The sequence below is a fragment of the Pipistrellus kuhlii genome, unplaced genomic scaffold (assembly GCF_014108245.1).
Source record: "Pipistrellus kuhlii isolate mPipKuh1 unplaced genomic scaffold, mPipKuh1.p scaffold_m20_p_44, whole genome shotgun sequence".
Classification (NCBI taxonomy): domain Eukaryota; kingdom Metazoa; phylum Chordata; class Mammalia; order Chiroptera; family Vespertilionidae; genus Pipistrellus; species Pipistrellus kuhlii.
Genome location: NW_023425545.1, coordinates 1,059,288 through 1,120,567, shown reverse-complemented (window position 1 = coordinate 1,120,567; position 61,280 = coordinate 1,059,288). Strand labels below are relative to the sequence as shown.

The 61,280-nt window shown below is 59.6% G+C and overlaps 3 protein-coding genes and 1 non-coding gene across 6 annotated transcripts in view; 3 read left to right on the top strand and 1 right to left on the bottom strand.

The window, feature by feature from the left end:
• Window positions 1–4,161: 4,161 nt before the first annotated feature.
• On the top strand, window positions 4,162–39,653 carry UBE2O (ubiquitin conjugating enzyme E2 O). 3 transcript variants are annotated; one of them, XM_045572123.1, is made up of 19 exons: window positions 4,178–4,671; window positions 26,907–26,966; window positions 27,069–27,179; window positions 28,824–28,921; window positions 29,353–29,416; window positions 29,915–30,058; window positions 30,458–30,567; window positions 30,668–30,818; window positions 31,004–31,146; window positions 31,177–31,476; window positions 32,339–32,493; window positions 32,742–32,854; window positions 32,934–33,061; window positions 33,704–33,797; window positions 34,509–35,205; window positions 35,412–35,548; window positions 37,104–37,307; window positions 37,391–37,448; window positions 37,531–39,653. In XM_045572123.1, exons 1-19 carry the CDS (start codon window positions 4,237–4,239, stop codon window positions 38,199–38,201), a joined length of 3,873 nt encoding a protein of 1,290 aa, XP_045428079.1. In that variant the 5' UTR covers window positions 4,178–4,236; the 3' UTR covers window positions 38,202–39,653. The 3 variants fall into 3 exon arrangements, with proteins under 3 accessions (XP_036268081.1, XP_045428079.1, XP_036268080.1); XM_036412188.1 differs by having other exon boundaries at window positions 4,162–4,671; window positions 31,004–31,476; window positions 32,934–33,062; window positions 33,708–33,797; XM_036412187.2 differs by having other exon boundaries at window positions 31,004–31,476.
• On the top strand, window positions 23,172–23,226 carry LOC118704653. The gene has a single exon (XR_004983466.1). It is a non-coding gene; the product is annotated as a small Cajal body-specific RNA 14 (non-coding RNA).
• An 832-nt stretch (window positions 39,654–40,485) lies between the features above and the next one.
• SPHK1 (sphingosine kinase 1) lies at window positions 40,486–50,374 on the bottom strand. Its single transcript, XM_045572145.1, has 7 exons — window positions 50,273–50,374; window positions 49,218–49,402; window positions 42,669–42,875; window positions 42,197–42,349; window positions 42,021–42,115; window positions 41,799–41,914; window positions 40,486–41,555 (listed from the first exon to the last, which is right to left on the bottom strand). Exons 1-7 carry the CDS (start codon window positions 50,329–50,331, stop codon window positions 40,769–40,771), a joined length of 1,602 nt encoding a protein of 533 aa, XP_045428101.1. The 5' UTR covers window positions 50,332–50,374; the 3' UTR covers window positions 40,486–40,768.
• An 8,870-nt stretch (window positions 50,375–59,244) lies between these two features.
• PRPSAP1 (phosphoribosyl pyrophosphate synthetase associated protein 1) overlaps window positions 59,245–61,280 on the top strand; it is a 12,518-nt gene continuing 10,482 nt past the window's right edge. The window contains exon 1 of the mRNA XM_036412319.2: window positions 59,245–59,660. Coding sequence (XP_036268212.1) covers window positions 59,491–59,660 — 170 coding nt within the window. The 5' untranslated portion in view covers window positions 59,245–59,490. The remainder of the gene's footprint in view (window positions 59,661–61,280) is intronic.

The following is a 61,280-nucleotide window of genomic DNA, read 5'->3' as shown; positions in this document are numbered from 1 at the left end:
CATTGATTTTTCTCTCTCTTTCTCCCTCCCCCTTCCTCTCTGACATCAATAGAAATATATATATATATATTTTTTTTATGAATTAGTGTTTTTTTAAAAAATTTTTAAAATTATTATCTTTGTACAATAGAAATATATTTTAATAAATGGTCTTAATAGAGGCCAAGAAACACTGTCCTCAGGTATTACCAGGTCAGTGGGAGGGCAGTGGGGGATGGGGCACTTGGAAGAGGTCATAGGCCCCTGATTCTTGAGCAACTCCCAGCGGGAGGCTCAGGCGAGGCATTTCTCCTGCCAGACACCAGGGGAGGCTGTCCGGAAAAGCTCCCTCCTTCCCCTCCTGGTGCTAAGGCACCCTGGAGCCCCCAAACATGGGCTTCAAGGTGGGAGATCTCGGCCCCCCTGGGTTTGCTGCCACAGGGGGCTGGGCGAGGCCAGCGGGCTGGGTCCCCCAGGGGGCAGTGCGGGGCCGCGCAGTGTGGTCTGGGGCGGTGGCCCAGTGGCGGGTTAAGATAGGGCCAAGGCAGGGCCTGCTTCCCCCAGATCAGTTCCCTGCTGCCAGCTCTGCCACCTCCTGAGCCACGCCAGGCGCAAGGGGCGCGGCCAGGCTGGCTCTGTTTCCGGCAGGCGCATTGGTAAACAAGCGGAATTCTCCCGAGAAGCATCTACAGTCCCCAAGAGGGGCTGGGTGCCGGGGCCAGAGGAAGGGGTGTCTCCATTAGGGAATGAAGGTATTCTTTTTTTTAATCCAACAATTATGAAAATCAAAACTAAGCAGATGCTCCCATCCAGGTGGGTGACCCACTTGCCGGCCCGGCTGCGCAGAGACTATGGCTTGGGGCCCCGAGTCTAAGAAGGAATCCAGCCTCACACCATGTCCAGGTCCAGAGCATCTCGGGGCTGAATGAGGTCACAGAAGGACACCATGCGGTGGGAGAAAGGCACTGAGCCTCTCTCTACAAGAGCTCAGATGTAGCTCAAAATGGGGGCTGGAGGAAGGGCTGAGAGATGGGATGGCAGCTCTGTGGTGTATGGTCAGGGGGTGGGGGGTCACCAAATGGAGGAAAAGAAATCTCAGGCCTCTGGCACCCATCAATATGGCACATAGTTGAGCACAAACACTGTGCCAGGCACTGTACTGGGTATCAGGGTTACACACATTAAATATAACATAATCGCCCGGCTGGTGTGGCTCAGTGGTTGAAGGTTGACTTATGAACCAGGAGGTCATGGTTCAATTTCTGGTCAGGGCACAGGTCTGGCTTGAGGGCCCCATCCCCAGTGTGGGGCGTGCAGGAGGCAGCTGATAAATGACTCTCTCATCACCCATGTTTCTATCTCTCTCTCCCTCTCCCTTCTTCTCTCTGACATCAACAAAAGATATATATATATATATATATATATATATATATATATATATATATATATATATTTAAAAAAAATACAGCCGAAACCGGTTTGGCTCAGTGGATAGAGCGTCGGCCTGCGGACTCAAGGGTCCCAGGTTCGATTCCGGTCAAGGGCATATATTTTGGTCTCAGGCACATCCTTGGTAGGGGGTGTGCAGGAGGCAGCTGGTCTATGTTTCTCTCTCATCGATGTTTCTAGCTCTCTCTCCCTTTCCCTTCCTGTCTGTAAAAAATCAATAAAATATATTTTAAAAAATACAGTAGGATCTACAATCTAGAAAGGGATTTAGTAAGGGAGAAATCAGCATTTGAAATCAAGGACTCTTACCTACAACCCAGCAGGTTCCTGGGGGTGGGGGTGGGGATCAGCACAGGGTGGCATGCTGCTTCACCAAAGGGGGCCCACCCTCCCTCCCTCACAGGCGGACAATCTAAGTGAAGCATTTAGTGTGGTACCTGGCACTAAGTGGCCGCTCAATACATGGAGCTATTATTAGCCATTATTACAAGAAGCTGCAGAATAAGCTCGGCACATCTTCCTCAAGAGCCAATTTTACTCAGCGATTAGGGAGGCAGGACAGTCTTTTTACATTATAACAAGCTCAGGCATAAGCGGATGGAGAACGCAAAACTCACTTGGATTACTTTTATTTTTATTTTTTCCCCCACCGAATATATTTTAATTTAATTTTATTTCTCTTTTCGGATAATCCTCACCTGAGGACATTTTCCCATGAATTTTTAGAGGGAGTGGAAGGGAGGGGGAGAGACAGAGAGAAAAACATCAAAGTGAGAGAGACACATTGGTTGGTTGCCTCCTGCACATGCCCCAACAGGGTAGAGATGGAGCTTGCAACCACGGTATGTGCCCTTGACCAGAATCAAACCCAGGACCTTTCTGTTTTCAGGGGGTGCTCTGTCCACTGAGCCAAACTGGGTAGGGTCTCCCTTGGATTTCTGATATAAAAGATTTCTGGCCCGCCCTGCCCTGCTCTCTTCAGCCTACCTACACACCCCCATTCTCCAGTCAACACAGGAACTGAAAAGCTTGGAGTCAGGAGACCCAGGGTCCATTTGCATCTGCCACTTACTACCTTGTGACCAAAAGTAGTATAATTACTTTTTATATTTTAAAATGGCAATATGAAGCAGACCATAAATATAACAGTTCTCCTGATCTAGAATTTTAGTGTAGGTGGGGGTGGGAGGGTTGAAATATTAAAATAATAGTTAATGCCCTAACCAGTTTGGCTCAGTGGATAGAGAGTCGGCCTGCGGACTGAAGGGTCCCAGGTTCGATTCTGGTCAAGGGCATGTACCTTGGTTGCAGGCACATCCCAGTAGGGGGTGTGCAGGAGGCAGCTGAATCAGTGGTTCTCTCTTATCGATGTTTCTAATTCTCTCCTTCTCCCTTCCTCTCTGTAAAAAAAAAAAATCTTTATTGAGGGAACTGTGTGCCAGGCATTGTTCTGTTTCATTTAATTCTCCCCATCATCAGATGAGACAGATACTGCTATTATCACCTCTATTTTACAGATGAGAACATCAGGGTGAAAAGAAGTTTATCAACTTGCCTACCTTCCTAAGATCAGTAAGTATCAATGACAAAAATGAGAATCTGTGGCTCCCACTCCTATCTGGCTCTCTTACCTATCGCCATGCATAAAAAGCCTCACAAAGCTTTGAACTCATCTCGGTAGACTTATAGGCAAACCGCAGGAATCACTACCGTGTTTCCCTGAAAATAAGACATCCCCCGAAAATAAGACCTACATACAAGTTTCCTTCTGAGTGAAATATAAGGCATCCCCCGAAAATAAGTACCCCCCCCAGGCTAAACATGAGAGATTTGGTCCACTGATTCTGAAAGAAATGGAGTCACAAGAAATTCACCAGGAAATTCAGGAATTGGATTGTTATGATGATGTTCCAGAAGATGACAACATGATTATCATGAATAAATGAGTAAATTCTTTATATTGTAGGATTCACAGTTTGTCTGGTTTGTACCGTATACAGATAATAAATTTCCTTTATTTTCATTTAACAATAAATGTGTACAGTATTCTTCATGGAAAAATAAGACATCCCCTAAAAATAAGACCTAGCGCATCTTTGGGAGCAAAAATTAATATAAGACACTGTCTTATTTCCGGGGAAACAGGGTAATACTTGATCTTTTCTGATCTTTCTCTGGGCCTCTTTCACAAACGTCTAGATCAGTCCCTAAGGAGCCATCACCTTCCACGCTTTGCATAGAATTTCCTAAAACAACATATTTTAGGTACACTCCATACATGCCTATTAAAGCCTTGCTTACACGCTGACGGGAGTCGCTTTTTAACTATTTAATCATGTGTATGCTTTGTCTCCTCAGCTAGATTGTAAACACGCAGAGGGCAGGGACTGTTTTGCCCTTTCCGTGTCCTGGTAGGAGGCTGGAGACGCCCAGGGAGCTCGCTCGCTGCTGTGGACAGCATCCGCCCCACTTCCGCCCCGCCCCGCCCCGCCCCGCCCCTTTCCCTCGGGGCCACGCTACTTCCTCCGCCTCGGCCCCGGCCCCTCCCGCTTCCTCCGCTTTCATCCCCGCCCCTCCCTCGTGGAGTCCTTCCTTCACCCCCGGCTCCCGCGACATCTCCAGCGTCCCCTAGCGACCGGGCGGTAGCTCCTAGCAACCGCATCTCGGCTCCCTGACGGCACGTCGGGCCACGTCAGCGCGCCGTGGCCCCGCCCCCGCGCCGTGGCCACGCCTCCCCGCGTCTGGGCCGCCGCCGCCGCCGCCGCCGCCTCCACCTCCGCCGCCGCCGGAGACTCGCGCAGAGCAGTTATGGCGGATCCCGCAGCGCCCGCGCCTGCAGCCCCGGCTCCCGCCCAGGCCCCGGCCGCGGTTCCTGAGGCGGCCCCGGCCCCGGCCGCAGACACGGCCCCGGCCCCGGCCCCGGCCCCGGCCCGGGCGCCCGCCTCGGACTCGGCCTCCAGGCCGTCCCCGGACTCCGGCCCCGAAGCCGGCTCGCAGCGCCTGCTGTTCTCTCACGACCTGGTGTCGGGCCGTTACCGCGGCTCCGTGCACTTCGGGCTGGTGCGCCTCATCCACGGCGAGGACTCGGACTCGGAGGGCGACGAGGACGGCCGCGGGAGCTCGGGCTGCTCCGAGGCGGGGGGCGCGGGCCACGAGGAGGGCCGGGCCAGCCCGCTGCGCCGCGGCTTCGTGCGCGTCCAGTGGTACCCGGAGGGCGTCAAGCAGCACGTGAAGGAGACCAAGGTGCGCGGCGCGGCGGGGCGGGGGGCACCTGCCTGCAGCCGGGCCCGGGCCTGGGGTCGGGGCCCAGGCGGAGGCCGGGAGGGGAGGCGCTGCCGCCGCGGGCCTGGGCCCAGGTGGGAGGGCGGCCTCGGCGGAGGGGACGCTCCGGTGCCAAGTCATTGCACCAGCCCTGCCCGCCGGGCTCCCCGCGCGAAGGGATCGGAGCCAGGCTGTGGTGCGGTGCGGTGCGGTGCGGGCCTCAAGGTTATGGACGCGGGGCCTCTGCCCGGCCGCCCTGGGGGTGCCCGGGCTCAGAGGCGCGCCGGGCGTGACACCGGTGCGGCGTTCCGCTGGCCCCCGGGAGCCACCCACCGCATTGTGCATCCCGGCCGGGGCGGGAGGGGTGTGGGCATTCCCGGGCAGAGATGCAGGTGAAAACCCCGGGCGACAGAAACCCCCTCCTCCCCCAGAAGTTCACCCCATTGCAGAATGCGTTAGCCTGGTGCGGTGACCTAGCCCCTTTCTGCCTTACCGTGGGGCCTCATTCCCGTGGCTGCGGGAACTTCGTGCGTGGAATCACTGCCGATGGGAGCCTCGGTGCTGGCAGCGCGGGGGAGGGGCTGTGACAGCTGCCCCGATCGATGGCTCCTAAGTGCAGTTGGACTTCTTGGGGGGGAAAGACTAGAGAACCTTGGACGGAGGAGCTCCACCCTTTGGGGACCTGAAGGGTTTTGTGTTGTTTTTTTTTGACCTGAGGCTGTAAGCAGACATCAGACTCCCATTGGGCATTTCGGTGAGGCTGGTGAACATTGCAGTTTTACCAAACCAAGGCTTTATCGTCAGAAACCTGAAACCTTGATTCAAGCTTGGTGTGGTCTTGTTTTCCTGAGTGTGACTTCCTATCAGTGATTCACACACGCAACCCTGTATCTCTCACCCCTTCTCCATGCCCTCCTCCCGGTGTCCTCCCCCTCCCCCACTCCCAGAACACATTTCGGAGCGAGAAGCAGGACCAGGCTGTCGGAGCTGCCTGGGACTGAGAGGTCCGAGCTGGGGAGGGGGCGGGCACGTCAGACGTGAATCTGGGTTTCTCACATGCCCGCAGACAGCGGGCAGGACTGGAGCTTGGTGCCACATGGCAGAGGGGGTCTGTGGCGAGGGTTTGGGCAGAAAGAGCCTGGATCCAGTTCCCAGCGGCAGAAGTGCCCGCTGGTGCCCGCAGGGTCTTTTCCCGCCCTCCCGGTGCGCACGCACCAGAGACACACACATCCACACGCAGGACGCAGGGCTCGCTGCCCTCAGAGAAATGCAAACCAGGGAAGAGGGTGAGTCCCTGTAAACGGCTCCGGAAGGTCCTTGTTTTGGCAGCAGCGCACTTGTTAAGAAGGACCACCAGTGTTGTCTTGTCGGGGAGCGGTTTTTGCTCAGGGTACTGTTGGTGCGCTGTCTTACCAGCAGATGGTTGCCAGGATCTTTCCAGGGGCTTAAAAATATATTTTTTTCCCTAACCATCTTCTCTAGAGGTTCGGGACCCCGGAATGCTCCTAGAGACGGGGTTCGGGGAGCAGGCCCGCTCCCTACCTGGAGCTGCCACGCTCATCGGCTCCTGAACAACTTGCCTTTGGTGGTTCATTTGTTTACAGTTATGTTCCCTCTGCCTCTCCCCCACCGTGTGTAGCTGTACAAAATGTGACTTAAAATACCAGTTCTGGAACTAAACAGAAAATGCCTGGAGGCCATTGGACTCATGTTGACTGTGCTGTGTTGGTTGACATTTTTTGCAGCTCCGGTGGCAGTGTTTCTGTGGCTTCTGGGCTTAGCAGAAGCCACGGGCGGAGGAATTCTGGGAAGCGGAGGCACGGGTGGCAGGCCCAGCCCTTCCTTTAGGACGTGGGGATAGGTTTGTGTGGGAAGGACATTCATTCTTGCTAGGTAAGCTCTGGTACCACAGCCGCATATGGCCCGGGTGAGCTGGATGTGGCTCCTGTTTTGCTTCTGGCTACGGACGAGGGTGGTAGGTGGGTCTTTGCTGGGAGACTGTGGTTTAGGAAGTTTCCTTCACACCTCCCACGCCTTGTAAATCCATCGAGGTGGATTTATAATTTAGATTCTGTTGTCTCCCACATCACTAATGTGGCTATGAGAGTTGGGAACCCAGTTATTGGTAGAATAATGTAGTGACAGTCTTAGAAAGCATTTCTTTTTAAAATTTTCACCTATTGGAATTTGTGTGTACGTGATATGTTTTTATCGATTTGAGAGAAGGAGAGCGAGAGCGAGGGCAGAACATCTATCAGCTGCCTCCTGCATGCACCCCGACAGGGACTGAGCCCACAACCTGGGCATGAGCCCTGACCAGGGATTGAACTGGTGATCTTTTGGTACACAGGGTGACCTCAGCCAGCTGAGCCGCAGCAGCCAGGGCATCTACTGGAACTTTTAAAATAACGTCCTTTTAACATGGAGTAGTAGGCTGGGAGCATTTCTGTACTTTGTTTTGTTTTGTCAGTCCTCACCTGAGGATATTTTTCCATTGATTTTTAGGGAGAGTGGGAGAGAGAGGGAAAGAGAGAGAAAAACATGGATGTGAGAGAAACACATCGGTTGGTTGCCTCCTGCACAGCCCTGACCAAGGTAGGTGTGGTGCCCTTGATCGGAACTGAACCTGGGACCTTTTGGTCTGCAGGCCAACGCTCTAGCCACTGAGCCAATCTGGCTAGGGCCCTTTTTGTTGTCTTCATGTTAATTTGATGGGCAATGAATAAAGGCTTAATATTACTCTCTATTGACTTTTAACTTTTTTATATATTTTTTTATTGATTTTTTTTTACAGAGAGAAAGAGAGAGGGATAGAGAGTTAGAAACATCGATGAGAGAGAATCATCAGTCGGCTGCCTCTTGCACACCCCCTACTGGGGATGTGCCCGCAACCAACGTACATGCTCCTGATCGGAATCGAACCTGGGACCTTTCAGTCTGCAGGCCAACACTATCCACTTAGCTAAACCAGTTTTGGCTATTTTTTTTTTTTTTTTTTTTTTTTTGATGAGCAAATTTCAAAAAGAGAGGCGAAGCGGCTGGCTCATGAGTCCTCCCCCCTCCTGGCCACTTCCATAAATGTAATCAACAGAAATAAAAGACGTCGCATTGCCTTAAAACTGCGGAACTTACTATTTAGTTCCTGGGGTTCCAGCAGCCCAGGGTAAGCCGTGGAGGGCTTCCTCTCTCTCCTGACCGCTAGGTGTGATAGCGGATTTATCCACTGGACACTTTGCCGTTTGGCCACCGATCTCCTTGCCGGGACTTGCTCCTCCCCACCGATGGTGATTTCTTCAGTGAAGTTTCTGATCGAAGCCGAATGCCTGCAGCCTCCTGGCCTCCTTGAGCCCGGGCCGGCCTCGTGGTCTCTGGCCTCACCTGCCATGGTTGGGCCCGCCCTGTGAGGAACACAGCTGTGCTTCCGTCCGGGCTCGGGTGTCCCGTTCACGCGGTGGCTCTCCCCCTCTGTGTGCTCTCTGGCTTTCAGTTGCCATAACACTTAGGGTCTCAGCTGGCTTGAGATTTAATGTCTGTAAATTAGAGCCGTGGCTGTAATCGCCCTGCTGTGTGTGTGTGTGTGTGTGTGTGTGTGTGTGTGTGTGTAAAACATCGCTGATGACAGGCCCCTCGGGAATTGGCTTTTCGCTTTATTTTTGGCTCCTCCTCAGGCCGGCATCCCCTGGGGAAAGCTATTTAGGTGCAGCATCGTAGGCTGTGAGGCCTGCTGGCCCCATCTGCCCAGGTGCCGGACCCATTAGGAGCGATTGCTCTAATGAACTAATAGGAAGAAGTTATGTAAGGTTACCCCAGCCGCGGGGCTAATGCAGCTCATTGCATGCTATTCAGATGGGATCCCAGCGCTTATAGGCTCAGAGTGCCCTGTGACTTCATTCCTGCTCCTTTGGTTTCCCCTCTGGCTCCTGGGACGCATGCCTTCCTGGTCCCCTGTGTAGCTTGTCGCCCGACTCAAGGGCACTTCCATCCGATGAGGGACGGGTGTTTGTGTCCTGTGATTGGAAGTCAAAACCCTCGGGTGCTCTTCCTGGCTGTCACCTACTCGGAATGACCTTGGCTTACTCACTGCTTCCTTTTCTCTGCTGTAAAACACGAGATTTTCTAGCCCTGTGAGGGAGCCTGTGCAGGTGGAAGAACCCGAAGTGTGGGTGGGTGGGGCCTGGGCAGCCACTTGGCTGTTAGCAGCCAGCATCCTGACGTCCATCAACCAGAACCAGCCCCGCCCTCAGGAGATCACTTCCGGGTGTCACAGGGCGGTGCCTCACCAAAGAGGCGTCAGTCCTCATCGGTGTGGTGTTGCTTGTGAGCTGGTGGATTTCAGATTTGAGTTCTTCATTGCGCGTCTTCTGTAAATGGCCACGAGCTTCCCTCCTGTTACCTTATAGGAAGGTCAGTCATGCACATTTAAAGTAACCCCTGCTAACGCTCCCGCCTCCAGGAGGGGAGGGGACACACCTGAGTGTGTGTGTTTCCCAGCTCCTGGAAGGCATCCTCTGAAATTCCTGAATGACAGTGACGAGATTGTGAATTATAAGGGCGGTATAGTATTGCTTTTGTATTGTAAGAAAATAATGACAGACAGACATATAGTGTGCCAGGTGCTCAAGTGCTTATGTGTATTACTCCATACCCACGACAGCCTGGGAATTCGGTCCTCTTCTCCTGTTTCTGAGGAGGGATGAGGACCAGAGAGGTTAAGTAACTTCTCCAATGTCACACTGCCAATGAGTGGAGTAACCTGAAAACATATGGAAGTAAAGATAGTGTTCCCTCACCTGACAGTGCTTAAGTTGAGGATTTATAGATATTTACAGCATCTAAATACCCTGATCTAACCTGAGGCACAAGCCCTGTGGCTGGCATGACTCATCCAGGCTTTTCACACTCAAATCCTGGTGGGGGAGGGTGACCTCAGGTGAGGAGAGAGAAGGAGGGGGTTGGGAGGAGGAAGGTGGACCAGTGCGGGGAGAGGGAGGATCATGGCTGCGCAGCAGTAAGGGAGAAACGCCGTATTTGCACGTGTGCTGGGCTGCTTTCTCTCTCTCTCTCTCTCTCTCTCTCTCTCTCTCTCTCTCTCTCTCTCTTTTAATATATTTTATTGATTTTCCACAGAGAGGAAGAGAGAGGGATAGAGAGCTAGAAACGTCGATGAGAGAGAAACTTACTGGGGATGTGCCCGCAACCAATGTACATGCCCTTGACCGGAATCAAACCTGGGACCTTTCAGTCCGCAGACCGACGCTCTATCCACTGAGCCACACCGGTCTCTGTTGGGCTGCTTTCTGTTCTGGTTTTCATTCCCTGGCCCCTCAGCCATTTTCAAAATACCTGTCAAAGAGTTCATTTTATTTCTGCAAGTGCCCTAGTTGTCGAATGAGTGCACCTCTGTGAGTCTGATTCATTGCAACACTGGTTTGTCCCCACCTCCACCTCCCGGAGCAAAGCCAGTCGGGGAAGCGGCACTTACTCTGCTGTCTGGGAAGTGGCCAGTGTTGGGAAACCCGCCTTGCTCCCTGCCTCCAGCCACTCCGGGCCTCTGGCGCTGCTGTCACCTCCGCTGGGACTGCTGAGTCATGAGACAGGTTCCGAAGGACGCCTGGAGAGGCCGCGTCCTGCTCAGGGCCAGCTCCTTCCCCGCAGTGGCCTTGAGCTTGACTGTGCGCGCGCTCCACCGAGTTCGCTTTAGGACAGGAAAGGCCTTTTTGTGCCCTCCATCCCCGCTTCACTGGGATCCCTGCTTTTCTCTCATCTTCCTGTTCCATCGCGAGGAACTTCCCTCCCTTCTTACTCCTTTATTTCACCCGCGGGCCTCAGGGACCAGTGCCCTCTGGGCCGCGGTTAGAGCGGAGCCATGCGGTGTCAGCTGCCCCGTGGTCCCCTTAGAGTTGGATTCAGGGCAAATTGTGTGATGGGTGCGTTCTCTTAAAGAGCCATCCTGTAGTGTTGGCCCGGGAGAACGTTTCTGTGCGCCCGTTCTGACGGGTAGCAGCTTCCCGAGCTTCATCCCAGAGCTGGGCCTGGTTCTGGGCGGGGCTGGGAGGGCGCCAGTTCACGTGGATGCTCCAAGGCGGGCCCTGCGTGGGTAAGTGCCCTCTCTGCGCACAGGATGCTGTGCTGATATTTACTCCGATTTGCTCTTTTAACTGTAGCTCCTCCTCGAGGCTCTGCTGGCCAAGTGCCGGGAAGGTCATGGTTTTAATGCCGCCGCGTCCACATCGGCAGCTTCCTGAGCGGGGACGCACATTGTTTCTGACATTTTCGCCAGCCTCGGGGCTCCGTTAGGGACCACCTGAGCCGTGGTTAGACTCAGGGAGGAGCAAAATGCTTGCCGGAATGAGTAGCTCAGAATAACAGGAATCATGGCCTCTGGGTTTGCCGGCCCCCAGGCTGTGTGCCCTGCCCGGTCCGCAGCTGGCTCTGCGGGGAGGGTATCCCACCCTCAGTCCTTCCACCAGGCGGGCTGTGCCTCCACCAGGCGGGCTGTGCCTCCACCAGGCGGGCTGTGCCGAGTGGGTCTGCGGTCCGCTTTACCGCGGGTGTTCGGCGTTCTTTTGAAGCAGGATTGTGAAGTGCATGTTTTTGTGACTTAAACATGGAGACAAATGCTATTCTACTGTTCAGAAGTATTCAGTGAGGCAGAAGGTACTGGAATGAATGTCCTTTTTGGGTTAAATCTTGCTGAATATTTGGTTGTGGGGTTTTTGTTTGTTTGCATATTGCAAGAGACTTCTGTAGCTCAGTCAAAGGATGCAGACACTAACCAGGTCACCCTTGGCTTAATGAATAGCATAGCTGTAGACGGAGAGATGCATTTAACTATGACAGTTAATACAATAGTTTTGATCTGAGATACTGAGTAGTGCTAAAACAGGAGGAGGGGCCGAAACCGGTTTGGCTCAGTGGTAGAGTGTCGGCCTGCGGACTCAAGGGTCCCAGGTTCGAATCTGGTCAAGGGCATGTACATTGACCGGTAGGGGGTGTGCAGGAGGCAGCTGGTTGATGTTTCTCTCTCATCAACGTTTCTAGCTCTCTCTCTCCCTTCCTCTCTGTAAAATATCAATAAAATATATTTTAAAAAAATTCTTTAAAACAGGGGGAGGGGCAGTCGGGCCTGCCCGGCAGTAGAGTTGAGACCCGCTACTGGCAGGAGCAGCCTCAGGCTGGGGAAGGAGCCTCTCGGTTTGCACCCTGCAGGGAGCGCTCCTTTCCTGCGTCCGAGCTCTCCGGTCCCAGCCTTTCTGAGGGAGGAGGGCTGGCCAGGGCTGCACTTGTCCCCCCCCCCCCCCCCCCCGTGTGGATGGGAAGGACCTCGGGCACATCTGTGTCCTTCGTGTGGCCCCGGGAGCATCGGGACCTGCCGTGCTGAGAGCCCGCTTGTGCTCCGGCGGGTAATTACTTAAGGGAGTGAGGGCCCTGCCGGTGGTGATGTCATCTTCAAGCCGGAGAAGAGAGAGCATCTTTCCCGCCCCCCCCCCCCCCCCCCCCGGCGTGCTTGGTGGGAAGGAGGGCCCAGCACCTGCTGGTGGGGACGTGTCTGCCTCCATGTCCTCGTGACCCGCACGCCCCGCCGGCTCTCCGCCTCCGGCTCAGACGGCTCCCGAAGGTCAGGGAGACCGGGCCCATTGCCGGGGCTGCGGCCGCTCCCGTTTCTGCCCCTTGGCCCATCAGCCTCATTGATACGGCTGGTCCTCTTATTCCGGTGGTTCCACTTACTGGCCTGGATTTTCCTCTTTCCTTTTTCTCACCTCTCAGACACTTCCAGAGGCAGAGCTCCCCTCCCTCCCTCCCCTCTCCCCTCTCCTCACCGGCTGCTCCTGTGGCCCTGCACCTGCATGTGGACGGGCCTGGCCCTCCTCCGCTGCCCTCCACCCACCGCGCTTCTAGAGACTCCCCTGGCCTCTGGAACCCAGGCTTGGGGCGCCCCTGAGGAGTGCAGTGGCTCTCACTCTTAGACAGTTTCTCCTTCTACTTTATTGGGAGAAATTTCCAAACGGAGAGAAAAGGTAAAGATCGGCGGTGATTGCCGATCACTGGCCATCAAGAGCCCGCAGCTGGCCTGCTGCTGCATTAGCTCGGTCCGCGGGGTTCGGTCCGTGCGGGGGCGTGAGTGCGGGGCGCGTGCGTGCGGGGCGCGCTCGAGTGCGGGGGTGGGGCGCGCGCGAGTGCGAGGGGGGGCGCGAGTGCGTTCTCTCCTGGCGCAGGAGCTGGAGGGGTGCCGGCACTCACCTCTGCTCACTGTTTGCCGCCATTTATAATGGGCCCCCTGGCCCCAGGTTACATTTTCCTCTTTAAAAAAAAATAATAATAAAATAAAATAAAAATATATATATATATATTATTGATTTTGTACAGAGAGGAAGGGAGAGATAGAGAGATAGAGAGAAACATTGATGAGAGTCATCGATCATCTGCCTCTTGCACACCCCCTACTGGGGATATGCTCGCAACCAAGGTACATGCCCTTGACCGGAATCGAACCCGGGACCTTTCAGTCCCCAAGCCGACGCTCTATATTGAGCCAAATCGGTTTCGGCTACATTTTCCTCTTAAAAAAGATCTGCCCTCCCTGGGTGGCTAGGCGACACTGGTTGGAGCGTTGCCCCAAACACCAAGGATTGTGGGTTAGATGCCTGTCAGGGCACATGGTGGGAGGCAGCCGATCAGTGTTTCTCTCTCACATCGATGTTTCTCTCTCCCTCCCCTCTCTTTAGAAACAATAAAAATAGTATCCTGGAGGGAGGATTAAAGGGAAATTAAAAAATATTTTCATTGTGGTAAAATACACGTAACACAAATATACCTCATTAAATACCTTCATAATGTTGTGCAACCATCACCACCCCCACCGCCACGACTTTCTGTCCGGTCAAACTGAAACTCGTACCGCGGAACAGTAACCACCTCTCCCGCCCCCTTCACTCCAGCCCTGCAGCCACCTCTGTTAGTGTGTCTGTGGTTTTATTAAGTGGAATTGTACAGTGTTTGTCTTTTTATTACAGCTCATTTCATGCAATGTCCTCACGCTTGGTCCATGTTACAGCTTGTGTCAGAATGTCCTTCCTCTTTAAGGCTGAGGAATATCTGTGGGGTGTATATGCTATTCTTTACTTCTCCGTTCACCTGTCGTTGCATACTTGGGTTGCTTCCATGTTCTAGTTATTGTGCATAGTGCTATTATGAACCATGGATAAACAAATATTTCCTTAAGATCTTGTCATGTCCCTAACTGGTTTGGCTCAGTGGATAGAGCCTTGGCTTGGGGACTAAAGGGTCCCGGGTTCGATTCCAGTTGAGGGCCAGTGCTTGGGTTTCGGAGTGTGCAGGAGGCAGCCGATCATTGATTCTCTCTCATCATTGATGTTTCTATTTCTCTCTCCCTTTCCCTTCCTCTCTGAAATCAATAAAAATATTTTAGAAAAAGATCTTATCATGGATGCTTTTGCATATATATCCAGAAGTGCAGTTGCTGAATCATGTGATCAGTCTATTTCTGTTGTTGTTGTTGTTGTTTTTTTTTAGAACTGCCACGCTGTTTTCCACAGCAGCTGTACCATTTACATTCCCACCAACAGTGCACAGGGTTCTATTTTGTCCATATCCTCGTCGTCGACATTTGTTATTTTCTGTTTTTTGATAGTAGTGATCTAATGGGTGTGAGGTGTGTCTCATTGTAGTTTTGATTTGCATTTCCCCAATAATCAGTGATGTTGGACATCTTTTCATGTGCTTGTTGGTCACTTGTATAGCTTCGGAGAAATGCCTATTGAAGTGCTTCCCCCATTATTTAACTAAGTTGCTTGGTTTTTTGATAGTTGAGTTTTAGGAATTCTCTACATATTCTGGGCATTAGTCATTTATTAGATAATTGATTCATAAATGTTTTCTCCTATTCTATGGTATCCCTTATATTCTATTAATAGTGTCTTTTTAAAAAAAATATATTTTATTGATTTTGTACAGAGAGGAAGGGAGAGAGATAGCGAGTTAGAAACATCGATGAGAGAGAGTCATCGATCAGCTGCCTCTTGCACAACCCCTGCTGGGGATGTGCCCACAACCAAGGTACATGCCCCCGACCGGAATCGAACCCGGGGCCCTTCAGTCCCCAAGCTGACGCTCTATCCACTGAGCCAAACCGGTTTCAGCAATAGTGTCTTTAAAAAAAAAAAAAAGTCTTTATTGATTTTAGAAAGGGAAAGAAATAGAAACATCAATTATGAGACCCACTGACTGGCTGCCTCCTGCTCACCCCCTACTGGGGGTTGAGCCCTAAACCCTGGCATGTGCCTTGACCAGGAATTGAACCAGTGACCTCTTGGTTCATGGGTCGATGCTCAGCCACTGAGCCATTCCAGTTGGGCTGATAGTATCTTTTGATACATAATATTTAAAAATTTTCATGAAGTCTGAAAGCCTATTTTTTTGCTTTTGATGTGTGCCAGTTCAGCGGGCTGTTCCCTGCCTCTCACACCTGCACTCAGACAGCACCCTCGCGCTCTCTCCTGGTTGGGAGCTTCTTGGGAAACAAAGCTCTCTCTCTGTAAAAGCTTTTGTTCCGTGTCGCTCACGTGTAGAGTCGTGGAAGCGTTTCCGTGAGTGGCCGGTTCCTCCTGCTTGGCCTACACAGTCTTCTCAGCCTTTCCCGGCGCTCATGCTCTGTGCTGGAGCAGAGGGCCCCTTGCCAGCTGCCATGTCCCCCTCACCGGAGGTTGGCCTGGAATTTACTGCCCACACCGGGCTCTTTGGAGAGCCCTTTGCTTAATCACCCAGCACTGGGGCATGCGGGCATCCTGGTGCTAGAAGAGCAGATTAATCAGACCCACCATATTGCACTTTGCTGGGTTAGCACCTTCCCTCCCCAAGCTCGTCAGGCGGAGCGCGGGCCCCGCGGCGAGGCTGGAGGAGGCAGGCGTGTCCCTCGTGGTGGAACGCAGTTGGCCCCGGAGTGGAAAGCCGGCCGAAATGGAGACTCGCCCTGGCCCGGCCCCCCAGGCTGGGGCTGGAATGCCGCTAAGGAAAGCCTCCCGCTCACCACCCCGCTCTCCGCCGGGCCCTTGGTGTGACTCTGAGCGGCCTGAGGAGAGCACCGGTTTCACTGCAGGAGCCACCAGAGTTCAGCGGGTTCTGGTGTAACCCCCAGACCTGGCGGGAGCCCCTCTCTGAGCCTCAGTTCTCGGAGGGCTGGCTGTGTGCGCAGCAGCTGTTGGGTCTCCGCTGAGAGCAGTTAGCGCGCGGACCTGCACGTGTGAGCTTCTGAGGCCCGCACCTCCCGTGGGAGCGGCCGACTGCCTCCTCGGTGCTGGCACCGCTGAGCTCGGAGCAGCCGGATGAGGGGTGCCGGCTGTGTCTGGGCGCAGGGAGGGGGCGGGGCGGTTGGTTGACCCCCTTCTGTTAGTCAGGGAACTGAGGCCCCAGCGGCTCAGCGATTGAGCTTAGGATTGATGGGAGCCACAGATGGTCGAAGACACTAAGACAAAGGGAAGAAAAGCCACCACCTGATTTCTGAGCAGTCGAGGCTGTTAGCAGTGCTGATTTTCGTTTCTGGTGACTCTGTTACACTGGAGACAGGTTCTGGTGTTCAGCTTGAGAAGTAAAATCTGATTTACACTGTGATTCAGGACAGACAGCTAAGAAAACCCCCTCCTCGGAACCTGGGGTCCAGGCAGTCATTAATTGCAGCTGAACCCGAGTCGCCTTAAAAAAAGAAGCAAAACAGCTTTACTAAGGTATTACTCACACCGTAACATTCACCCTTTCCAAGTACAAAGTGGTTTCAGTGTGTTCACAGATTTGTGCAGCCACCATCCCTGTCTAGAGTTAGAACATATCATCACCCCCAAACAAACCTCAGCCCATTACAGTCACCCCGCCTTTCCCCCTCCTCCAGCCCCTGGCACCACCAGGGTTGCTGACCTGGACTTTTTGTGTGACTGGAGACACGTACTGTGGGCTGTGGTGCTGGCTTCCTTCACCAGACGCTTTCCCTGTCCGTCCTCAGGCCTTCTCGTGGCCAGGTGGTGAGCGTTCTGTGGCCTGGAGATGCCACATTTTGTGAATCCTTCCACGAGGTGCTGGGCGCAGGTTGGCTTCCCCCGGGGCTGTTTGAATAAGGCTGCTCTGAGCGGTCTGCGTGTACACCTGCACTGCCCGCTCTCCTGGGCGCTGCTCCCAGGAGTGGGCTTGCCAGGTAACATGGCAGCTCTGTGTTAACCTTTCAAGCACCTGCCAGACTTTTCCAGAAAAGTCATTCCTGCCAGCAGGGCGCGGGCTTCGTTTCTCCACCCTGCCGCCCTGCCTGTTGCGGGCCTTTGGATTGTAGCTGACCCGGCGGGCGTGAGGGCATCTCCTGTGTGTGGGGTGCGCTGTCCGGTGGCCAGTGAGGCCCCGCCGCTTGTTCCTGGGCTCAGTAGCCATTTATGTATCTTCTTCGAGAAGTGGCTGTTCGGGTAAGCCAGGTCAGACCCTCTGTTTGGCCTGGCTTATTGTCGGCTTGCCTCGGAGGCCCTGCCCCTGGGCCTTCTCTGTCCTTCAGAGCCGGCAGGTGAGCGCCACCTCCCGGGGGGGTGCCCAGGCTGTCACTGGGGCGGTGCCAGGCATCTTGCTTTATGTTGGGATGTAACCTCCTTCCATTTAATATGCTTTAGGCTTCACATTAACCCTCTCCAGGAGCCAGGCTCCAGTTGTCACCCTGGCATGGAAAGGGGCACCATAGGTCTATGGGACAGCGGGCGGGCAGCTTTCACAGTTACCAGTCATGTGTTCCGGAGGCCGCCGGCCGCCATGTCAGTGTTCAGAGGCAGAGCCATCCGCCGTTTCCTTCTCAGAGCCGGACGGGGCCTTTCTGCAGCAGACGGTGAAGTGCTCGGTGAGCAGCACGAGTGCTCTTTGGGAGCAGCGTGTCTGGATCCGTTCGGCGGGTCTGGCGGGTCTGGTGGGTCTGGGACGTGGCTCGGTGAGGGCGGGGAGAGGCTCCTGTGTGTGCCGGGCAGCGGCCTGAGCTGAGCATCCCGGCCACCGGGCTGCACAGACTCCATCGTCAGCGGGTCTGTCTGCGAGCTGCACAGGCGCTGCTATTTGTGTTGTGTGACTTCAGTTTAGCATTTAAGAATCTGATTTAACTCTGGAAGTGTGTAAAGTGTTGCTCACCCACGCCTGCCTCATGACACGAGCCCAGCCCAGCCTTGGCCTGGACTGTTCCTGCCGTCGTGGCTCCACCAACAGCAGCCGGTGGGATTTTGTGTGCCTTGGACACTGGAGAGCAGAGCCATTTGCAGGAGCAGAGGGGGAGCCCTTGCCGAGGATCGCGGCGTTCCTGTGGAGCGGTGCTCCCCCCCAGCTCAGAACAGCAGCTCTGGGAGAGCCTGGAGCGAAGGAGCTCAACGGCGGAACTCAGCACTCTGAGCCCTGAGTTTGTGATTTCTGGTCCTGTTGGCTTACTGTCCTCTCCGTCTTCATATGCGCCCCATGGCTGTGCGTGCAGCGTTAGCTGAGACCGCGCTGGCGTCCTCAGGGAAACAGGCAGATGAGCACATCACTTCCTCCACCTCCTCCAGAGACTCCGCCGAAGCCACAGTACCCATTTGTCTGAAAGTGTGAAGCCAGAGGACAAGAATGGGAGAGAAGGCAATCATGGGCAAAAGATTTCAAGTTTGGGAAGATGGGGAGTGAGCGGAGACTGCGCAGAGCGGAGCAGAGAGACCTCGGGGACGGAGGCTCCTACTGCCTGCTGCCCACGCGGCAGTGAGGTTTGGGCCTAAAGACAAGGAGCAGGTGAGTGTCTGCACAGAGATTAAGCTCCCGCTGCCTCTTCATTCCTGCAAACCAGAGAGTGCCCTCCCCTCTGCCCAGATGGAGCGGAGGTTTACGCTCTGAGAAACGGACCGGGACTCCGGATTGAAGTGCCGCAGGCAGAGGGCACGGCAACTGGAAGAGGGATTCTGAGCTCTGAAAGGGTCCCAGCCAGTCCCGCCCGCTCCCAGCGAGCTGCGACCCGGAGTGAGGTGGGCTGGAGGAGCCCTCTGGGGAAGGGAAGTGTCGGGGACAGACCTGCAGCCGCTGGCGTTGGCAGCCCCTCAAACAGCAGAAGCCGGTGCAGTCCACAGCCCAAAGCCTCTGTGTTCACAAGCCGCTGTCAGCTTTTGGCTGCCATTTTTACCTTTGTATTTTGAAATAATTATAGATTCGCAGGGAGCTGCAAAAATGGTGTGGAGTTGTCCCCTGTGCCCTTCATCCAGTTTTCCCCGTGGGTACATCTTACATAACCACCAAGAGCGTCAGAACCGGGGGCATGGCATTGGTGCACACATGTGTGCAGTTCTGTGCCATTTTATTACATGTAGTTTCATGTGAGCGCCGTAGCAACCAAGATACAGAGCTGTCCCAGCACCACAAAGATACCTATCCCCTCTATGAGGTAGGAATGGACAGCCAGGGATCATGGAATGTAAGCAGGAAACTCGCAACATGAATGAAGGACAGAGGCCAGACCAGCATCACAGGAAACAAAGTATTGATGCTGCAGACAGAACAAGCTCTCAAACAAGAAGTGAATGTCCTCAGAGAAATGAGCCAATATTCGGTCAATGGAATAAAACAAATGCTCTAAAAATCAGGACAAGAAAGAATTATTGGACAGTAACAGTTTTAGGGGAGGTGGTTGGTTGACAACCCCCGAAATAGAATAAAAATTTCTGACATCTAGGCAATCTATATAGAAAGAAAGGGAAAACAAAGGGCAGAAATCTGTCAAATCAGAAATCTTTCCAGAATTGGTGATCACAGGGTTCCAGGTTGGTGCATGGTGAATGGAAAAAGTCCTAACTGGCGCATGGTATAATTCCAGAACACTGGGGATAAAGCTTCCAGAGAGAAAACCGGTTGCATACAGAAAGTTTGGGAATGAGGATGCGTGGACGTTTTCAACCTCATGGCAGCGGAGTGGATCCCCAATCTAACGGTAGAGTGAGCAAATGCAGAAACACCCCCACGGCAGCTCGGAGAAAGGCTCCGTCAGCTGCAGCACAGATCTGAATGCACGCTGAGCTTGTAGGAAAGAAAAGGGACTGAGAAACTCAAAGAGGGACTTCAATGCCAGAGCAGAGCAGGCCTGCGGATGTGGCAGCTCTGGGGGGGTTTGTTGGACCCCTTAATAGGCCCTAAAATAATAGAGATTTGGGTTTTAATGAACCTTAGAGTATAGAATGGAAATACAAATCCCCGCAAAGGGCTATTTCCTGATAGAAGGGATTTGAGGAAATAAATCCCACGGTTCAGGACTCCCAAGCTTCCTAGCTAGGCTTCTTGGAGAAGGAGAGGCAAGGCTTTTGTAGAATGACCTTTCACTTGGCTTCCTAAGATCTCCACAGATGATGAGCGCTCGCTAGGAAATCGCTAAATGTGCAGAAATTAAAGCAGGAGTCAGCACAACAGAAAGGATTTCCAGCATTTAAAAACTTCAGCTGGCCGGAACCAGTTTGGCTCAGTGGATAGAGCATTGGTCTGTGGACTGAAGGGTTCCGGGTTCGATTCCGGTCAGGGGCATGTACCTTGGTTGTGGGCACATCCCCCCAGTAGGTGGTGTGTAGGAGGCAGCTGATTGATGTTTCTAGCTCTGTGTCCCTCTTCCTTCCTTCTCTGTGAAAAATCAATAAAGATATATTTAAAAAATAAAAACTTCAGCTAATAGGAGAGATCATTCTCTCTCTATATAAAAGCCTAAGCAACCGAACAACCAGTCACTATGATGTGCACTGACCACCAGGGGACAGACGTTGAGTGCACAGGATCGGGCTCCATCATGTCTGGATCGGCCCGAAAGCAGCTAGTCTGCAGGTCATGCCAAGGGACTCCCACTAGGCCTCTATTAAATATATATGTTTAAAATGATTGAAGGGCTAAAGGAAAGAATAGAAAGAAAAGGAAAAAATAAGACAATAATTTTAAAAGGCCTATTCTTTTTAACCCTTACCTGAGGATATGTTTATTGCCTCCCTTACATGCTCCTATGGGGATGGAACCAGTAACCTAGGCATGAGCCCTGACTGGGAATTGAACCCATAACCTTTTGGTGTACAGGATGATGCTCCAATCGACTGAGCCACGCCGGCCAGGGCAAAAGGGGCTCTTTATAAACAGAACCAGATAAAACCTCTTGAATGATCTAATCATTGAATCAAAAACCCAGTGGAAATGTTAAATAGCAAAGTAGACACACCTCACAAGAGAATTATATGAGCCAGAAAATAGATCCGAAGAAGTTAAGTAGAATGCGCAGCTAGAGGAAGAGAAGTGGGGGTGCGGAGGGGAGGATGAGAGGGCCCAGCCTGATCTAATGGGCGTTCCCAAAGGGAGAAGAGCATCTTAAAAGCAGCTTAAGAGGAAGACATACCTCCAGGGTTCACAGCAGACTCGGCAGACGCCTAAGTAGCACCTGCAGAAGCCAGACCACGACGCAGTAAGCCTGCAGCCTGCAGGAGAAGGAAGTGTTGGCTTAGTTTTCAGGAACCAGCTTAAGTTGTCATTCAATGGTGAGAACAAAGTAAAGGCATTGTACAAAAAGAAGAAACTGAGTTTATTTGCTAACGGGCCTCAACTGCGCTTGAGGAAGAAGGAAACAACCAGCAGGAAGGAGAGGCGGTGGAGTGGTGGGCAGGACGTCGGATCCAGCGCCTGCCAGCATAGTAGCTGTTCAGTTTGTCGAACAAGTGGATGGGTGGATGGGTGGATGGCCAACATCTAATGAATAAATAATAAATGTCAAAGCCCAGACTTCTCTACAGGACAGGCCCTGCCCTGCCCGCCCGATAGAGCAGAGGCAGATGGAGCTCAGGCCGAGAAAAGCCGGTTCCTGTCACCCCCTCCCCTGTGCTCCCTTACAGCTCCTGTTCCGGATCCCTTCAGCACAGTCCACACTGCTCTGCCGGAGTGGCCTCGGACATAATCGCGGAAGCGTTCAGGGGGCCGGGTGGAAGGCACGAGAACTGCCGCAGGGATCCCGGCGCCTAGACCCCAAACCATCCTCCAGGCCTGCCTTCCCCTCCCGGGCTTGGTTGGCCCTTAAAGGAAGGACCAGACCTTAGCACAGCCCGTGGGGCGTTGCCATCTGTCCGTGTGGTCTCCCACCCCTGCCTCCTCGGGGGAGTCCCGGCCTGCCCACCCGCCTGCCCGGGATCTGCAGTCTTCTCTGCCCTAAGCACGATAGAGCCATCGGACCAGCCCCTGCTCCCCGCTCCACCCCTACTCCAGTGAGAACCTGGCCCGGAAGGAGCCGGCCTTGGCTCCGGTGCTGGCGTGTTCTTTTTACAGCCTTCTTCTACCGAACTTGCATTTTTAAAAATAGAGTGCCGAGTGAGTGCCTTTCCGTCCGCGTCTGCTTCGGGGGGAGGATGCCTTTGCAGCGTGTGGCTCCTGATCGATCCTCAGGGTTGGGCGCACACAGGGAGGAGCCGAGATGCGCTGGTGGAGGCGAGGCTGGCCATCGCGGGCCGCCGGGGGAAGGCTGAGCCCTCAGCTCTTTGCCGACCGGAGATTACGTCATTTTGAAGATTGTGTCATTTTCTGAGGGTTCGCAGTGGGGAGGGTGAAGGAGGGGGTGGGAGCATCTGTCAGCCGAGGCTGGTGGCCATCCTGCAGGAGTGGAGCAGGCAGGGGCACGCCCTTCCTGCCAGGGCGCGTCTTGCTCAGGCTTGGAGCTCGTAGGCGATGGGAGAGCCAGACTTTAAGCACCAGCTTGTGCCCACTCAGTAACCCGCTCTACACACCAGGCTTCATGGTCTCAGCGTGGGCCCAGGAGCTCCTTCTGCCTGGAAGTCTTCACGGCAGTGGCGCTGGGCCTGCCCCCAGGTGTCCGGGTGCGTGCTGGCGGGTTCGGGGCTTTGCCACCGTTTGCCACCAGGGCCCGGTCCCTCGCCTCTCAGTCAGCGAGGTGCTGAGAGCTGTCCCGGAGTCTGTGGCTCTGTCCGTGGCGTCTGCCTGGGACCCGGCCTGGACCAGGGGCTGCCCCCCTGAGCAGAGTCAGCCAGAGTCTGGGCCACATCACTGCGGACCTGGTGCGTGTGCGCCTGTCCAAAGATGGGCCACGCGTGTCGGGTGCTGAAGGCAGGTGCCAGCCAGCTCTCACTTGTTAGTTAGTCACACCACCTTGCTGTTGCATCTTGAGCCCCAGGTTTGTGTCTTTACACTTTCCTGGGATTGAGAACAAATGCCCCAAGTAGTTGGGGTTCTGTGTTGTTGTAGGTAGGAGAAAGAGAAACTTACTGGTTAAAATAGAACAGTTTTAACCCGGGCTGCTATTAGACTTGCCTAGGAATGTTAAGAGACAGATCTGGCTTTTATGTAGAGATTCATTCAGCGGGTTTGGGTGAAAATCCAGGAATCTGGGTTTTAAGAGAGACCTGAGGGTTCTGACAGACAGCTGCCTTCAGCCTGTCCTGGTGACCGTTCCCGGCGCTGGCTGCATTTGTTCTGTCCGGTTCCTGCCGACGGGGTCTGTCTAGGCATCAGCTCTCCCGTGCGATGGCTCCGTACGTGCACAAAAATGGACTTCTCCGGTCCTTCTCTTCCCAAGGAACCTGTCAAAGCTGCTCCTTTTGCTTCACACTCCTGCTATTTTGACACTGCCATGTTCAACCCCTCTGTTTTCATGGGCATTTCCACCACCTGGTCTTCAGGGGCAGCAGGTGTGACCAGCGAACCCCTTGCCGTGGCTGATGCTGAGGCGTCGTGTCCAGAAATGGGTGCTGTCCTCGGTCCGTTTCCATCCCTCGCCCAGGCATGTGGCCTCCTCCAGGTCTGTGGGGAGCGTCTGGCCGGGAAGTCCTTCCCAGGGCCGGGAGGAGCCTGGAGGAAGGGAGAAGCTCCCCCACTGCCTCCCCCCACTGCCTCCCCCCACTGCCACGCAGAAGCAGGAATTTGTGTCCACGACTCAGCTCAGCAGTGCGGTCACTTGTGTATCGATGTCCTCGGGTATTTTATTTTGGGCCCATCTAAAGGTACCTTCTTTAAAGCCAAGGCGCATGCCTATATGTTATCTCCTGTCTCATTCTGAGTTTGTAGAAAACACTCAGCTACTGAATTGCTTGGCCTCCGGCTTCAGTTTTAGCGGAGCTTCTGTTGAATGGTCTCTGTAGCACATGATTGACAGAGTGTTCTAGTCAGGGCACCAACGTCTGTCTTTTCTTCTGCTCAGCCATTTCCCGCTGCCTCCCTGCCCCCCGCACAGAGGCCTCTGGCCGTTTGTGATTTGCTGGCAAATCCTCTGGCCTCAGGTGGGCAGGCTGCTGACCGCTGGCTGTGCCCCGGACAGCCGCTCTGAGTTCGTCCTACACTGGCCTGTTCCAGCGGCCTCATGGTCATGTCCCCAGTCCAGTGGGAACTGGAAACGGCTGAGGAAGAGGCTGGAAGAGGAGCCCAACTCCAGCCCACAACCAGTGTCATTTCCTGCCATTCCCGCCTCCCTGCCCTGAAATCCAGTGTATTACCGCTTTAAATCAGAGAGCGTTACAGGCTCTCCACTCTACAGTGTGTGTGAGCATGTAGATCTTGGGCCTTGTTTGCTTGTTGTTGTTTTTTAATGTTTTTATTGATTGGTTAGCGCGAGGGGAAGGGAGGGTCTGTACCCTGACTGGGAATCAAACTGGCGACCTTTCAGGGCCTGGGACGACCCTCAACCAACTGAAACCCAGTGGCCAGGGCAGTTTGCCTGTGTTTTGGCTCCAGACCAACTGCTGATGAGAAGAGATGCCGTTCTCCTGGAAGTAACTGGGCGACACCCAGCCAGAGATGACGGGGCAGTCAGGCCCTGCGGCCCCCATAGCCCTGAGCGGAGGGAGCCCTTCCTGCTGCTGTAACCGGAGAGGCTCCCAGAAAGCGGGCAGGATACTATCTGCCAGAAATACTCCCTCCGCGCTCCCTGCGGCCGGGGCAGGCTGCACGCTGGAGCCAGCGGCCTGCCTCCAGGCCCCTCCGCCACGCAGCAGCCCTGGGGCTGGGAACCGTTACTATTGTCTCTGTCTCAGTGACAGTGCGCTTACTCCATGGATCTCCATGCTCACACAGACACTGGGGTGGAAGGTCTCAGGTTAAAACACACAGCGCCCAGCAAGTGCCTGGAGAGGAGTAAGCGCGGGGTGCTGTCGCCTAGAGGCAGAGGACTCCCGACCGAGCCCCAGGAGCACAGCCGCCCCTTCCGGAACAGGAAGGGAGGAGGGAGAGGCAGGAGGGCTTGTGGAAGGGCCTGTCGGTGAGAGGCACTCGGAGGAGAGCGGCTCTGGGAGAAGGGCAGAGCCAGGACAGGGACGCAGGATGGAGGGACGTTGGGAGCCCTTCCAGACACCATTTGCTGGTTTCCTGGAATTGCCAGGGGCAGGGAATGTCGCCAGGACAGAGGCCACCGCGCCACTTTCCCTCCCTGCCACTCCCACCGGCGAAAGGCCGTCCCTGCCCCGGGAGAGGAGCTCCGCCAGAGTGGAGTCACACTGCGGAGGGCCAGGTGCAGGTCAGGGGAGCCCCGAAGGCTGGTGCTGCCACCCAGCTCCCTGGCCGCAGTGCGCCCGCTGCCACTGCCGCGCTGCTCCTGCCCGGGCCTCGGAGCGGGCGCTCAGCCCCGGAGTCTGCACCGGGCAGGGCCTGTGCTGTGCCCTCGCCCTCCCTGTCCCGGAGGCTCTCGAGGACCGCACGCCGCCAAGGTGGGGACACGTCTCCAGACTCACTGCTCCTCAGGGATCCCTGAGCCGGCGAGGTGGCGGAGCCGCTGCCAGTCACACCAAGAATGGCATTCCCTCCCACCCATGCCGTCCACGTGGTCCCCGTCGAATTTCCTGGGGCTGCGACTTCTGGTTTCTATGGCAACTTGGGAAGACCTGCAATTGTGGTTTTTTGGAGTCTAAAATGAGAGCCGAGATTTGAGCTAGGGTGGGACCCACTAAAAATACCAGGTCCTGTCAGGGCCAGCACCGAGGGGCCCAGGGGAGGACTTTCTCTGACCGCCTCCAGCACCCTGAGCAGAGCTGCCTGCGGCCCTCCAGCCGCCTGCGATCTGCGCGCAGAGCCTGAGCCCGGGGCACAGAGTCAGGCAGTGACCACAGCACCTGCTGTGTGCCAGGCCCCTGTGACCATCTGTGCCTTCACTCTGATTACCCCTCCAGCCACGCTAAGAGGGCTGCTGTCACCTCGTTTTATACACGTGTGCACGTGTGTGATTTGCCTGAGTTTCAGAGCTGGCGTGCCTCCGTGTCTGGCCAAGGGGTCTCATCTGGGTCGGCCTATGTTCCCTGTGGGTTTTATTGACGGCAGGCCCGTCGCTGCGTTTCTGTAAGTCACTGTCTAGTTATAGCGAAGTTGCTCTTAGTCATCATTGCCAGCGTTTCGGTGACCTTGTCTCTTCTTCCATGGACGTCACCTTCCCATGCCCCAGGCTGGAGCGTGGAGAGTGTTGCTTGAGGAAATAGCTCACCACCCAGAGGAGGTGGGCACAGAGACCCCCATTACCAGACCCCATGAGGAACTGCAGAGAGCGGCCCCAGGGCTGGACCAGCAACGAAGAAGACGCGCTGAGCTGCTGGGAACCAGCTCCCACCTGGCCGTGGGGGGGCCCGGTGCCGCAGCGGACAGGCGGCTCTCCGGAGCCTGTGTGCCCCGGAGGGAGCGGCTGCCGCGGTGTTTGCGTGCAGTTGGCCAGGCTCCCGCAGCCGGCTGTCCGTTACTCAGCAGCCTGCAGGGCTCCGCGGCAGAGAGATAAGGGCAGGCTGCAGCTGGCCGGCAAGGATAGCCCGGATTAGAAGGTGGTGTCGGCTGATAGCGGCCTCAGGGTGACCCACACAGCTGGCGTCACCCCTCTCGCCCTCATCGCAGGGCGAGGGCAGCCACTGGCAGAGAGGACAGAAAGGTTTCACTCCTAGGAAAGTGTCGCTGTGTAGAGCACGCTCTTAAGTCTCCACTGTAAACCGTGCCTTCTGTGACCTGTCCCTCCGCGCACCCTGATCCACATGGCCTCCGCAAGCCTCGTGCTGGCCGTTGGGGGTTAGTGCTTGGAGTTCTGTGCCCTGACCTGGGTGCAGTGAGGGGGTGCTCCTGGGGCTCATGAAAGCCGAGCGCTTGGGATTTGTGCTCTGGGCTCGGTGTGATGCCTTCCCCGGGGCGGGGCGCCGGGCAGGGTGTGTCCTGGGTGACTCCAGAGGCCACTCACCTCGTGTTTTCTCGTCCAGCTGAAACTGGAGGACCGCTCTGTGGTGCCCCGGGACGTGGTCCGGCACATGCGCTCCACCGTGAGTCCTCGTCCACGCCGGCGGGCTGCTTGCGGGCGGGCGGGCGGCCGGGTGCGGTGGTGGCTGGCGCCGGTGCCTGCTCAGCCTGTGCTTCTCCTCCAGGACAGCCAGTGCGGCACCGTGATTGACGTCAGCATCGACTGCGCCGTCAAGCTCATCGGCACCAACTGCATCATCTACCCCGTCAACAGCAAGGACCTGCAGCACATCTGGGTGAGCTCGGCCGCCCCGCCCTCCGGGCTCCTCCGTGGTCTCTTCCGGGAGCCGGCCAGGTCGGGCCTCCCGCTCTCCAGAGCCCTCCTGCCGCGTAAGCCTTTCACTCGAGGTCGCCTCACCCTGGGGCTCCGGCCCCTGGCGCTCTCGGCCCAGCTTCCTTTCTCCTCTAACTCTTCCCTTTAAGGAAGCTGCTCTTTGGTAACTTAATTTTAACGTTTATTTCACACTTCCCAGAGGTTGTAAGCTCCTACGTCCCGGCATCACCAGGCTCCTCCACCTTAAGGTTCTGCTCCACTTGCTCCCCCACAGCCCCTCCCCTCTCCTAGGCTTCTTTCCTCAGTCAGGATCCCAGGCGCCCCTAAGTACACAGAGTGTGTCCCCACATCAGGGCTCCCTGTGTGACTGCTCCCCAGAGAGGGGCCAGTGCACAGACCGCCACTTACCCGGCAGCATCCTTTCCCGTCCTGACCCAGAGTTCCAGTCAGGGACTCGCCGTGCACTTCGTGGTCACCTCCAGCCGGACCGGCTCCCCACACTTGCTTTGTCTTGCGTACCCCGTACCCCCATCGTTTGGCCCTCAGCACCTGCCTCAGCCCTGCATCCTTGGCAGGGCCGCCCCAGAAATGCCACCGAGCTCTTCCCCGGCCCAGTGTCCAGTGATGGCACCACAGCCAAGGTCACTGTGACCCCGGTCACCTTGGTGTCTGCCACACCTCCCCACCATAAACTCACCGTTTACTCTTTACAATTCTGTGTTGTGGGGCAGTGCATGGGGATTGTCAATAATTTGTCACACGTCAGATGCCAGCCTCAGCCTCCATCAGCAGTCCCGCTGTACCACAGCACTCTGATGGCCGCCGGGCTGATTCTGTGGCTCCACCGTCCGTCGTCGTCCCCCCCCCGTTTCTGTGCAGTGGCCTCTGGGCGCTTTAAGGCAGTAACCCTCCTGCTCACTGACTGACCCATTCACTGTTGGCATCATTGTGGGCCGAGGCTCCTGTCGCTCCGTCATCGGGAGCCATTACCCCCGTGTTTGTTTTGTTGCTTAAATGCTCCCAGGTTTGGCCATAGACGCCCCTTCAGATGGCGGCTGTGGCCTTTGGCTGTCATTTTGCCGGTTCCTTTTTACTTTCCATCTTGTATTTTCCTGGTCCAGCCCCAAGTTAGCCGCTTCTCCAAGGAGCCCTGGTGCCTTCGGAGCAGAAAGCCAGGTTTCAAACGCAGCGTGTGCATGTGTGCTGGGCATGCCGAGGCCCTTTCGGGACAGAACACAGACATACGTGTGTGTGCGCGCACATCCAGGTGTCAACACCTGTTCTGTTTGTAACTACCACAGGAGTTGGTTGAAACGTGGCTCTTGGCATCCTTGGATATTTATGTGCTTAAACCACTTCATGTCCTGAGCGTGTAGCTGCCCTCCTCAGCCCACTCCATTCAGGCTGGCAGCCTCACAGTAGGAAGGGGAGCCGGTGCAGCTAGAACCGGGAGAAGCCTGCTGGCTGCAGCAGGCACTAGGCCAGGGCTGAGCAGTCCACGGCCGGGCAGTCAGCTGTGTAGATCCTTCCTCCCGTCTCCATGGAGCACAGGATGGTGCCCTGGACACCATGCTGCCTGCCGCCTCTCACCCTGTCCTGTCCGCAGCCCTTCATGTACGGGGACTACATCGCCTATGACTGCTGGCTGGGGAAGGTCTACGACCTGAAGAACCAGATCATCCTGAAGCTGTCCAACGGGGCCAGGTACGCGCCCCGCGCGGCCTCTGTCGCCGAGCCTAGCGCCCCTCGGTTCCTGGTCTTGGCCCGTCTTGGTTTGGGGAGCGAAGCATTATCACTTAGGGCTGTGGTCGGCAAACTCATTAGCCAACAGAGCAGCGAGCCGCAGTTTGCCGACCACTGACTTAGGGTATCCGCTGGGAGCCTGTGCTTTAGACATTTGAGTGGTGCTGGGCACGCAGAGAGTGGGTTGGGGTTTGTTCGTTTTAGGTCATTTGTACCCAGGCCAGAGGCTGAGCTGGGCACGGGGAGGAAATGTGCCATCTTAGGACACATGAGACGCCAACACGTGGGAATAGCTCTTTCTGATTCCGATCGGCATCCCCGGTCCTGGCTGCCAGGCCTCCCTGAGGCCCGGCCACTGCCGAGTGGTCACCGCGCCGTGTTCACTGTTCCAGGTGCTCCATGAACACTGAAGATGGTGCCAAGCTCTATGACGTCTGCCCACACGTCAGCGACTCAGTACGTGTGGGGGGCTCGTGTTCCGTGTTCCTCTGGGCTGTGGAGGAAAAGGACTTGTTAGCGCAGAGCTGGCGCCGGCCCAGGCTGAACGCTGCTCCTGGGCACGTGGTTTCCTAGAAAGGGCAGAGAGGATTGGGACTTCTCTCCATCTGTCTCCGTCATGTCCTCCTCTTAAAGCCTCAGTCGTTCTGTCTAGCGTGTAAGCAGTGTTAGTGCAGCGCGACGCTTTAGACAGGAAATAGGGTGCTGGGCGCGATCACACAGGGTGGGGGGCCCTGCCCTCTAGGCCCTTAGTCCCCCGACCAGCGACACTGGTGAGGCCGAGCTTGTGCTGCTCTGGAGCCTGGGGGTTTGTTTTAGGGACCGTGGAGGCCTTGCTAGGGCAGGTGTTGGGGGGCAGATGAGAGGGGGGCTGAAGGCGCACGGGAAGCACCCTCCCTCCCCCACCCCCGAGGAGGCGCTATCACGAGCCCTATGCTCTGGCTCCGGATCCTGCAGGGTCTCTTCTTCGACGATTCCTACGGCTTCTACCCGGGCCAGGTGCTCATCGGCCCCGCCAAGATCTTCTCCAGCGTCCAGTGGCTGTCGGGAGTCAAGCCCGTACTCAGCACCAAGAGCAAGTTCCGGGTGGTGGTGGAAGAGGTAGGGCTGGGGCCGGCGGGGAGGGGGTGGGACTGGAGCTGAGCACCCTGCCCTGTCCTTGCCTGGCTGACGGCTGAGCCTGTTGGCCTCTGGACCCTGTTGTCGGAAAGGAGAACCCAGGCTGTGGTCATGGGTGACCACTAGGCAGATGTCCCCCAGCCTGACCAGCCCGGGCTGAGCAAGGTGGACCGTGGGGAGTGGCAGCCCACTGGGCCCTGAGGCGGTGCGGAGGGGACGGGGATCGCAGGCTGGGCCTGGGTGACAGGTGGGGTCTGCTCCGGGGTGTCGTACTGGTGGACACTGAAGCATCTCCGGCCCTGGAGGTCAGGAGGGTTCGGGAGCTGCTGAAAGGAACAGCTGCAGAGCCTGCTGCCTATGGCCCTGCTTCTCGCCGCCCAGGTGCAGGTTGTGGAGCTGAAAGTCACGTGGATTACCAAGAGCTTCTGCCCAGGGGGCACGGACAGCGTCAGCCCCCCGCCCTCGGTCATCACTCAGGAGAACCTAGGCAGGTGAGCGGTTCCAGCATGCCACCCCTTGGAAACCCGAGGGCCAGGCCGCAGCGCAGGTGGGGGCCGAGACCTGCTGGCCCAGCCCCGCTTCTCCCTCCAGGGTGAAGCGTCTCGGATGCTTTGACCATGCGCAGCGGCAGCTGGGGGAGCGCTGCCTGTTTGTCTTCCCGGCCAAGGTGGAGCTGGCCAAGATCGCCTGCGAATGTCCGGAGAAGCACTGTGCCCAGGGGGAGGGCTCGATGGCCAAGAAGGTATGTCCCGGGTTGAGCTGTGGGCACTGAGGAACTGGCAGGACGGCCTGTGCCCCAGGTCGTGGGGGGCAGTCTTGGTGACCTTTGCAGGCCACACAGGTGTACATAGCTGTCCCTCCCCAGACCACGCTGCCTGGGGCAGGTACGCCAGGCCCGGCCACAGCGCCCTCTGCTCTGCCTCGCAGGTGAAGCGCCTGTTGAAGAAGCAGGTCGTGAGGATCATGTCCTGCTCCCCCAATGCCCAGTGCTCCAGGGACCATTCCGTGGAGGAGACAGGCAAGAGGGAGGGGCCCAAAACCAAGAATGGAACAGGGTCCGCCAGCCCCGAGGAGACGCCCGACGGTTCCGCCAGCCCCCGGGAGATGCAGGACGAGGGCCCTGAGGAGGCCCCGGAGGCGGGCGAGCCGCTGCCCCCCTTCCTGCTGAAGGAGGGCGGAGACGACAGGCTGCACTCCGCCGAGCAGGACGCTGATGACGAGGCTGCTGACGACACGGACGACACCAGCTCCGTCACCTCCTCCGCCAGCTCCACCACCTCCTCCCAGAGTGGCAGCGGCACGAATCGCAGAAAGAGCGTCCCCCTGTCTATCAAGAACTTAAAGCGAAAACACAAGAGGAAGAAGAATAAAATCACCCGGGACTTCAAGCCGGGCGACAGGTACACCAGAGGGCGGGGCCTCCCTCCTGGCTGAGAGCCGAGCCTGGGATCACTCCATAGCCCCCCGCATGCACACTCGGCTCACACACAGGGTCTGCAACCCTCTAAAGCAGGGCTGGGGACCCTTTTCCCTGCCAAGGGCCATTTGGATACTTAGGACATCATTTGTGGGCCGTAATTATCAACTTAAAAACTAGCCTGCTTGCCAAAACCGGTTTGGCTCAGTGGATAGAGCATCGGCCTGCGGACTGAAAGGTCCCGGGTTCGATTCCGGTCAAGGGCATGTACATTGGTTGCGGGCACATTCCCAGTAGGGAGTGTGCAAGAGTCAGCTGATCGATGATTCTCTCTCATCGATGTTTCTAACTCTCCCTCTCTCTTCCTCTCTGTGAAAAATCAATAAAATATATTTTTTTAAAAATTGGCCTGCTCTATTTGGTCTGACATTTAATTAGCTCAACCCTAATGCCTTGGCAGGGCCAGACTGAACGGTTTCATGGGCCTTACATGACCCTCAGGCCGAATGTCCCCCACCCCTGTCGTAAAGGCTCGTGGTACCCAGCTGAGATGATGGAGGTGCCTGGGGTTGGCCTGGGTGGAAAGGAGAGATCTGAGAGTAAGACAGAGGGTGGGGCGGTGGCCTTGACCCCGAGTCTGGCCTCTGGGCCCATTCACTTGAGCTCTCCAAACGGATGCTCTCAGGAAAGTCACAGGACATGGGAGCTCCAGGGGAGCCCCATCGGCCTGGCGCCCTTGTTGGAATGAAGGTTCAGGCCACCGAGCCCACGGGAAGGAGGGAGGGCGGAAGGGTGCCTGCGGGCCCCGGAGGCCTGGCCTGGCCTGGCTCACTGGCCCCCCACAGGGTGGCGGTGGAGGTGGTGACCACGATGACCTCAGCAGACGTGATGTGGCAAGACGGCTCCGTCGAGTGCAACATCCGCTCCAACGACCTCTTCCCGGTGCACCACCTGGACAACAACGAGTTCTGCCCCGGGGACTTCGTGGTGGACAAGCGAGGTAGTGCTGGCTCCCGGCGCCGTTCCCGCTGCGGGCTGGCGGGGCTGCAGGCGGGCAAGGGGCTCAGCTCGGAGACTCCCTGTGAGGTGGCTGCTCCTTCGAGGCCTGGGGGAGCCTTTTCTGGCTCTGGCCTCACCAGGGAACACCTGGGTTCTGTGCCCTGCTGTGCTTGATATGTGGTGGGTGGGAGAGAGGGTGGCAGGTGACCCCACCAGGGCTCCTTAGTCGTGTGCTCTCTGGTTCCCTAGTCCAGAGCTGCCCAGACCCCGCTGTCTACGGTGTGGTGCAGTCTGGGGACCACGTGGGCCGCACCTGCGTGGTGAAGTGGTTCAAGCTGCGGCCGAGTGGGGACGACGTGGAGGTGAGTGTGCAGCCCTGCTTCCTCCTCGGGGGGCTTGGTGTGCGGGCGCTGGGCTCACGACAGCCCATCCTGTGCCCAGCTGATTGGAGAAGAGGAAGACGTGAGCGTTTATGACATTGCTGACCACCCTGACTTCCGGTTCCGCACAACCGACATCGTCATTCGCATCGGCAACACTGAGGACGGAGCTCCTCCCAAGGAGGATGAGGTATGCACCCCCAAGTTCAAGTTGCCGTAGCTGCCCCTTCTGTGCAGCAGCTGCAGTGCCTGGTGGTGCCACCAGGTGGCTCTGGGAGACCAGACCTCAAGTTCTCTGGCTCATCCCAAGCTGCCCCTCCACCCTGGCACCTGCCAAGGAGCGCCTGCCACCTGCCGTCAGGGTCAGCGTCAGGATCAGGGTCAGGGTGGGCTCACACAGTGGCCTGAGCCTATTGCAGTTGCTAGGGAAGCCCTCTCCTGTCCTGAGGCCGGAGCCGGGTGAGCACCACAGGAACCAGGCCAGGCTGGGAGGTGGCGTCTGAGCCGGGCCTTGGAGCACAGGTGGGCGGTGGGTTCCAGCAGAGGAAGAGGAGAAACATGTCTGGAAGAACAAGATGTCCAGACAGATCTGCAAGTGGGAGGGGGTGCTCGGCGGCAGCAGGCGGAGTGGGAGCTCGGGGCACAGGGCACATTGTGGGTGTTTGAGCCAGAGGGCCCTGTACTTGACGTACTCACTGGCCTCCTCCAGATTAGGCCACTTCCCTCTTGTTTTTACGGTCTTGCCCTTGCCACCCTCTGCTGGCACTGCCTTTCAGAGGTGCTGGCCTCGCCTCCTGTAGGCTGCCCCTATGACCCTGTCCCGTTTGCCCCGCAGCCGTCGGTTGGCCAGGTGGCCCGCGTGGACGTCAGCAGCAAGGTGGAGGTGGTGTGGGCCGACAACTCCAAGACCATCATCCTGCCTCAGGTACGGCCCTGCCAGGCCCTCACCGCACAGCCACGTCGGCGGGGCTGGAAGCCTGGCCTGTCCTCTCCGCTCGGGGGCCAGGCCGGGCCCTCACCCTCCCGGGGAGGCGTTTTCTGAGGGTAGCAGAGTTCAGGGAAAGCCTGAGAGAGCGGTGGCATTGCTCACCCAGCTCTGTGGTCCCCCGCCTGGCAGCCTGCAGGTGCGTGTGGCCGTCACCGGCCTCCCTGATGGGCCTGGGCCTCTCACTGAGCGGAGCAGGCCCTGCCGCCCGCCTCCCAGGGACCCTTCCCGGGACTGAGGAAGGAGAAGAGCCGCCCGCTCAGCACCTGCTGGGCTTCTGAGCTCAGGGCTGTTCTCAGTGCCCGCCCTTCACCTCCGGGGTCGAGCCATCCTCAGGCCAGCTCTCCCCTCCTTAAGGGCTGGGAACACGTGACCAGGCCAGCTGTCCCGGACCGCCCCCTCCTCCGGCGTGTCCTCTGGCCTGAGTCCTCCGGGGGCGGCTGCCTGAGTCCACGGGGAGGAGCAGGCTGTGGGCTGGGGCTCCGGGGCTGTTGCTGGGATGGAGCAGGTGAGGGCACCTCCCGGAGATGTAGGTGGACCTAGCACAGCCCAGGGGAGGAGGGGAAGAGAGGAGGTGGAGCGGCTGCCCGGCCTCTGGTTTCCGAGGGCGGCCCGGGGCGGCAGGCCCTCAGAGGTGCCGTCTGTCCCCAGCACCTGTACAACATCGAGTCCGAGATCGAGGAGTCGGACTACGACTCGGTGGAAGGCAGCACCAGTGGGGCGTCCTCTGATGAGTGGGAGGACGACAGTGACAGCTGGGAGACGGACAACGGGCTGGTGGAGGACGAGCACCCCAAGATAGAGGAGCCCCCCATCCCTCCCACCGAACAGCCGGCAGCCCCCGAGGAGGACAAGGGCGTGGTGATCAGCGAAGAGGCTGCCACGGCCGCCATCCAGGGGGCCGTGGCCATGGCCGCCCCGGTGGCCGGGCTGATAGAGAAGGCTGGCAAGGACGGGCCCCCGAAGAGCTTCCGGGAGCTGAAGGAGGCCATCAAGATCCTGGAGAGCCTCAAGAACATGACGGTGGAGCAGCTGCTGACCGGCTCCCCCACCTCCCCGACGGTGGAGCCTGAGCGGCCGACGCGGGAGAAGAAGTTCCTGGACGACATCAAGAAGCTGCAGGAGAACCTCAAGAAGACCCTGGACAACGTGGCCATCGCCGAGGAGGAGAAGATGGAGGCCCTGCCGGACGCAGAGCGCAAGGAGGACAAGCCCGAGGCGCAGTCTCCCGGGAAGGCCGAGTGGCCCAGCGAGACGCCGGTGCTGTGCCAGCAGTGCGGCGGCAAGCCCGGCGTCACCTTCACCAGCGCCAAGGGCGAGGTCTTCTCTGTGCTGGAGTTCGCGCCCTGTGAGTCCCCCTCGGCGCTTGTAGGTCTGGGGCCGAGCCCAGTCCCCGCCAGCCCCCGCCAGCCCCACTGCTGCTCCGGGCGGGGGCACTGCCCTGTGTGGGGTTGGGGGGAGGGCCTCCTCGCCTGTCTGGGGAGCATGCGCGGAGCTGCCCTCTGGATGGCGTGTCAGGCCTCCATCAGGGGTTGCACGTTCTCTCCCCTCCAGCGAATCACTCTTTTAAGAAGATCGAGTTCCAGCCCCCAGAGGCCAAGAAGTTCTTCAGTGCGGTGCGCAAGGAGATGGCGCTGCTGGCCACCTCGCTGCCCGACGGCATCGCCGTCAAGACTTTCGAGGACAGAATGGCAAGTAGCCCATGGGCGGCGTGGGCAGGCGCAGCTGGGCACTGGGCACTGTGGGCCCCGGCCTTCGGGCTGATGCCTGAGAGGCCGCCCGCCTTGTGAGGAGGCGAGAAGCAGTCTCGGTGAGGGTGGGGCCATGTCCAACACCTGGGCCCAGGCCGGTGGCCGCTGCTCTCCTCCCTCTGTGTAAAAGTCAGTGTCAGGTTATCATTGGTATATAATTGTTACCCGAGTCCAGTTTTCTTTTTTTAAAGCATATTTTCATTGACCTCAGGAAAGGAGAGGGGGAGAGAGGCAGAAACATCACTGATGAGAGAGAAATGTTCATCATTTGCCTCCCACACACCCCCCACTACGGACCGAGCCCATAACCGGGCACATGCTCCCAACCAGAATCGAACCTGGGACCCTTCATTCCGCAGGCCAATGCTCTGTCCATTGAGCCACACCAGCCAGGGCCCAGACGTCTTTCTGAAAAGTTAGCCCATTACGGAAAAGGCGGAGGTTGCCTCTGGCCATTGCCCACCTGGCCCTCGGGGTCCTGACTTGAGGCGTTCGGTGCGTTTCCTTATAGGTGATGCTTTTTATATTTTACATTCTGATGTATCATCATAAACACAAGCTATTCTGTATGATTTCTTTTATGTAAATAGCATGGCATCGCACACACCATCTGTAACTTGCTTTTCTCACTTAGCAGGATAATTTCAAGACCTGTCCAGCTGGTTCATGTTGGCCTAGTCTCCGTCCCTTCTTAGCCACAGAGTAGCCCTCATGTGATAGCATCACGCTCACTCCCCTCTGGCCTGGTGGCGGGCCTGGGTCTGAGTCATGCTGCCCGCGCTGTGTCATCTGTGCCAGGAAGGGAACGGCCCCTCCCCCTCCCCGGTTCTTGTCCACAGACTCTGCCGGCCCTCGCTGTGCCAGGCCCCTGCGGCAGGAGCTGGAGGGGCCCGAGGCCACAGAGGGTGCCGCTCAGGTGGCCCGCGGGGCTTGGCTCTTCTTGGCTTTTAGGAAAGTCTGTTTGAAAACTCTAGCCTCGGCTGAGGGGGAAGGGAATAGTATTTTGTTGTTATTTTGTTCTGTTTTCCCCCAATCTCCCTCAGAGGGAAAGGGACGCAGTGCAGGAACCTGAGGTCCACAGTGGCTCCGAGAGAGCATTCCCGTCCCCTCCCCGGCAGGGCCACTGACCACCCCACGTGACACAGAGCTCGGTGTCCGTGGCTCTGCCCACGTGTCCTCCGGAGCCACACCCGTCCCTCTGCAGCGTCCTTCCCTCTGATGGCTGTCATAGTTCTTGCCTGGCTGGGCCTGGGCCAGGGCCGGTGTTTGAGGAAGCTTCTAAAATAATGGTCAGAGAGAAATAAAACCTGGAAAGTTCCTTTTACGCCAGGAGTTCGAAGGCGCTAGGTGGTCTGTCGGGGGTGGGGGGTGCATCAGCTTCTCGCCGCGGCCGCGTGGGTAGCCGCGGGTGCTGCGCTGCGCCCGCCGCTCGGGGAAAGCGCAGGGCAGACCTGTGTGCGGAGCCCCTGCCAGCCACGCCCCCTCCCCCTCCCAGGACCTCTTCTCAGCCCTGATCAAGGGCCCCACTCGCACCCCCTACGAGGACGGCCTCTACCTGTTTGACATCCAGCTCCCCAACATCTACCCGGCCGTGCCCCCCCACTTCTGCTACCTCTCCCAGTGCAGTGGCCGCCTGAACCCCAACCTGTATGACAACGGGAAGGTGTGCGTCAGCCTCCTGGGCACCTGGATTGGAAAGGTCAGTCCCGTGCCCGCACCGGCGGGATGGGGGACGGGCCGTCGGGGGTGTCCGGGGCAGAGGTGACCGTGCGTGTGTTTCAGGGGACAGAGAGGTGGACGAGCAAATCCAGCCTCCTCCAGGTGCTCATCTCCATCCAAGGTACGGCGGAGGGCCCGGTGCTGCGGGGAGCTGCCGTCCCCGGGGGGTGGCGGGCAGCCGGTCCTGACGGCTCCCCTCGCAGGTCTGATCCTGGTGAACGAGCCGTACTACAACGAAGCCGGCTTCGACAGCGACCGGGGCCTGCAGGAGGGCTACGAGAACAGCCGCTGCTACAACGAGATGGCGCTGATCCGCGTGGTGCAGTCCATGACGCAGCTGGTGCGGCGGCCGGCCGAGGTCTTCGAGCAGGAGATCCGGCAGCACTTCAGCACCGGCGGCTGGCGGCTGGTGAACCGCATCGAGTCCTGGCTGGAGACGCACGCCCTGCTGGAGCAGGCCCAGGCCCTGCCCAACGGCATCTTCAAGGACAGCGGCTCTGCAGGGCCGCCCGGTGCGGCCGAGCTCTCAGACGGCGGCCGGGAGGAAGCGGAGGACGGCGGGCTGGCCGCTGGGGAGGCCTCCCCAGGCTCAGACTCGGAGGGCGGCGCCCAGGGCCCGGCCGCAGCCGGCAGGGACCACACAAACCAGGCTTCGGAGGCCGCCCCGGACGCCTCGGTGCCGCCCAGTGTCAAACCAAAGAAGCGGAGAAAGAGCTACCGGAGCTTCTTGCCCGAGAAGAGTGGCTACCCCGACATCGGCTTCCCCCTCTTCCCGCTTTCCAAGGGGTTCATCAAGAGCATCCGCGGCGTCCTGGCCCAGTTCCGGGCTGCTCTGATCGAGGCCGGCATGCCCGAGAGCGCAGGCGACAAGTAGCGCCCGCCGAGGAGTATCGCGGTGGGAGAGGCCAGCACCGCCCCCTTCCCCCAGCCCCTTCCCCTCCCACTCCCCCGGCCCCTGCAAGCTCCCCTGCCCTCCTCCTGCTGAGTTTGATGCTGACGTGCAAGGAGTTTCTTGAGATGCTGCCATTTCTGTTCGGAAGCAGTCTTCCAGCAGGCGAGCCTGTGCGGAGCCGGCGGAACCCGTTGCTGACCGTCCACTCTCCCCGTCTCACCCGGGCGGTGTCGGCACCTGGCCCCTCGCCTCCCTCTCGGGTGGAAGGCAGAGTTTTCCGAGGGCCGGGCTCCGGGCTTCCGGGGCCCTGAGCTTTGCAGAGCAGCAGAACGAGGGCCGTGCCTTGCATGAAGTGTGGGCTGCTCCGGCCACTTCCCTGGTCCCTGTCATCCTCTTCAGTGCCATTGTAGCTTCCCCGTGTCCCACCACTGCCTCCAGGTCCTCCCTCGGCCCCAGCATCACTCCCCTGGGAGCTGCGGCCGCTGTCACTGACGCCTGGCTCTGTCCCGGCCCACGTCCCACAGGACAGCCCGCAGGCCTGAACTTGCTCTCAGAGACCAGGCCGGGCTCGGGTGCCACCAGACGTGGTGGCGCTCACACTGACGCGGTGAGGCCTGGGAGCTGCTGGGAGAGAAACAGCTGTAGGTGCCTTGCTCTTCCTGCCCGCGCGGCTGGGTGGGCAGTCCGGCTTCACGGCCTCGCCTGCTTGAACCGAAGCCAATGCCCGCTCCCCGCTCAGTCCCGTCCCAGGACCCCCGAGGCGGGAGCAGCAGCACATCCAGGCCGGCCGCGCTGGGCCTCTCCCACGGACTCTGCCCCTCCCACTACCAAATCTCGCGGGGAGGTGGCCTGTGACTCACACGGAGCCAGCCCTCTCCCGGAGGAGGCGGCCTGTCAGCCCTTCCTCAGATCCCACTCAGTCTGAGGCGGCGGGCGTGGGGTCTCCCTCGCAGAGACGGGCCCAGAGGTTTACACGTTTTCTAAGCTTTTGATAATGTGAAGCTCCAGGTTAAGAGGATGCTGTTGAGCACAGTGCAGGTATGTAATTTTTGGTGTATGTATGTAATATTTAAGGTTGGAAGAAAATAAATTTCAAAAGCAAAGATATTAACTCCTATTAGAAACACAAAGAAGCCAAAGCATGATGCGTCTTGTCCGCCACAAGCTGGCTCCTCGCTCGAGCTGTGCCGTTTCCACCCGGCGGGCAGCAGCCGCGGGGAGGGGCCCGGCCACTTCCCGGAGCAACACGGGAGCGGCCGGTGGCCGTGCTTCCGTGCGCCGTTCATGTGGAGATGTGAATGCTACTGCTTACGATCTGTATAAAGTGCTGTGTGATTAAACCCTTTTTTTACTTGCATTTTTTTTTTTTTTTTGGTTTGGCTCATTACAATGTACAAAAAGACAAGGTGGCACCATTAAACCTGCCTCTGCCATTCACGCCGGCTCTGTGGCCTTTCTTCCCCCCGGGCACCTCACACCCTCCCCGGGAAGGAGGTCCTGTTGGGGGGGGCGGCCCTCCACTTGGCCCTGCCCTTGGTGCTTCTGTGCCTTCCGCATTCCCAGAGGCACCGCGGAGCTCTGGCTGGGGGTGGGGGGCGGTGCACCTGCCTCTGGGCAGGGCTGTGTCAGCAGCGTGGCTGCCTTCCAGTGCTGGGAGCTGGCATGGGCGCACCTGCCTGGGCCGTAAGCCAGAGTACTGCCCAGTTGGGAGCCTGGCATCTGCCCCTCCCTGCTGCTTCCTTTTAACTGCTGCCCGACAGTGCCCACAAGGTTGGGCCAGAGGAGGCCGCGCAGCCTGGAGCCTCGGTGGAGGGATGACCAGCTCTAAGAGGGAACAGGTGCATCCCTTGGGGCTGTGGTCCTTGGTTCCCCAACGCCCCTTCCTTGAGGCACTGTCCCTTTCCACGGGGACCAGCTGTGTGTCTAGGTAAGACTGGCATACTGTGTTTCCCTGAAAATAAGACATCCTCCGAAAATAAGACCTAGTGCAACTTTGGGAGAAAAAATTAATATAAGACACTGTCTTATTTTCGGGGAAACAGGTTAGTAGCTCTGAGCTGGCTGCCCACCTGCGGGGTGTCTGGTGGCTGAGCTCCCTGGCTAAGAAGGGGGTTTCATCGGTTTCATCATTCAGATACCCGGGCCAGCTCTGGGCTTGTGCTCAGCACCACAATGACTGCCCACTCCGGGAGGCACCCTGGGCATTACATGGAATACTGGAGAGACCGCTCCATTTCCTCCCGCCCCTCGGATCAGACCACGAGGCTGGCAATGCCACTTTATTTGGATTTGAGTCCCGGGGTGGGGTTCCCAGAACAATAGAGTGGCTTCCACACACAATGGGCAAACCAGCTGGGTCCCTGCCCAAGGCCTCAGCCTGGCCTTTGGCGGGCAGAGCAGGTCCTTCTGAAGCACAGCCTCTCCCCCTCGGGAGTCCTCCCCCCGACGGGGGCTGGGACAGGCCCTCCACGGGGACGGGGGAGGGTCCTGAGCACAGATCACACCAAGTAGACAGTAAGGCACAGCCAGGCGAGGGGTCACACGGGGTCTTATGGCGGAGGCGGCTGCTGGCGGGGCGGCCGCGGCCGCGGCTCCGGCAGGGAGGAAGACTCGCTGACCATCCATAAGTAGTTGGGGTGCACCTGGCCCTGCACAGCCTCGCTGACCATCAGCTCGCCGTCCACGGTGAACATCCCCTTCCCGCCCTTGGGCTGCAGGCGGAAGGCCACCACGGGCTCGTACACCAGGTAGGGGCAGTCGCACTCCATGTGCCTGCCCTTCTCCATGGCCAGGAAGAGGCGTAGCATCATGGCCCGCGACGCGCCGGCCCGCACGTAGAACAGGTGCATGGCGCCGGCCGCCGGGAGGTCCATGGGGGCCACGAACATCTCGCTGCCCAGGTGGGAGTGCATCATCACCAGCACCAGCACAAAGTCCTGCTCCGGCACCACCGTCCAGTGAGCGGGCACCGGCTGCTCCAGGGGCACAAGGTGGGCGTCCACAAAGCCCTGCTGGGCCTCGCGGGCCAGCTCCGGGGAGGAGGGCAGGGTGGAGGCCCCCCGCTCCGCGGGCAGGTAGGCCAGCTGGCCCCGGTAGACGCGCAGGGCTGCCAGGCGCAGGAGGGTGCCCATCGTGAAGCGCATCTTCCCCAGGCGCCGGAACTTCTCGCTTTCGATGTCCACGTCCGCGATGAAGCCCCAGGCCAGGCTGAGCACCGAGAAGACCCGCTGCCCTGACCCCATCTGCAGCGACAGCAGGCTGGCGGGCGCCAGCCGCCGGCGACACAGCATCAGCGTGCAGTTGTTCAGGAGCGCTTCGTTGGCCACCTGCTCGTAGCTGTGGGGGAAAGGACTCATGCATCCTCTGCAGAGCCCCTCCCAGGGAGTGGGGGTGGGGGGGGCAGGGGGCAGGGAGACGAGCAGGTAGAGGCAGCCACGAGAGGGCCCCAGCACTGAGGGTGGGAGCTCCAGCAAAGAGGGAACGGAAGTTACCCTGGCAGATGAGATTTCCTAAAAGAAACCCAGGCAGTGGGCCCGCTCTGAGGGGAAACCGAGGCCTGCTCCGGCCCTGGGTTCTCACCCCGCATAGTGGTTCAGAGAAGCTGCCAGCGCGTTGCCGGAACCGGACGGGAGGCTACACAGGGGCTTCCGGATGGCAGTCACCCAGTCGGGCCGCTCCATGAGCCCGTTCACCACCTGTGAGAGCACAGCGGCCTCAGCCTGGCTCAGCCTGGGGATGCCCCTCCCCCTCCCCCTCTCCCCCCTCCTCCCTCCACGCCCCCGGTCCCCCCGCAGGCCTCACCTCGTGCATTAGCCCGTCTCCAGACATGACCACCAGCGCGTCCCAGGATCCCAGCTCCTCCGTCCGCATCAGCTCCTGCGCGTGTTTCCGCCGCTCTGGAAGGGGGCAGGCCAGGTGGCTATGGAGGCTTCAGTCCGTGGGGGCTCCGCCACCGCCCCCCTCGGGGAGGCACTCACCAGTGAGCATGAGCCTGAAGGAGATGTCCGCCTGGGCCAGCTGGGGCTGCACGAGGCTCCGGAAGAGCTGCAGGCCCTTGCCCTTGCCGCCGTACGGGTTCAGCAGCACCAGCACGCTGCAGGGCTTTGGCAGCAGATTGCGGGGACCACCGGCTGCAAAGAACCAGCCTGAAAAGGCCGAGTCCCCGCCGGCCACCAGGGGGCGCGGGGCCACAGCGGGGGCGCCGGGATGGGAACGGGCCCCAGGTACCCGGGCCCTGGGTGCAGGGGGGCTGGCCAGAGGCAGCGGCCTCCCGCAGGGAGGGCCAGGGCACCCCCGGCATCGCCGTCCTTGGCTCAGGCCCTGCCACTGCCCGGCCCCGTCAGGGCCAGCGTCCCCGCCCTCTCTTTTGTCCGGCTGAATGCGCACCCTTCCCGGCTCAGGGAGAGAAGGGATCCCCTCTAGCTCTCCCCACCCCCGGCCCACACAAACCTTCATCCATAACCTCGACCCGCGGCTCCGGCTGCGCGGGGCTCCCCGGCGGCGCTGTCGGGGCGCTGTCCGCGGCGGCCGCTCCTGCCTGCGGCTCCTTATCGGCGCTGCCCAGGCGGGCGTCGCGGAGCGGGCCGTGGGGCTCGCCCTCCCCGCCCGGAGTGCGCGCTACGGGGACGCCCGCATCGTCCCCCGGGGCCGCGGGGTCTGGGGAAGAGGAGACGGCGCTGGCGGAGGCCCGGGCGGCTCCCCGCGGGGAGGGGCGCGCAGCCGGGTCCTCGGAGCCCGCGCGGGGGGCGGCGCGCCTGGGCATCGGGAAGGCGCGGGGGCCGGGGGCTCGGTCTTCGGAAAGGTCCGGGAGCCGAGGCCGGCGACACCCAGGGCGTTCCCGTCCTGGAACCCAGCTGCCAACCGCTGCGCCGGGGCCCTCCTCCCGGGCCGCCTCGGGTTCCGGCCCGACGGGTGAGTCAGGGCCCCGCGGGCCCTCAGTCCGAGCCGTCACCTCCCGCCCCTCCCCCGGGGCCGCGGGGGGAGGGTCCGGTGACGTAGAACCCACAACGTGACACCGCGGGGCACGAAGTTTGGGGCGAGCCATCCCCAGCCCCGAACCGCCCCGGTGGCCGGGCCCCCGCCCGGCTCCGGAACGGCCGCGGCGGCCGCGAGCACCTCCGGAGGCCCCGCTCCGCCGGGCCGCGCGCCGCGATCCTGGGACCCCGAGCCCGGCCGCCAACCGCGCCGCCCTCCGCCCGCCGGGCGCCGAGGCCACGCGCTTCTCGGCCGCCCCGGGCCCCGGGCCGCGGGGCCAGGGCGGGCGGCGGCCCTACCCAGCGCGTCCGGTTTTCGGGGGGCGCCCCGGCCCCACAGCCGCTCGGCCGGCTCGCCCGCGTCCGAGGCTCCGCCGGCGGGAGAAGCGCCGGCTGCTCGGCTCCGCCGCCTCCGGCCGCAAACTTTTCGCTCAACTTGGCCGCCCCCCGCCGGGATGCGGGAGGCCCGGCTTCCGCGCCGCCGGCCCCGCCCGCCCGCCCGCGCCGAGGGGAGGGCCCGGCGGCGGCCCGCCCCCCGCTCCCGGCGCCGCCCGCAGCCCCGGGGTCCCGGCCGGACCGCCCGGACCGCCCGCGCCGGCCCGAGCGGAGGGGAGCCGCAGCCGGCGGGCGGAGGCGAAGGTTATCCGCGGGGCCGAGCCCCGGACCCGGGCACGAGCGGCGCGCCGCGAGCGCAGCGTTCCGGGCGCGTGAAGGTGAACGCGCGGCGCGGGCTCCCCGCGAACTCGCCGCGGCCCCCGGAGTCGTAGCGGCCGGGACGGGTCCCCCCTCCACCCGCCCCGTGCCAGCCCCCTGGGGGTCGGGGGCCCGGAGCCCCCCGCGCCGGGAGCCCCTCCGCCGCCCGTCCTCCCGCGGAGCCGCCCCAGGTCCGGGGAGGGGGACCGGGGGCCGCAGGCGCCTTTGTCCGGAACCTGCGAGCGTCCACGAGGCTCCTCTGGGCCGAGAAGCTGCTCCCGCGGCCGGCCCGCCACCCCGGACGCCCGGGGGTGTCCATGGGCCTGGGGGTCCGCCCCGGGTGGGCGCCACGTGGCGCCTCCGGGGGGCCGGCGGGGACCGGGGGAGGAGCGGCCCAGGCCCCGCGGGTGGCGCCGAAGCTGGAAGAAGCCAGACCCCCGTGGGGGCCGAGGCGGTCCAGGCCCAGCGGCGCCGAGGTCACCGCCCGCACCTGCCCCACGCGCCCCCACACGCCTCCCCATCGCCCCAAAAAGCGCGAAGGGGCGGCTCTGGCCGCGCTCCCACCCCGGGGCGGGCGCAGGGTCCCCGTGGGGGGCGGGCGGGCGAGGCCCCGGCGGCGGCTCCGGCGCCTCCCCGTGCGCGCCCCCGCGCCCCGGGCATTCCTGCGCGTCCGGAGCGCCCGGGCATTCCGGGAAGGTGACTCAGCGGCGGGCCACGGGGGGAACCGGACCAGGGGGGAGGGAGGGGCCTGGGTTCGCCCGCGCCGCCCGGGTCGGATCTAGAATGTGCCAGCCCCGCACCCCGGGCCGGCGCGGGAGGGAGCGCGGCCGCAGCCGCAGTGCCGGTCACGCAACGCCCGGACCTGCCCGAGCGGCGTCCGGAGGACAGGGCTCCGCGTGGGGCTCCGGGACCGGATCCCGCCCTCGTCGTCCCTCCTCTCCGGTGCCCTCTCCCCCCACCCCGACCTCCCTCCTCCCCGGTGCCCTCTCCCCCCACCCCGACCCCCCTCCTCCCCGGTGCCCTCTGCCCCCACCCCACACCCCGGCAGAGGTCGGAGTCTGGCTTTTGGCGCCTGGAGGTCGCGGCACGCGGGATGGGGCTCCCGGAGGGAGGCGGCTGCCGGGCCGGCCGGCACCTCCCTTTCTGTCCCTCTCTCTCGCCCTCGCCCTCTCCCTCTCGGAGGGCACTGCCATCGGCCTGAGTGGCCGCCGCCTTCAAACCTTGGGGTCGGATGGGAGACAGGCTCTGGGACGGTTGTGCCTGAGTCTGCGGTGGGACGGGATGCCTCTCCTCCCGCTCCCCCGGCTGGAGCCCCTGGAGGGGGTGGGGGGATCACCCAGCGGGGGAGGGGAGGGGAGGCGGCGCCTGCTGGGCTCTCTGTGCGGCCGGGGACCCAGTGGGAGGAGGTGAAGGGCAAAGCCTCTGGCCCCAGTTCGGATCCACACAATGGCTCCTCTGTCCTGGCCGCCTCTCCCCCTGCCCCCCTCATCTGCAGACTCCGCTCTGCCCCCTCATCCTTATCACTCACACACCCTCCTCCCTCCCCCAGGCGCCTCTCCGCCCCTCTCTCCGAACTCTCCTCTCTGGGAACTCGCCCATCAGCATCTCTGGCCCAAGAGGCACGGTTGGGCAAGAGCAAGATGCTCTTCCCCTTTGGACGATGGGGAACCGAAACCAGAGAGGTGAAGGGCTTGTCCAGGCCCCAGGCCGCTGGCAGCAGCCCCAGAGGCACAGCCAGGAGCGCTGGCCCCAGCCTCCGCCCTGGTGCTCCCGGTCCCCTGGCCGGGCGGGAGGCTTTCCATGGAGCCGCCCGGTAACCCCGCTGCGCAGTCTCCCCGGGAGAGAGGACGCATCTTCAGAGCCACGCCAGGCTCCTCCCGCCTCCCGGGTCCTGAGGGAGCCGCGGTGCCGGCCAGCCCACACGCCTGGCATCAGTTTGATCTGACCTGATCACCAACCCGGAGCTTGGCATGCGGGTAATACCGGTCTCACAAGTGAAAGAAGCTGCCTCTCCATTTCCCCCGCCACCCACCCCTCATTCCTGCTTCTGGGCAGCTGCCCCAGGGGACACACTGAGCACCCCTTTTTCTTCTGCTAAAGAAAGCAGACATGGGGCCTCGCCCAGCTCTCCGGAAGCCTGGAGCCCAGGCTGCCAGGTGGCAGTGACTGGCTTTGGTGAGGCCAGGATTCCTGCCATATCTCCCTTCCCCAGGCTACGTACGAGCTACCTCCCTTGACCTCCAGCCCAGGAGGGTGCCAGGGCAAGGGGAGGGGCGCGGCCAGCTCACAAACTCTTCAGACTTGGGTCTAGGGCAGCCCCAGAGGTGGCTCAGCACCCAGCGCTTCCTAGATGCTGCTGGCCGCTCCAGGCCGGGGATGGTGGTGCTGCCCTGTGGGGAGGGGCCACAGCGTTTGGGCAGGTTCGAGCCTCGGACTGAGGAGAGGGCACAGTCCTCATGGCCACCTGCAAGTCCCCACTTGGAGGGCAGAGCCTCCCAGCACGATGACAGCCAACAGCTGTGGTGGTCAGCTTGAAACTATGGTCTGAGCACGTGGCCCCACGTGCCTGAGTGACGTGGGCTTGATAGAGTTCAGGTGCGTGTAATTGTGTGAATTGGAAACTCAGGAGAACGTGGTAAACATCTTGAGCGCGCCCTTCCTCTGCCCAGAGCCATCGGCTATAAAATAGAGATGGCTGACAGGCCGTGGTGCTGTCCCTAGCTCTCCGTCAGAGGACAGCGTCCCACCCAGACCCAGCTTTCCTTCTCGTCTGTCTTTTCTCCATCCTTCACCGCTCAGGCTCACCAAGCCCGGCTGAGCTGGCGCGGCACACAAGGCGCCCAATGAGGGGCTGAGTGTGCCATGGCCGTGCCGGCTCCCACACTGCCCCATGCCCTGAGGCCCTTGGGACCCTTCGCTGCTCGCAGAGTGTGCGGTGGGTGAGCCTAGCTCTACTCTGTCAACGTGGCTGCCCCTGCTGAGCTGGAACCCAGGTCTCTCCCGCCTGCGGCCTCTGCCTCCCACACGGCCGCGTGCCCCTGGTCCCCCTGCCCCCCGCTGCAGGCCAGCTCTTCCTGGCTCGGGGTCAGGGCATTCCCCTTCCCGTGCCCTCTCAGGGCGAACGCCCTGAAGGCCGCCCGGTCGCTCATTCCAGCTGCCTGCCCTGCACCTGTCTCAGGCAGCTGTCCCTGGATCCTGACCAAGTACCACAACCGCTGCCTTCCCGGTGTTGACTGTCTCACAGTCCGGAGGCCGGGAGTCTGAGAGCCAGGTGTGGGCGGGTCGGAGCCTTCCGAGGCTGTGAGGAGCCTCTGCCCGGCTTCCGGTGGTTGCCCGCGATCTTTGGGGTATGGATGCGCCCCCTGACCTCTGCCTGCATCACGTGGCCTTCTCCCTGCAGGCGCTGGCTGAGGTGTGTTCTCTGAGGCATTCTCTCCTGGGGCTTGTCCTCTTTCAAATGCCAATTATCTGGGAGGGAAACCAGCAAGTTCTGAGGACTCGAGTGTTAATTAATGTACCACATGTTAATGGAAATAACAGCCTGGCCCGAACCAATTTGGCCCAGCGGCCCGCAGAGGAGTCTGATCCGGCCCGCCAGGTTTTTTGGGCAGTGAGCGCAGCCGAGGTGTTACAGTAGGAATTAGTAGTTCATATAGTCCAGCCCTCCAGCTCTCTGAGGGACCGTGATCTGGCCCCCACTTTAAAAAGTTTGAGGACCCCTGGGCTAGAGCATCGGCCTGAGGACTGGAAGGTCCTGGGTTCCATTCCGGTCAGGGGCATGTACCTTGGTTTCGGACACATCCCCAGTACAGGGTGTGCGGGAGGCAGCTGACCAATGTTTCTCATCAATGTTCTAACTCTCTACTTCTCTCCCTTCCTCTCTGTAAAAAATCAAATGTGTATGTGTGTGTGTGTGTGTGTGTGTGTGTGTGTATATATATATATATATGAATGACAGCCTGGCCGGCGTGGCTCAATGGTTGAGCATCGACCTATGAACCAGGAGGTCAGGGTTCGATTCCCCGTCAGGGCACAGGCCCAGGTTGCGGGCTCGGTCCCCAGTGGGGGGCGTGCAGGAGGCAGCCGATGATTCTCATCATTGATGTTTCCATTCCTCCCTCCCTCTCCCTCTCCCTCTCTGGGATCAGTGAAAGTACGTTTTAAAAGATATCCAGCTGTGCAGTACTCCGTGTCTGGAACGGGGCGGCGGTGTGTGCTGACGTGGGTGTGGGGGCATTGTGGTGCCCGCTGTTGGGAGGCGCGGCTCTGCTGCCCCCGCTGCCACCTCTCGCCGCCTCCTCTCGGCGGGTCTGGCCCCCGAGCTGGTGGGCTTGTCCCTGTGCTCGGAAGAGCAAACCTGAGCTTTTTGCTGGAGGACTGGGCTCCTGCTGTTGCAGAAAGTGGCTCTCCGGCCGCCCTGCAGGCCAAGGTAAAAGCGGGCCTCGCCTCTTCCCCGTTCCCGAGGCCGCCTCATCCTGGGTCAGGCCTGGCCTCCACCTCCAACGCCGGCACAGCCGCTGCAGGTCTCCGTCGGCTTCTGCTCCTGCTCTCGCACCTTCTCGGACTCCCCCCTCCCTGCCTCCCTCTCACAGGGCCCCCGAGATCACATGCCCCCTCCTCCCCCAGAGAACCCAGGTAACCTCCCAGTCTCAAGAGCGGGAACTCCATCACAGCTGCGACGTTCCTTTTGCCATATAAGGTCGCATTCATAGGTTCGGGATTTTGACGTGGACGCCTCTGTGGTGCGGTTATTCTGCAACCACAGGGGGGAGGAGCCCGAGGCTGCATGGCAGCAGACCTTCCTTCTCCCCCCCCCCCCCCCTGCTCTATCAGGGAACTCAGACCAGGAACTCATTGTCCCCCAAATCCGTGTGGGGCTGGAGAACACTCTTGCTCGGGTTCTGTAGCCTTCGCCGTCATCTCTGGCTCTTCCCACGGAGTCCCCACATCGGAAACTGGATTCCATTTTTAAAAGTCGCCCGGGAGAAACTGCCGCCCCGGCTGCAGGGCTTCCCGGCCCGCAAAGCAGGGCTCTCCACCTGAGGAAGGGGTGGGACCGCCCGGGCACTGGGGGCAGAATTCCCCGCTGGGCTGGGCAGGAAGGGCTTACTGGCCACAGGGCACCCCCTGGGGACCGTTCAGATCCTGTCACCGGACCTCCCCGTCCAGCTGCCGCTCATCCCTGTGCTGAGGCCGGACAGGCTGCCACGTGGAGCCTGCGGCCAGGACATTCCAGGGCCCGTGAGGCCCCGCGAATCCGCTCCCCTGGTCCCCAGCCCGGCCCGGCCAGAGACATCCTGGTGCGGGGGCGGCCCCTGGACATGGCACTCACCGCTCCCCTCCATCGTCCGAGCCGGCGGCAGCGAAAGGCCTGCCTCGCCTCGGCAGCTCCCGGGCCGGGCAGCGGGCAGGCCGGCGCGCTCCTGTCTGTCGGCGGCCGCTCCCTCGGGCTGGGCGTGGCCGTTTCCAGGGGCTTTTTGGTCATTGTTTGCTTTCACATCGCTCTGAAGCGTTGTCCTTGGATCGCACCCAAAACAAACAGGCAGAGGCTGGATGCGCCGCCACCAGGCCTGCACGTGTGCCAGTGACCTGGGCTGTTTGCTCCCACAGGAGGCGGGGGGGACGCCCCTCTGAGCCCAGGGGGGGCGACACCCTTCCTCACCCCTCACCCCTCTCCCCTCACCCCTCACCCCTCACCCCTCTCCCCTCTCCCCTCACCCCTCACCTCTCTCCTCTCACCCCTCACCCCTCACCCCTCTCCCCTCTCCCCTCACCCCTCACCTCTCACCCCTCACCTCTCTCCCCTCACCCCTCACCCCTCTCCCCTCACCCCTTACCCCTCACCCCTCACCTCTCACCCCTCACCCCTCACCCCTCTCCCCTCTCCCCTCACCCCCACCTCTCTCCCCTCACCCCTCTCCCCTCTCCTCTCACCTCTCACCCCTCACCCCTCACCCCTCACCCCTCACCCGTCACCTCTCTCCCCTCCTCCCCTCACCCCTCACCCCTCATCCCTCATCTCACCCCTCACCCCTCACCCCTCTCCCCTCACCCCTCACCCCTCACCCCTCACCCCTCACCCCTCACCTCTCACCCCTCACCCCTCACCTCTCACCTCTCCTCTCCCCTCACCCCTCACCCCTCTCCCCTCACCCTTCACCCTCTCCCCTCTCTCCTCACCCCTCACCCCTCACCCCTCACCCTTCTCCCCTCACCCTCACCCCTCACCCCTCACCCTCTCCCCTCACCCCTCACCCCTCACCTCTCACCCTCACCCCTCACCCCTCTCCCCTCACCCCTCTCCCCTCTCCCCTCACCCCTCACCCCTCACCTCTCACCCCTCACCCCTCACCCCTCACCCCTCTCCCCTCTCCCCTCTCCTCTCACCCCAGGGGGAAGCACATGCCGCCTCTGGGAACACAGCGATGGGCCCCTGGTGGCCACATCCAAACCTCGGCGCTACTCAGGCTTCCGACACGGAGGCCAGTTTGGGGGCCGGAGGGGGGCCTGAGGGGGGCGGAGCGCCTGCAGGAGCAGAGCGAGGACGATGGGCCGCACAGAGTCAGCGGAGGAGAGACTGGTGCCAGCACAGGACAGATGCGGGGGCCGCACCCCAGGGAGGCTCCTCCCCTGCACGGCGCTGGCCATGCCGTGTGGCCCGGCTTTCCTCCTGAGATGCCGCTCAGCTCCAGGCCCAGGGAAGCAGCACAGCCAGGCCGGCCGGCGGCTGCCGCAGGCCCAGCTGGTTGGATAATGGGCCTCTGGCACCGACCTGGCATCCGTCAGTGGAGGCCCGGACCCTGAGAGGGCTCCGCTGGAGAGCTGCCCAGGATTCTCTCAGATCCTCCCCTGGGGCCCCCCTAGCTCTCCGCCCTGAAAGCCCTTAGGATGGACCCGGTGCCTCTCCCTCCCTCCCTCCCTCCCTCCGGAGCACCCCCGCCTTTCCCCTTTCCTTCCCCTCCTCCCCCTCCCCCTCCCGTCCCAGCCACCTCACCCTCAGCCTCCTGCTCCCCAGCTCCCAGCCCTTCCTTTGCCTCAGTAACCTGCTTCCCAAGGCCACTTCTAGGAATGACTCCTCTCCCTCCGGATTTGCCAGCCAATGTTCTCTCCCACGGAGCCTTGGCTCTGGATTCTTTCCAGCCAGAACCCAGGTCCCCAGGTTGCTGGGCCCAACTTTGGTCTAAGCCGCATGCCATCCCAAGCACCAAACAGACACGGACCTGGACTGGGCTGCCCACCCCAGCCCACCCCTTCCTACCCCTGCCCACCCCTTCCTACCCCTGCCCACTCCTTCCTACCCCGGCCCACCCCTTCCTACCCCTACCACCCCTGCCCACCCCAGCCCACCCCTTCCTACCCCTGCCCACCCCTTCCTACCCCTGCCCACTCCTTCCTACCCCTGCCCACTCCTTCCTACCCCGGCCCACCCCTTCCTACTCCTGCATCCCAAAATAGGCATCAAAGAAATCGCCTTCCCGGCGGCTCCCTGCTGAGGGTCAAACCCTTCGGCCCTTTTGCAGACACAACTCAGGAATTTGTCAGGATTATACGGCACAGCTCAGGGCGAGGGACTCTAACCGATGCCCACGTGTGCCCTGGGCCTCCGTGGAGCGGAGCGGTGCCGTGGTCTGACGGGGGGCCGTTCCCCAGAGCAGCGTCCCTCGTCCTCGGGCCCGCTGCCGCCGGGGCCTGGCCCAGTCCATGGCCGAGACGAGACGGCATCCTCCCGGAGGCACCGTCAGCCGGCCCTGCAGCCTCTCCCAAGCTCACTGCTTCCCAGCAGAACGGGGAACCTCGTGGTCGCCTGTCAGAGCTCACAGACTCGTTCGCTAGTGAAATAATTTTGCTAAAATCAAATCAAAAAGTGAACCAGGCTTGGAGAGTGCTCCTGAGTGGGGAGAACATTTTTTTTTTAAGTAGATTTTTATTGATTTCAGAGAGGAAGGGAGAGGGAGAGAGAGAGAGAAAAATCCATGATGAGAGTCAGATCAGCTGCCTCTTGCACGCCCCCTACTGGGGATCGATTGAGCCCTCAATCCAGGCATGTGCTCTTGGCTGGAATGGAACCTGGGACCCTTCAGTCTGCAGGCCGACGCTCTATGCATTGAGCCACACTGGCTGGGGCGGGGGAGGAGCTTTTAGGTGCTGGCTGGAGAACAGCTCTTTGTCTCCTTCCCGGATCCAGCCAGCATGCTTCTGCTCAGAGTCCTGGGAAATGCCTGTGGTCCGGCCACCACCACAGCGCCCTGGCAGCCACAGCTTCTGCAGACGTGGCTGAGCCCAGCGCCTGGGGAGGGTGGCCTCTGGGTGCCAGGTGGCCGCTGAGCCTCTGAGAGCCCAGGAAGGGTTGTCTGCTGCTGGCTGCTGGCCCCAGAGGGAGGGCCAGGCAGGGGGAAATGCAGAGCCCCAGAACTGGGTCTTGGCACACCAGCACAAAGACCCACCATTTCTGCCCTGACCGGTGTGGCTCCGTGGGTAGAGTGTCAGCCTGCAGGCTCAAAGGTCCCAGATTCGATTCCAGTCAAGGGCATGTACCTTGGTTTCGGGCACATCTCCAGTACGGGGCGTGCAGGAGGCAGGTGATCGATGTTTCTCTCTCATTGATGTTTCTGACTCTCCCTCTCCCTTCCTCTCTGTAAAAAATCAATAAAATACATTTTAAAAAGAAAAAGGAACATTGTGTTAACAAAACAAAACAAAAAAACACAGGAGACCCTACCATTTCAGGCTGGGCTCCAGTTGTCTGGGACGAGTGTCTGCCATTGCTCGCCTCAGTCTGAGACCTCTGAGCACTGAGCGCGGAAGACGGTGACTGTGGATCGTGATGAGGCGGGGTCAGACCTGGCACCTCCAACTCCTGGCAGGCTCCTGGGTTCGCAGGGGGGAGGCGCTGGGAGTCTGTTCCCCCAATTTGCAGTCCTTAGCGGTGCCCGAGGGGAGCCGCGCTGGCTGGGGAGGGCTGGGTGGCAGCCAGAAGCCACAGGGAACCCCAGGACGCCCGGCCACTGGAGGTCTCAGGCGCCTCGGAAACCCTGGGGGCCCGGGGGGGAACAGCAGGAGCCTAATTCTAATTCCAAACCGAGTCTGCATGTTGTGAGTACCCAGCAGACTAGCACCGTGGTCAGCAAGCCGCGGCTCGCGAGCCACATGCGGCTCTTTGGCCCCTTGAGTTTTTAGCAAAGGCCAGCTTAGGAGTGCCCTAATGAACTTAATAACAATGTTCCTTCCTATATAGTTTAAGTTTAAAAAGTGTGGCTCTCAAAAGAAATTTCAGTCGTTGTCCTGTTGATATTTGGCTCTGTTGACTGATGAGTTTGCCGGCCACTGGTCTAGCAGGTCAGTCGTGAAGAACTGGTCCCAAGAGGCATGGGAAACAGCCGGGATTACCCACCAGCCGTGGAGAAAAACATCTTTTAAAAACAGAGACTCGCCGGGCCAGTGTGCTCAGTGGTTGAGGGTCAACCTAAGAAGCAGGAGATCACGGTTCGATTCCCGGTCAGGGTACAGGCCTGGGTAGGGGGTATGCTTCCCAGGAGAGGATGTGCAGGAGGCAGCCGACCCATGATTCTCACTCATCATTGACGTTTCTCTCTCTCTCCCTCTGCCTTCCTCTCTGAGATCAATACAAATACATTTAAAACAACAACAATAAACAGAGGCTCAAGGCTCCTCAGAAAGTTAAACGTTAACCGAAACCAGTGTGGCTCAGTGGATAGAGCGTCGGCCTGCAGACTGAAGGGTCCCAGGTTCGATTCAGGTCAAGGGCATGTACCTTGGTTGTGGGCGTGTTCCCAGTAGGAGGTGTGCAGGAGGCAGCTGGTCGATGTTTCTAACTCTCTATCCGTCTCTCTTCCTCTCTGTGGAAAAAAAAAAAAAAAAAGTAATGGCCATGTGCCCAGGAATTCCACTCCTAGAAATACCCCGGAGAAAGGGAAGCACGTGCACCCCAAACGGTGTTCATCGCAGCTCTGTTCCCATCACGGCCACGTGTCTCCGCCAGGAATCACACGTGACCTCCTGCTCAACCCCTGAGCCACACCCGTTGGGCTAGAAATGGGAATTTTTAAAAATCGGGTCTTTTTTGTTTATCTGTGAAGACTCCACCCAATGGCTCAGACATAGCTAGTGCTAAGAGGGTTCTAAGTGGGCTTGTTCCCGTCGGTTCAGTCAGAGACAAAGGGCAGCAGGAGCTTACTGGCCGCAGCAGGCATTCGGGAGGGAGGCCGGGAGGGTCAGTAGAAGGAACAGCGGAGAGCCGGGCAGGCTGCTCTGGCTCACGGGGAGGTCAGAGGGAAGGGGGCTGAGGGGACAGGGGCAGGGTGAGCTGGGACACGCTGCTGCTGCCCGGTGCTCCCCTGGCTGCAGTCTCTGGGAACCCCCTGAGCTTAGGAGATGGTGCCCGTGGGGGAGGGGGTGACAGGCGTGCTGGGGCGGGGGTTCCAGCTGGGGCCTTTTGGTTGAGGGTGTTTCTTTCTCAGGCAGTGGAAATCTCAGGGGAGGTGTGTGGGTGTGGGGGGGAGTTCCCCACGGAATAGCCACCAGCTTTCCAGGCTTGTGCTCTCCCCTGACTGGCCGGCGCCAGGGCAGGTGGTCATTAGTCGCTGCAGCTGGCCTGAGGCGGCCAAGGGGTCCCTGGTCCGGTTTTGCTGCTTTTCTGGGCCTTCAGGGAGGAATGGCTCAGCGCCTCTTTCTTCCCCCTGTGACCAGGACATGCTGGGGCGGAATCCTCCTTTTCCCAGGTTTGCCTCCTGCCGGACACCTGGGGCTTTCCGCCCGGGTGACCTCTATCTGCCCGTCTTCCTCACTCTGCTCCTGTCTGTCTAGCTGCCTATTACGGGTTTGGCCCTGGGGTGTTCCTAAGGGAAATCGGGGGGGGGGGGGGGGGGGGGGGAGGAAGGGGGAGGAGGAAACAGGCCGTAGCCACAGGATGAGCTAATCTAGTGCCAGCTCATTCAGCCCTGAGGCTCCCAGATAGGGAAGCACATGCAACCCCCTGGATGTGTCCACCCTGCTGGAGGCTGGGGGGCCCCCGCCCCCGAGACTGTGATGGAGCTGGTCCGGAGTGTGGCTGGGGCTTCAGGATTCCCCCAGGCCCCCAGCGATTTTATTTTATTTTATTTTAAAACATTTTATTGATTTTTTTACAGAGAGGAAGGGAGAGGAGATCGAGTCAGAAATACTGATGAGAGAGAAATATCGACCAGCTGCCTCCCGCACACTCCCTAACTGGGGATGTGCACGCAACCAAGGTACATGCCCTTGACTGGAATCGAACCTGGGACCCTTCAGTCCGCAGGCCGACGCTCTATCCACTGAGCCAAATGATTAGGGCTCCCCAGCGATTTCAATGTGTGGACACACCTGGGAACCACTGACGGCATAAGAGGAGGCTCTGAGGCCGTTTCCCAGGCCAGCCGGGAGGACTCCGGTGTCTGCAAGCGCCACCGAAACGCCCTCCGGGATGGTGTCCTACGTGGTCGTGGGCACAAGGACCAGCTCCCGTCCGGAAAGGAGCGGCTCGTCAGAGAGGAGGCAGACTGTCCCAGGCCTTCCCACACCCTCCCAGGCGCCCGGTGGGGACGCGGGCATGCATGGTGACAGAGCGGGCTGCCAGCCGGTCCCGGACGAGGGGGCGTCTCTCCAGGTACCCCAGGTGCTCCTGCTCGGGGGTGTCAAGGCGGGCCCCTCAGGACTTCCGAAGGCAAGGAAGCCCTCCTCGCCGAGGAGCGGTAATGCGGTTTCGGAACGTTTCCATCTCCTCTCACCTATAGCTCATCCTCTTCGAACTTCTTGGCATGTATTCACTCGCTCCTCACAAAACCCTCCAGCTAGCAATTACTTTTTAAAAAGTGTATTTTATTGATTTTTTACAGAGAGGAAGGGAGAGGGATAGAGAGCTAGAAACATCGATGGGAGAGAAACATCGACCAGCTGCCTCCTGCACGCCCCCCACTGGGGATGTGCCCGCAACCAAGGTACATGCCCCTGACTGGAATCGAACCTGGGACCTTTCAGTCCGCAGACCAACGCTCTATCCACTGAGCCACACCAGTGAGGGCTAGCTAGAAGAGCCAGCAGTTGTTATTGCCCTCGCCCTCCGGGGGAGAGAACGGTAGGGAAGGCTGTTGGTTGCCAAGGTCACACACACAGCTGATAAGCTTTGGCCCGGAGACGCTCACATCCACGCACCTGCCGCGCTGGGCGCGTCCCTGATGCGTCGGTGCTGCCGTTTCTGGGCGGACGCAGCTGTTGTCGGCCCCCTGAGCGTGTGAGGACTTTCGCCTTACAGAGCCTGGAGCCCCGGAACCTGACCAATTTGCCACCCTGGAGCCAGGAAGCTTGCAGCCTCCTCCATCATTTGGTCCATGATTTCTTACAACCCGTGTCCTTTCTGTCCGCCCCTCCCTTCCCAGCCCCTCCGGCCCGCTTGCTCCCTCCACCTCTTTCCACTCGGCCCGTCTTGCAAGAGCTGCTGCCTGCCTGCTGAGGAGGCAACCATCTCCTCTTTGGCTGGCAATGCTGCAGAAGCTCTAGAAGGCACTAGGTGGCTTCTCCTTGAGCCAAAGCCTTCAAAACGTACGAGTGCTTGTGATCAGAGTTACTGAAAGCCCAGAGATCGGTGCGGTTCTTCTTCTTCTTTTAGAGTTTAATATATTTTATTGATTTTTTACAGAGAGGAAGGGAGAGGGATAGAGAATTAGAAATATCAGCTGCCTCCTGCACACTCCCTACTGGGGATGCGCCTGCAACCAAGGCACATGCCCTTGACCGGAATCGAACCTGGGACCCTTGAGTCCGCAGACCGACGCTCTATCCACTGAGCCACACCGGTTACGGCATCGGTGCGGTTCTGTCCTACGGAGGACTGTACAGTGAGACTCCGTTCCAGATTTTTCCAGCGGCTGCTGGCCACCGCAGCAGATGCTGTCTACCACTGTCCTTGCTCACGCTGGCAGGGGTCACTCCCAGCGCGCTTGGCTCCGCCTGCCCCGTGTTTTGCTCTCACCCCAGCGTGGTTCCCGGTGTCCCATGGAGAGAATCCGCTTGGAGATCCAAGTTGGTATTATTTTTAGAAATAAAGACATCCCGTCTCAGCTTGAGGAGGCCTGTTCAGAGGAGGAAAACAGAGAAAGGCCCCATGTTCTCCCCAAGTTCAAGCGGTGCAATGTGGAGGCAGAACTCCTGACGCATCGCCTGGAGTGTTCTTTGTTGCAAAGTCCGACCTTGCCTTCCGCGTCGCTCAGCTCTGGGAACGGGCTGAGCGGCCCCGGACGGACACAGGCCCCTTTGTCTGGCCCCGTCCCCGCCCGGGCCATCCCCCACGCCTGGCCTGACCCTCTGCCCCCCTCGTCTCCTTGAAAACCGTGCCGATCAGATGTCCACAATTCCTGCTGAACCTGCAGCCCGTCCACAACAGGGGCCTTTTGTGCAAACGAATTGGGAGGAATGTGGGAAATGTCGCCGTGTGCTGGGCAGAGCTGTTTTCTTTTCTTTCCTTTTTTTTTAAATTGATTTTTTGCAGAGAGGAAGAGAGATAGAAAGTTAGAAACATTCATGAGAGAGAAACATGGACCAGCTGCCTCCTGCCCACTCCCTACTGGGGGTGTGCCCGCAACCAAGGTCCATGCCCTTGATCAGGATCGAACGCGGGACTCTTCAGTCTGCAGACCAACGCTCTATCCACTGAGCCAAACTGGTTTTGGCTGGGCAGAGCTGTTTTTGTCTTTGTAGGAAATGCTCAGCAGGCCTGGAGTCTCAAGGGCCAGCCTGGTGTATAGAGAAACATTTAAAACAAACAAACAAATAAACAAACGACACTGGTCAGGTGAAGTCTCCCTTCACACTCAAAAAGGACAGCCTGCAAATGAGAAAGGCCGTTTCTCCTCACTCCAGACCCTGTCCGAGGCAGGGCTCTCCAGAGAAACAGAACCAACGTGATGCAGACACGGCAAATGTTGGAGAACAAAGGGGGAAAAAAAGACACTCGACAATCACAAGCAGGTTAAAAACAACCGAGATATGCCTCTGGCTGGAGTGGCTCCCTCAGGCTCAGTTGCTGGTTTGATTCCCGGTCAGGGCACACACTTGGAAATAATTTTTTACAGAGAGAGAGAGAGAGAGAGAGAGAGAGAGAGAGAGAGAGAGGGAGAGAGAGAGAGAGGGGCGCTCATCTATGCGCTGCCTCCTGCACGCCCCCTACTGGGGATGAGACAGCAGCCCAGCCATGTACCCTGTCGGGAATCAAGCTGTGACCTCCTGGGTCACAACAACGATGAGACCCAGGAGAAACAGCAATGATGAGAGAGAATCATTGACTGGCTGCCTGCTGCACAGCCCCTACCAGGGATCAAGCCGGTAACTTGGGCATATGCCCTGACCGGGAATCGAACTGTTTTCTCCTGGTCAAACTGTTTTCATAGGTTGATGTTCAACCATTAAGCTACACCAGCTGGGCTAAATCCATACTAATAAAGTCTTGGGAGTGATCAGGCCAGCAGGGGAGGGCAGTTGGGAGTGATCAGACCAGCAGGGGAGTGGTTAGGGGGTGATCAGGCTGGCAGGCAGTAGAGTGGTCCCAGATTGTCAGAGGGATGTCCGACTGCCAGTTTAGCAGGTTCGGGCCTAAACCAGCAGTCAAACATCCCCGAAGGGTCCAAGATTGGAGAGAGTGCAGGCTGGGCTGAGGGACACCCTGCCCCCCCACCCGCATGAATTTTGTGGACAGGGCCACTAGTGTGTGTGTGTGTGTGTGTGTGTGTGTGTTAAAATACAAACAAGTATATATTGTGTGGCTGGCCACCTGGTGGTGGGGAGCGGGAAAGGGCTTACTGTGATTGAGGGGATTTAGAAAAACTTCGTGGAGCAGATGCTTCATGAGTTGGTCTTTGAGGGAGGAAGACATTAAAAGCAAAGCAAAAACAAACAAAAAAACAAAGCAAAGGCTGTCAGGAGCGCCTTGGCCTCGTTCAGGAAACCTTGCCTTACAAGGTTGGATCCCCAGGAATGAAGATCAGACCCCACCTTTGGGGGGGACGTCCACCTCTGCGCGGTCCCAGCTGGGCGCATGCGCCTGGCGGGGCTAGCGCGGTGACCATAGAGACGCAGAGCTAGATCGTCGGCCTCCTCGGAGGCAGACATTTTGGATCCTGGCAGAAAAGTTGCAGTGGGCTGGGACCACTACCAAGTCAGGCTGCACAGCCCAAGAACGTGACTGGAAAAGACCTCCTGTGGGACGGCAGAGTCTGTCGGCGGAGCGAATTCGTGATGCTCGTGTAGGGAGGACAGGCTGTTAGAGGTGTCCACCGACTTGCCCTCATCCGAGATGGCGGCTGTGCGGACGCTCTAGCCGGCGCCTCTCGGTCTCCCGGATGCCCGGAGGGGGCGGCGGCCTTCCCTCTGGGTCCCGGGAGGCTGCGGCGGCGGCGTCGGTCACAGCGAACGCGGCTGCCGCCGGAGCTCGTGTGGGCTTGGTACGAGGAGCGTGAGGGTCTCCGCCTCCCCCCTGCCGTGCCGGGCTGCTCGGCGCCTCCCCCAGCCGGGCCCCGGGCGTCGCGGCCGCCGCCGTCGGAAGCCCTCCCGGCGGGCCCCGCGCCGCGGGCCGGACGATGCCCAAGAAGCTGCTGCTGCTGCCGCCGCTGTCCGTGTCCTCGGCCTTCCGCGCCCCGCGGGTCAGCGCCGCCGCCCGCCTGGCCATGAACGCCGCCCGCACCGGCTACCGGGTCTTCTCGGCCAACTCCACGGCCGCGTGCACCGAGCTGGCCAAGCGCATCACCGAGTAAGGGCGGCGGGCGGCGGGCGGCGGGCGGCGGCGGGGCCCCGGAAGCCCTCCTGCTGCCCTTCCCCGGGCGGCCAGGCTGGCCGGCCCCTTCGCCCGGAGCTGCGGGAGGGGACAGGTAGCCGAACCCTCCCTGCCCTTTGGCGGCTGCACAGACCCTTGGAGGTGCCCGGAGGCGTCCCTTCCCCGCCCGTACCCCCCCCCCCCCCAATTCTGCGGACTTTTGATGACTTAACACACCCCACCCCGTTGCTCGGACCGCTCTTCCTCCTTCCGTCACCCCGGGCGGTGGTGAGGGTTCCGCCGCCGCCGGAGGGAGGCGTTGGAGGGGGGCCCGGGGCCGGTCCCCGGGCTGGAGTTGACCCAGGAACCTCTCACCGCCGTCCCCAGCGTCCTCCGTGGGCCCGGGGCCGGGAAGTCTTACACCCCGAGCACCGGCGGCCGGGCCCCAGGAGGGCGGCTGGCGGGAGGGTTCCCCGGGCGCCCGGTGCCCCCGCGGAAACCGGGGTGTAGAGAGGGCGGGCCCTGAGGACGGGCAGGTCCAGGCGAGCGGATTTGGGGGGTTTGGGGTGGAAACAGGGGTCTCCCCGCGGTTTGCACGGCAGCTGTAGGCTGGGTCTTGGAAGCCACGGACACGGGGGTCCCCAGCGCCCCGAGGGGCCGCCCCAGGCCGCCGCCTGACACGGGCGCTGACGGGCCGGAGACTCCGTTTTCCCGAACGTCCTTCGTAAACGGGGGTGATCCTGCCTGCGGGCAGGAAGGCCGTGAGCTGAGCCACCTGTTGTGTATACACCAGCCTGCGAGCGGGGCTCAGGTTGGCCCCTGAACACCCGCTTTCTGGTGGGATCTGGTGTCCTGGAGCCGCACTGTGAGGGAAGGGCTTTCTGAGCCCCCAGGTGAACCTGCGGATAGAAAGAGTGGCTGGTCTGCTGCCATTTAAAGTCATTTTCAGCTTTTAGTTTACCTTCACGCGCCCCTGGCGTTTTCCCGGTGGGACTCAGGCAGGGTTACATTTTTAAATTCCCGACGGAAGCACAGGACACTTCCTTTCTGTCCGGCGGAAGGTTAGGTGAAAGAAGGTAAGAACAACCCTTTTGCAATCCACAAACCCTCCGACTGTTTGTCTTTTTGAGGCCAGCCAAAATGCTAACTCTATATAGGAAGTGTGTGTGTGTGTGTGTGTGTGGCCAGGCTCAGCCCATGGACCTTGCTGAGAGAATACAAAGCTGGAGGGCACTCTTTGTAATTATTATTCATCGTCACTTGAGGATAGGTTTCAGTTGATTTTGTGCTTAAAAAATGTTTTCAGCCGAAACTGGTGTGGCTCAGTGGATAGAGCGTCGGCCTGCGGACTGAAAGGTCCCAGGTTCGATTCTGGTCAAGGGCATGTATCTTGGTTGTGGGCACATCTCCATTGCGGGGTGTGCAAGAGGCAGCTGATCGATGATTTTCATCGATGTTTCTAACTCTCTATCCCTCTCTCTTCCTCTCTGTAAAAAATCAATAAAATATATTTTAAAAAATGTTTTTATTGATTTCCGAGAGAGGAAGGGAGAGGGAGCGATAGAAACATCAATGAAGGAGGGAGTCGTCAATCCGCTGCCTCCTGCACATGCCCCG

What these genes read in the sequence shown, in the direction of transcription:
- UBE2O (XM_036412187.2), top strand. Translation starts at nt 4,237, where the DNA reads ATGGCGGATCCCGCAGCGCCCGCGCCTGCAGCCCCGGCTCCCGCCCAG. An exon ending in TCCGGCACATGCGCTCCACC is followed by an intron (nt 26,967 to 27,068) that starts GTGAGTCCTCGT and finishes CTTCTCCTCCAG; the next exon opens with GACAGCCAGTGCGGCACCGT. An exon ending in CGAGTGGGGACGACGTGGAG is followed by an intron (nt 32,855 to 32,933) that starts GTGAGTGTGCAG and finishes TCCTGTGCCCAG; the next exon opens with CTGATTGGAGAAGAGGAAGA.
- SPHK1 (XM_045572145.1), bottom strand. Translation starts at nt 50,331, where the DNA reads ATGTGGCCACCAGGGGCCCATCGCTGTGTTCCCAGAGGCGGCATGTGC. An exon ending in GAGACGGGCTAATGCACGAG is followed by an intron (nt 41,915 to 42,020) that starts GTGAGGCCTGCG and finishes GTGCTCTCACAG; the next exon opens with GTGGTGAACGGGCTCATGGA. An exon ending in TCTCTGAACCACTATGCGGG is followed by an intron (nt 41,556 to 41,798) that starts GTGAGAACCCAG and finishes TTTCCCCCACAG; the next exon opens with CTACGAGCAGGTGGCCAACG.